Source organism: Dendrobates tinctorius, unplaced genomic scaffold (assembly GCF_039654945.1).
Source record: "Dendrobates tinctorius isolate UK_male_01 unplaced genomic scaffold, ASM3965494v1 ptg000060l, whole genome shotgun sequence".
Lineage (NCBI taxonomy): Eukaryota > Metazoa > Chordata > Amphibia > Anura > Dendrobatidae > Dendrobates > Dendrobates tinctorius.
In genome coordinates, this window is record NW_027361728.1 from 37,922,159 (window position 1) to 37,994,247 (window position 72,089).

A 72,089-nucleotide genomic window follows, 5' to 3' on the forward strand; every position below is an offset into this window, starting at 1 on the left:
TTTGTAGAGTCCACGACAGCACCCGCTCACTTCCCTCCCGTAAGAATGTTTTCACACATGGGTCTCCTTGGTGGTGGAGATTATGATTTAAGTTAGATATGTGATTAAACTTAGTAAGCTTAAAACTGCATAGGGGTAAGATAGATGAATCGCCCAAACAGTTTGACTAAAACATGTATGGCGGTTCCTCCGTTGTTCTCGGTAACACAAACTGAGGGAGCGAGGGGGACCGCCCCATTTATCTCTCTTTAGGTTTCCTGTTCCGGGGGCGGATCCCCTCTCTCAGTGGGTGCTGTCGTGGACTCTACAAAAGAGTATTACCGGTAAGTAATCCGGTTTTCTTGGCGGATCCGTTTTTTTCCCTCATAGACGTGCATTATCGGCGGATCTTGACGGATGGTCATCCGTTTGATCCGTTTTTGTACGGATCCGCCAAGATTTTGGCGTCCGCTCAGCAGCCCGGACGGAGCGTGTAACGGCTTTTTCATGTCCGGATCCGCTATTTGCCGATTTAACCCGAGTTTCTGTCTGGCTGCTGGACAAAATTCTCTCTCCCCTCTCCTTTTCCCCAAGCGCGGTTCCTTTAAATTTTTACCTTCGGCGGATCCGTACATTCGCCGATCCGCTGACTCCCGCTTCTGTCAGTCCACCTGCGGATCCGTTTTCTGCTATTTTGGCGGATTTTAACTGACAGAAAAAACTGAAGTGTGAAACAGGCCTTACTCAGCACAATCCAGCTGCCAGGTTCCCTTTAAGGTTGAACACATGTTAACTTGTATATACATATATTTTTTTTTGTAAATATTTTCTTTGAGGGGGGAACAGTGTTTATAAGTTACGCTACACAATTTGACTCTAAACTGCTCTTATTAACCATTAAGGCTTGTTCACACACTGTTTTTGCTGTGGAATAAAAGATTTCTGAAATCACATGCTGCTTTTTTTCCGTGCAGATTTGAGCCAGAGTGGTTTTCCAAACCGACAGAATGTCAGCTCTTTTGTCTTTGCTGCGCTTTTCACTCATTTGAATAAATAGGGGGTAGACATCAAATACCTGTATTTTACATGACCTATACTGTTAGCAAGAAAATACATGTATCTTACCCCATTTATTTGCAAGAAAACTTTTTAAGAATGGACATGCGGCAGAGTTGAGGGAAAAAAAAGTCTCTTAAAGTTGCATGAGATTTGAGTAGTCATTCACTTTAGTGGCACCATAAAACCTGTTTTCCATAGTGAAAACACAATGTGAACAAGCCCCTAGGAGATTAATTTATCTGGATAGAATGGCTACTGCAGGTAGTGGCAACAATCAAGGCTTGTCCCCCAACTTTCAGATTCCCTTCAAGGGCATGTTTTTTTTTTAAACCAGTTATTTTTATTTAGGTTTCAAAAGATTTTAAACAATAAACAGTGGATATCAATATACATGTAACAATTCACATATCTTGTAGTAATACAATCAAAGCCATCCCCCCCTCCCCCAATACTCCTTGTGCCGGGTATACTTGAGAGTCTTAGCAATCATATCACCGCCATCCAGGCGGACCATATTTTTTCGAAAGTTCTTTCACCATGCCTTCGCCTGTAAATGCTTTCCTCTAAATGCATTACCGTACGTGTCTGAGCAATAAATTCCCTCCTAGTGGGGGGTTCCAAATCCTTCCATTTTCGTGCTATTAGTTTGCGTGCCACATACAGCAACCTCGCTATTGCCACTTTGTAATGTTCTGAGACAGGTATCCCATCCACCTCCCCCAAAACACACAGCACTGGATTCCTGTCGAGCATACATGCATAAGCTCTCTCAATTTTGTTGATAACGACCAGCCAGTATGCCACCAGCTGCGGACACGACCATAACATATGTAACAGTCCGGCCTGGTCTGTGCCACATCTAGGGCAGCTAGAGTCTCCCCTCAAGCCCGCCTTGAATAGGACCAGCGGTGTTTTGTATGTTCTATGTATTGCATATAATTGTGAGAGCCGTGCCTGCTCGCTTAGAGAGATCTTCGGGACATATTCAAGAATAGTCTCCCATTGTTCTGTTGTGAGGGTACCCACCTCCCTTTCCCATTTACTCTTTGCAGTGAGGTGATTGTCCCCCAAATAGGAGTGTAGTAGATCATGATATATGCTCGATATAACTCCCCTCGTCCCTCCCTTCATACACACAAAGTCTAGTACAATGTCGCCCTGAACCGTCATGGCTCCCAATCTACACTGTGCCCTCCAAGCATGTCGAAGCATATAGTATTGAAACCCCCATACCGAAGGCAAATCAAATTCCTCTCTCAATGTCTCAAAGGTCTTCAGGTCCGTTCCACTCTGCAGCTGGCACACATATCTTACTCCTTTCGCCTTCCAATTGCCCATTTGACGCAGCTTATTAAGTTCCGGCAGATGCTCATTGTCCCACACCAGTGAGTACCTAGTCAGCTCATCCACCCCTCTGATCCTTTTAATGGTGTCCCATACCTTCTGAATCATGCCTATGGTAGTATATGGTGCTCCCAGTTTCTTAAAGGTACCATCCTCTAGACCAGGGGTCCTCAAACTTTTTAAACAGGGGGCCAGATCACGGTCCCTCGGACCATTGGAGGGCCGGAATATAGTTTAAAAAAAATTATGAATAAATTCCTGTGCACACTGCACATATCTTATTTAGAGGTAATAAAACAAAAATAGGAACAAATACTATATTAAAAATGAAGTTAAATCATCAAACTTACCGATTTTTTGGGTTCTTCGAATATCCTACACTTCGAGTCAATTTTTTCTCTTTCTTGATATCATTGCTTCCTAGGGATTCAAAATTGCTATTAGTAAAATACCAACATATATACAGCGCTACCAAAACAATATACCAGCAATAAAACTGTCCACACAGAGACATACAGACTGCACTGCCCATCAATGCAGCCTGATCAGTGCCCATCAATGCAGCCTGATCAGTGCCCATCAATGCAGCCTGATCAGTGCCCATCAATGCAGCCTGATCAGTGCCCATCAATGCAGCCTGATCAGTGCCCATCAATGCAGCCTGATCAGTGCCCATCAATGCAGCCTGATCAGTGCCCATCAGCGCAGCCTGATCAGTGCCCATCAGCGCAGCCTGATCAGTGCCCATCAGCGCAGCCTGATCAGTGCCCATCAATGCAGCCTGATCAGTGCCCTTCAGCGCAGCCTGATCAGTGCACATCAATGCAGCCTGATCAGTGCCCATCAATGCAGCCTGATCAGTGCCCTTCAGCGCAGCCTGATCAGTGCACATCAATGCAGCCTCACCAGTGCCCATATTGGTGGAACTCCACTTTTACCTCAGGCTCAGACTGGTGTGGTGCAAGAATCCCCAATAGGCAGCACAGGTCCCCAATAGACAGGTAAATGTCCCCAATAGGCAGCATAGGTCCCCAATAGGCAGGTAAATGTCCCCAATAGGCAGCACAGGTCCCCAATAGGCAGGTAAATGTCCCCAATAGGCAGCACAGGTCCCCAATAGGCAGGTAAATGTCCCCAATAGGCAGCACAGGTCCCCAATAGGCAGGTAAATGTCTCCAATAGGCAGCAAAGGTCCCTAATAGGCAGGTAAATGTCGCCAATAGGCAGCACAGGTCCCCAATAGGCAGCACAGGTCCCCAATAGGCAGGTAAATGTCCCCAATAGGCAGCACAGGTCCCCAATAGGCAGCACAGGTCCCCAATAGGCAGGTAAATGTCCCCAATAGGCAGGTAAATGTCCCCAATAGGCAGGTAAATGTCCCCATTAGGCAGGTAAATGTCCCCATTAGGCAGCAAAGGTCCCCAATAGGCAGGTAAATGTCCCCAATAGGCAGGTAAATGTCCCCAATAGGCAACACAGGTCCCCATTAGGCAGCACAGGTCCCCAATAGGCAGGTAAATGTCCCCATTAGGCAGCACAGGTCCCCATTAGGCAGCACAGGTCCCCATTAGGCAGCACAGGTCCCCATTAGGCAGGTAAATGTCCCCAATATGCAGCACAGGTCCCCATTAGGCAGCACAGGTCCCCAATTAGGCAGGTAAATGTCCCCAATAGGCAGGTAAATGTCCCCAATAGGCAGGTAGATGTCCCCATTAGGCAGGTAAATGTCCCCAATAGGCAGGTAAATGTCTCCAATAGGCAGGTAAATGTCTCCAATAGGCAGCACAGGTCCCCATTAGGCAGCACAAGTCCCCAATAGGCAGGTAAATGTCCCCATTAGGCAGCACAGGTCCCCAATAGGCAGGTAAATGTCCCCATTAGGCAGCACAGGTCCCCATTAGGCAGCACAGGTCCCCAATAGGCAGCACAGGTCCCCAATAGGCAGGTAAATGTCCCCATTAGGCAGAACAGGTCCCCAATAGGCAGCACAGGTCCCCATTAGGCAGCACAGGTCCCCATTAGGCAGCACAGGTCCCCAATAGGCAGGTAAATGTCCCCATTAGGCAGCACAGGTCCCCATTAGGCAGCACAGGTCCCCATTAGGCAGCACAGGTCCCCATTAGGCAGGTAAATGTCCCCAATATGCAGCACAGGTCCCCATTAGGCAGCACAGGTCCCCAATAGGCAGGTAAATGTCCCCAATAGGCAGGTAAATGTCCCCAATAGGCAGGTAGATGTCCCCATTAGGCAGGTAAATGTCCCCAATAGGCAGGTAAATGTCCCCAATAGGCAGGTAAATGTCTCCAATAGGCAGGTAAATGTCTCCAATAGGCAGGTAAATGTCTCCAATAGGCAGCACAAGTCCCCAATAGGCAGGTAAATGTCCCCATTAGGCAGCACAGGTCCCCAATAGGCAGGTAAATGTCCCCATTAGGCAGCACTGGTCCCCATTAGGCAGGTAAATGTCCCCATTAGGCAGCACAGGTCCCCATTAGGCAGTTAAATGTCCCCATTAGGCAGGTAAATGTCCCCAATAGGCAGGTAAATGTCTCCAATAGGCAGCACAGGTCCCCATTAGGCAGCACAAGTCCCCAATAGGCAGGTAAATGTCCCCATTAGGCAGCACAGGTCCCCAATAGGCAGGTAAATGTCCCCATTAGGCAGCACAGGTCCCCATTAGGCAGGTAAATGTCCCCATTAGGCAGCACAGGTCCCCAATAGGCAGCACAGGTCCCCAATAGGCAGGTAAATGTCCCCATTAGGCAGAACAGGTCCCCAATAGGCAGCACAGGTCCCCATTAGGCAGCACAGGTCCCCAATAGGCAGGTAAATGTCCCCATTAGGCAGCACAGGTCCCCATTAGGCAGCACAGGTCCCCAATAGGCAGGTAAATGTCCCCATTAGGCAGCACAGGTCCCCAATAGGCAGGTAAATGTCCCCATTAGGCAGATAAATGTCCCCATTAGGCAGCACAGGTCCCCAATAGGCAGCACAGGTCCCCAATAGGCAGGTAAATGTCCCCATTAGGCATCACAGGTCCCCATTAGGCAGCACAGGTCCCCAATTGGCAGGTAAATATCCCCATTAGGCAGGTAAATGTCCCCATTAGGCAGCACAGGTCACCAATAGGCAGGTAAATGTCCCCATTAGGCAGCACAGGTCCCCATTAGGCAGGTAAATGTCCCCATTAGGCAGATAAATGTCCCCAATAGGCAGCACAGGTCCCCATTAGGCAGCACATGTCCCCATTAGACAGGTAAATGACCCCAATAGGACCCGGCGTTAAAAAAAAAAAAAAAGTACTCACCTATGTCCCCCGCTGCTCTGAAGAGGCGCCCGTTCATCTCAGTCTTCTTCCTGCACAGGCACACAGGCGGCGTGACATGCTGCGTACGGAGGGCTGCGTAACGCCTTTCCTCGGCGCCTCGTCCCGCCCGCGATTACAGGGCCCGCCGGCATTGAACTGCAGTGCAGTTCATAAGTTCAATGTCGGCCTGGCGGGGGGCCGGATAAAAGTCCTTGGCGGGCCGCATGTGGCCCGCGGGCCGTAGTTTGAGGACCCCTGCTCTAGACCCTGGATAAGTGGGCGTCTCCCCGTCACATGTACCAGCACCCGGTGAGCTGCTCCTCCACAATCGAGCTCTCTCCATCCCCTGACATGCTGGCCCTGTACTGCCAAGAAATAGACCCATGGATTTGGTGCGGCCAGTCCTCCCTCTTCCTTTCCTTTTTGCAGAGTTCCAAATTTAATCCGTGCCTGCTTCTTGCCCCATATCAAGGATCTGAAGATAGAATCAATGCCCTTCAAGGGCATGTTATGGTAGCACCTTTCCACTTGAGGGTTTGCGCACACTTCACCTTCAGCATTGTAAGGGTGTGTGTCCACGATCCGGAGTTGCTACAGGGTTGGGGCTGCGTATTTATGCAGTGTCCAGCAGTTACAGTATAGTGAATGCTGCAGCTAATCAGTATTGTCTGCTTTGATGGAAAAGACTGTGGCTGCTGATTGGCTGCAGTGGTCACGATCTGCAGGAGAGATATGGCAACTTTGGGGAAGCTGTTGGCCCAAGGGAGAAGTGTTTTTCTTTGTTTTGTTCTGTAGGTTGATGATATGAAGGGGTTGTCCAATTATGAACAGCCCTTTTAACCTACTTCATGTAGACCAAATCTAATGGCCACCCAGAATTGTGAATTAGACTTTGGTTTGTTGCGATAAACACATAAAATGTCCACTAGCATGACCTTCCTTACGTTATGAGTCAAGAAAAGGTGTTTGGGTGTCATTCTTGTATCTGTTTTACTATGTATCTCAGAAAGTAATATCAGGTGTTTAGACCAAAAACATGAGAAGTAAAAACAAGACACAAAGGACACATTGTTCACTGACGTGATGGATCTGACAGCATCTCCACGAAGCAGCTGAACTAAAACCATTTATATAGATTTGCAACTTGTACCTATATTGTATTTATTCTGCCACAATATATAGAAAGTATGCTATTGTGTCATTGCCCCACAATTGGGAAGAAAACTGCAGAACAAAATGTTTGCGGTTCCACTTATCCACCAATAAGCCATAACAAAACCACTACCAGTTCAAATGAATATCTTTGATCTTCCAGTGACTATGGTATTTGACCAGGGCTGATATATCAAGCCGTGTTCAGTATTAGGCCAGGATCACACATGAGAGAAACACGGCCGAGACTCGGATGTTAATACCCGCCACTCGGGAGTGGAGCGTGCAGCTCCATGTATTGCTATGCGGCCGCACACTCCGCTCCTGAGTGCCGGGTATTAACATGCGAGACTCGGCCGTGTTTCTCGCATGTGTGATCCGGGCCTTTGGCTGAGCACCCACAACCAGAAATAGCTGCCCCCAAAACGCTGCGTTCTATGCTACAAGCACAGTGGTTGGGACTTATAGAAATCCCATGCCCACTGGCCTTCTATTCATTGCTGCTCAAACTCACCCACAGTGCGGGTTTACGAGCCGCAGCATGTCAGTTATCTGCAGTGGAGACCCTAGTCTCTGCTGTGTATTTTGACCAATAGACTGTGATTAGATGTGGCTACTATTCCTGATCGTAGGGACGTAGCCTTTGGTTTCTTTCTTCAAAGCAGATAACATGGACAAGTGTAAAGATCCGAGGGTCAACTTGAAATGGATAGATGACTAGATCATGGCATCTTCAAGATATCTAACCCTCTTCGTAGGAATAAAAATATGGCAAACCTTTGTGGCATTCATTAGACCTCTGGCTGCCATGCCAACTCATCAGCTCACCTGCATTGTGAGGATTTACATGGAGCTCTCACACCTTCGTGGAACCCCTTTGGGGCTGCAGATGCTATTGATCACTCTGGGATTGCCGATATGAAAAATTAGGGCCTGACATAAATGTGTACTGACAGGATGCCTCATCTGGCCGTGCGAATCAGTCCAAGCACGGACCACAATACATGGACTGGCTCTTCAGATCCTAGCGTGACCACTTCATGTGTGTGTTTGAGGCTATGACACTTGGGCTGGGAGAGCGACGGCTAGTCTGTGCAGTGACTGATTTACAAGGATGGCTAAAGCAGCCCGAAGGGGTTGAATATGGAGCTCAATTTAGAGAAATGCGCCTTGATGCCAGTTTTCCTCTAATTTGCTCCTTGATCAGAGTGCTGTTCTAAAAATGACTTGTCACCTTTCCTAGGAGAGTGGAGGTCGTTTGAGAAGAGTTTCCTTGTCTGGATTTTGAGTGACTTCTGGCTAAGCTTATATTCACGCGTGTGTACCCACAAAGTAGATCTGCGCTAATACTACATGCCATACCAAACCTCTTCCGCATCAGTGCACATACACTCAACAAAGAAACTGCAACATAGAGGAAAAGTCGTGGAATTATGGATATCACAGGATCCATAGATAGGTTAATAATATGCAAACAATGGAAAAATGTACAAATCATCTCAATTTATTTACTATTGAGCATGAGCACCGAGCACAGAAATCCCCACACTTACCTTGGTTGCTATCAATGAGGTTATTCATGGTTGAGGAATGTCCTGCCACAATGAATGCACTGGCAGCTCCTTTTGCAACTGCCGATCTATGACGCCCCAGATGTGCTAGATGGGCGATAAGGCTGGAGACGCTGCAGCCACAGTAGCACGTTTAGACCACACAGGCTGCTCATAGCACGACAAATACAATGGAGAAAATAAGTATTTGATCCCTTGCTGATTTTGTAAGTTTGCCCACTAACAAAGACATGAACAGTCTACAATTTTAAGTGTGTGTGCACACGCCGCGGATACTGCTGCGGTTCCGCAGCGGATTTGGCCGCTGCGTATCCACAGCAGTTGTTGCTGCGGTGTACAGTACCATAATATCCTATGGATATTAAAAACCGCAGTGCAGACGGTGCAGATTTTTCTGCGCGGTTTCTAAACCGCAGAAAGAATTGACATGTCAATTCTTTCTGCGGATTCCGCTGCGGTTTGCCATCTCCTCCATTGTGGAGATGAAAAACCGGAGGCCAATCCGCAGGTAAACCGCAGGTATTTTGACCTGCAGATTTACCTACGGATTTTACAAAATCCGCGCGGCCAAATCCGCACCCCAATCCGCAGCGTGTGCACATACCCTTAGGGTAGGTTAATTTTAACATTGAGAGATAGAATACCAAAAATAAAATCCAGAAAATCACATTGTATAAATTTGCATTTTGCAATGAGAAATAAGAATTTGATCCCCTACCAACCATTACGAGTTCTGTCTCCCACAGACCAGTTAGACGTTCCTAATCAACTCGTTACCTGCATTAAAGACAGCTGTCTTACATAGTCACCTTTATAAAAGACTCCTGTCCACAGACTCAATCAATCAGACTGTAACCTCTACAACATGGGCAAGACCAAAGAGCTTTATAAGGATATCAGGGTCAAGATCATAGACCTGCACAAAGCTGGAATGGGCTACAAAGCCATAAGTATGATGCTGGGTGAGGAGACAACTGTTGGTGCAATAGTAAGAAAATGGAAGAAATACAAAATGACTGTCAATCGACATCGATCTGGGGCACCATGCAAAATCTCACCTCGTGGGGAATCCTTGATCATGAGGAAGGTGAGAGATCAGCTTAAAACTACAAGGGGGGAGCTTGTTAATGATCTCAAGGCAGCTGGGATCAGTGTCACCAAGAAAACCATTGGTAACACATTATGCTGTAAAGGTTTAAAATCCTGCAGTGCCCGCAAGGTTCCCCTGCTCAAGAAGGCACATGTGCAGAGCGGTCTGAAGTTTGCCAATGAACACCTGGATGATTCTGTGAGTGATTGGGAGGAGGTGCTGTGGTCAGATGAGACAAAAATTGATCTCTTTGGCATTAACTCAACTTGCCATGTTTGGAGGAAGAGAAAAGCTGCCTATGACCCAAAGAACACCATCCCCACTGTCAAGCATGGAGGTGGAAACATGTTTTTGAGGTATTTCTCTGCTAAGGGCACTGGACTACTTCACCGCATCAATGGGAGAATGTATGGAGCCATGTACTATAAAATCCTGAGTGACAACCTCCTTCCCTCCGCCAGGACATTAAAAATGGGTCGTGGCTGGTTCTTCCAGCAAGAAAATGACCCAAAACATACAGCCAAGGCAACAAAGGAGTGGCTCAAAAAGAAGCACATTAAGATCATGGAGTGGCCTAGCCAGTCTCCAGACCTAAAATTCCTCCTGACATGTGCGCAAACATCAACTACAAAAAACATCTGACGGCTGTGCTTACCAACAAGGGTTTTACCACCAAGTATTAAGTCTTGTTTGCCAGAGGGATCAAATACTTATTTCTCGCTGTAAAATGCAAATAAATTTACATAATGTGATTTTCTGGATTTTATTTTTGATATTCTTTCTATCAATGTTAAAATTAACCTACTCATAAAATTATAGACTGTTCATGTCTTTGTCAGGGGGCAAACTTAAATCTCCTGTCTTGTGCTGTAAAGCACAATGGAAAATGAACTGCATTTTCACTACTGGGAACCTAGACTAAGGCAGGAATCACACAGGACAGATTGTGCTTAAAGCTGCGTCTGAAAGTCAGTTCCGTTCATCTGAATTTGGTAGGTTTGGTGACTGGTGCATGGATCCCTTCATGTCAGATAAATGATAGTTGCAGATTTATGAAGTGAGACCAAACCCTTGTCGCCACAGGAGACGTGGATTTTCTTTTTTTTAGCTGACAATAGCTAAATGATCACGGATTTTACCTCCATGAATCTCAAAGGATAAAATCCACTTTAGCAATATGCGTATAGTGACGAGCTGCAGATTTCCCCACATTTTATACATGGTGTGTAGATGAGATTTGGGAAGATCCAATCCAGAGCTGCTGCTGTAATACATTGGAAAACCATCACAAGTTACTAAAGCAGCACTCCAGGGTTTTTTTATATTTTGCCGCCGGAGTGGTGTCCACTAACGTAAGGTCCCGGCCTTAGTATGATACTCGCCAGCCGCCAGGTTCAGCACCGCTCCGATTGGTCCCAGCAGCTTGTGATCTGCTGGATCTCCTCAGTGTTTGCTGGCGGAGCCGAGGTCACTACTCAGTGTATCTCTATGGCTAATTTCACATTAGCGTTTTTTTGCGCAGCGCATCATGCGTTTTTGCATGCGTTTGCCTTTTTTTATGCGCATTCGTTCTCTAGGGGTTAAAACCAGTGTCTACACAGTTTTATGCCAAAAACTCATGCCCATGAAAACGCAGACAAACGCATGTCCATGTGCACGCCTGCGTTCCCATAGACTGTAATGCATTATTTTGCCGCATTCCGTGGGCATGCTTTTTTTTACTGCTTTCGGCGGACCCAAAAATGCAACAGGTTGTGTCTGGCGCGCCTAGGAGCACACCTTGAAAATCGCATGCGCACGAAAACGCATGCGAACATGTGCAAACGCAAGACCATGCACACGCCATGATAAAGATAGGTACGCATGACGCATGGACACGCACGATGCGCTGTGCAAAAAACCGCTAATGTGAAACCAGCCTAAGAGAGGGAGAGCGAGGGCCTCAGACTGAGATCTGCGGCCTTCCCATCAGTCCCAGGTTGGTGGCGCAGCTGCAGACGGGCGTGTTATTAGGGCAGCGGTACCACGCCAGGACTGAAACAGAGAACACTGACGCGACATACACAACGGCCCATCACACGGACGTGGCACGCACTGTGCACAGGAGCACTATGAGGAGGGTAAGACGCGCCCGCCCTCTCCGGCCTGTCCACTCATGCCATAACAAAAAAAGCACGAGATCCCTGAAATCCGACTTTGCTGGCACTGTAAAACGCAGCTGAACATTTGCATAAAAAATGCTGCAAAAAACCCTAATGTGAACTTTGCCTCATATAGACGAGAAGCCGCACAAGTGAAGGCTCCACCAGTGCGGGCGCCCCTGCCGGCCGTGGCTCTAGCCATCTCATCGGTGTCCGCTCCGCTCTGCAGCCCAGCCCCGGCCCCTCCCTATTAATCATTACGCCGTCTGACTCAGCACCATGCGGCCACGGAGCACACCGGATGTGACGTGCCCACGTACAGGCTGCGCAGTGACGTCACTGGCCGTATAAATGCCGGCAGCGGCAGGCCCTCCCTCTCTTTTTCTCTCTCTGTTAGAGAAGATGGCGCCGGTGAGTGGCGTGCATGGCGCTCGGTCCCCAGCATTAATGTGTCCGTACAGCACACGTCCCCGCCGTGTAGTGCTCTGCTCTAGTAGTATCCCGGGGCTGGGTGCGGACTATAACCACAGGAGAGGGAGGTTACATAGCCATGAGCCGCTGTATGTGACGGTGGTGGCGGCGCCTGTGCTGTCCTTCATTAGTCCTATACCCAGAGTGGGAGAGAGGGCAGCGAACGGAACCACAGCAGCTGGTCTGGAACTACAACTCCCAGCCTGCCCCAGCAGCTGCTGTTAATAGTGCCCGCCGGCGTTGTAGTTTCACGTCCACCGGAGGTTTCTGCCCCCTAGTGGATCGGAGGGTGAATGCCTGTTGCAGACCTGTAGCCGGGGACTGCTCCTCTGCCAGTGCTCCGGGGCTTCTGCTATCTGTGATGTAGAGTATCCTCAATCCTATCCTTGTATAAGAAATATGATCTCTACCCAGTGACCCCCCCCTCACTGTAGAGTCTTTGCTGCCAGCAGTCAGAGTAAACGTATAACATTGTTTCTTGCAGCAGAAAGTTAAAAAGGTGCAGAAGGAAAGGAGATCCAAGAAGGCAGCCTGGAGGTTCACCCTGGACCTCACTCATCCGGTGGAAGATGGGATCTTTGACTCCGTCAACTTTGTAAGTATTCCTGTAACTCTCAAACCAGCCCTGTCCAGGGTGGTGAAAGGTGTAAGAGAAAGATATATAGTATACAAGCTATCTCTGAGGAGTCATGTGGGTGGAGCGAGTCTGGAGGAGTCATGCAGTCATAGCACCTCCTAGCTAGATGTTCCGCATGCATTGATTTATTACAAGCTGGCTGTGGTGCCGCCATGGAGTAATGTATCGTATGACGGCAGTGTGGTCCAGCCTGCACACTGCTGTTCTATTTAGTATCTGGCACTGTGCCTGGCAATATTAGTCAGCTCCATAGACCTATAAAGACATGTCGTTGTGCTTTCTGAACGAGATGTGAGAAAGAAACCCCCATAATTGTGATCAGATTGGCTGGGTGGGCTTCCCGCATACACGTATCATTCCATTACTAGAGCAGGGCTGTGATGAGCTGAGCAGTTTTCTTAATGCCTCCTGTAACTAGGGTTCTCTTCCCTAGTTTGTACCTAGGGTTTCCTTCCCTAGTGTCTACATGTTTTGTTTTTGTGAAACAGGAGCAGTTTCTAAAAGAGAAGGTGAAAGTCAACGGCAAAACCGGAAACCTTGGAAACACCGTTCACATTGAACGTTCAAAGAACAAGATAAATGTGGCGTCTGAGAAGCAGTTTTCTAAAAGGTTTGTTTTACATGGAAAAAAGTCACATTGGTTTCGATTTGCTAAATGTGATTTTTATTTTTGTGAGTGGATCATAAGGTGTTTTTTTGTATCTTGAACTGTTTATGGTTCCATAAGGCTACGTTTACACTTGCTGGATTTTTTGCGGTCCGTTATTGAGACCCGATTTAGCGGGCCGAATCACCGCATTTTTTGTGGTGTACCGCAATAACGGGCCGTTTGCGGATCGCCGTTATTTATTTATTTTTTTTCCCCCCCAGTACTGTGGAATTAGTATTGGAAAAAAAACTGGAAGTGACGGCGCTCCGCTAAAACAAACTTCCGTTTGTTTTTGCATCCCCACTGCTTACAATGGGGGCCATGTCCATACGCCGTATAAAAGATCGAGAAAGCTCAATCTTTTATCACAGCCGTAAAAACCATGGAATTTTTGCGGGCCGATTTGGCAGCACCATAGAGATCAATTGGGGCCGCAAAAATACGGTAAGTGTAAAGCTAGCCTTATTGTATATGATTCTCTTCCTATCTTAGCTTTAGCTATCATTCGTATATGAAGTGATGTCAGGAGTGTAACAGACCTAGAGAAAGGATTAATAATTTTTACTGTGATAATTGATGGATCCTCCTGCCATCAGTTTTTATCCTCTTAATATATAGCAGCCATCATATAGCACTGTGTACTTGCAGTTGCTCATTTTGAATTTCTACCCAGTATTCTTTTCTATGTAGAAACAGGAATTCTCTTTTCCCTGCATAAATCATTCCCCTTATCAACCCCTGACCCAGCTGCTGCCTCCCACCCCTTGCAGGGATTTTGCTGTTATGACTCATACAGGGAAAATTGACCTCTAATTTCTACATGGAGCTTAGAATTCAGCTCGTCTGCTTTTAATCACGTGATGTCATAGACCTAATGGAAAAGAGAAGAATTAACTAGGTAAAAGGCAACATGAGCAATTGTAAGTAAACAGTGATATATGATGATTGCAATGTATTAAGAGGATGAAAACTTTGCGAGTGATTGTTTAAAAATGCTAACTTGCACGCTCGCCTAATGTCATGTATGGATCCACTGCTGATCTCTTCAGAAGGGTCTGTTTTAACATCAACAGCTGTGACTGCGGTGTTCTTGTCACTGAGGTGAGTTGGCTGAAGAGGCCAGGAGACTAGAACAGGCTGTCATCTGAGTGGCCTCTCCTGGGTCAATAAAGGTGACAGCTAAGTCATCAATGCCCAGGATAACATTTTTTTTATTAAGGCTGGACAACAGCTCTGAATTTTGCAGTCCATTTCAGGAGCTGACTAATATTTACTTGCTCTAGTCTGTAAATCGGACCAGACAATCCCATACTGCGTCCGACTACATGCACTACCGACCCCATGCCCTCACATCTCCTCCATTCTCTCTCTCCAGTCGTCACAGCCCACCTAACTACAATCTTTAATCTCTCCCTCTCCTCGGGCATTTTCCAATCCTCCTTCAAACACGCCATTGTTACTCCATTACTAAAGAAACCTGCTCTCGACCCATCCTGAACAAACAACTACAGACCAGTCTCCAATCTCCCCTTCATCTCTAAACTTTTGGAACGCCTAGTTTACTCCCGCCTTACCCGTTACCTCTCCTCTCACTCCCTTCTAGACCCTTCACAGTCTGGCTTCCGCCCCTTACATTCGACTGAAACTGCACTCATCAAAGTGACCAATGACCTTCTGACAGCAAAACGTAATGGTGACCACTCTCTGCTCATTCTTCTTGTCCTATCTGCAGCTTTCGACACTTGACCACCATCTCCTACTCTCTAGGCTCCAATCACTAGGCATTAAGGACACTGCTCTCTCCTGGTTCTCTTCCTATCTCTCTGACCGCTCCTTCAGTGTTTTGTTCTCTGGCTCCACGTCATCTCCTCTTCCTCTTGCTGTCGGGGTACCTCAGGGCTCAGTCCTTGGTCCCCTTCTTTTCTCGCTCTACACAGCCCCAATTGGACAGACCATCAGCAGATTTGGCTTTCAGTGCCATCTTTATGCTGACACACAACTATACACATCTTCCCCTGACCTTACCCCTGCTGTACTAAAGAACGCCAGTGACTGTCTGTCCGCAGTCTCCAACATCATGTCCACTCTCTATCTGAAACTCAACCTCTCTAAAACTGAACTTCTTCTGCTCCCGCCGTCTACTAACCTCCCTAAATCTGACATTTCCCTCTCCGTGGATGGTACTACAATAACACCCCGGCAGCAGGCATGCTGTCTGGGTGTTTTGTTTGACACCAATCTCTCCTTCACATCCCATATACAATCTCTTGCCCGCTCTTGCCGCTTACACCTAAAGAACATCTCTAGAATCCGCCCGTTTCTCACTATGGAAACAACAAAAACCCTCACTGTTGCATTGATCCACTCCCGCCTGGATTACTGCAATGCTCTATTAATTGGTCTCCCCGTCACTCGACTATCCCCCCTCCAGTCCATACTTAATGCAGCGACCAGGATCGTCCATCTGGCTAATCGGTACTCGGACGCATCCGCTCTTCGCCAGTCCTTACATTGGCTGCCCATTCATTATAGGATCCAATTCAAAGTACTTGTTCTCACCCACAAAGCTCTCCACAGTGCAGCACCCCCTTACATTTCTTCCCTCATTTCTGTCTATTGGCCTATCCGATCGCTGCGCTCAGCAAACGACTTTCGACTAACCTCTGCACTAATCCGTACCTCCCACTCCCGACTCCCAAGACTTCTCCCGTGCCGCTCCTATCCTCTGGAATGCTCTACCCCAAGAAATCAGGACTATCCACAATTTGCATAGCTTTAGGTGCTCCCTCAAAACACACTTGTTCAGAGAGGCCTATCGCGTTCACTGATCAAAGTAATTCTCTGTAAGTGTGCGTGTGTAGCCCATTCACTATCTCCATCCATCCTTCACTCCCTCAAGATGGCTGGACCTTCAGTGTAAATACACAATTGTAAATACACACCTGTACTTTGTATCTCCCCCACCTCATTGTAGATTGTAAGCTCTCACAAGCAGGGTCATCTCATTTCGTCTTATTTTGCTTCAATTATTGTATTGTTAACGTTGTTACTTATGACTTGTGTTTTGAAACTGTTAAACTGTAAAGCGCTGCGGAATATGTTGGCGCTATATAAATAAAGATTATTATTATTATTCTGCATCCCCACCCAGCGTTCATGTGTGGAATATGGCTTTGCACACCAACTGATGGGCTGACATTGGTGGGGTCAAAAAAAATTGTTCTGAAAGTACCCAAATGGGGAGGTAAAGTACAGGGAGCATGAAATGTTTTTAAATCTGTGAACAAATGTAAAGACCATTATTGTGTTGAGTGTACTGAGCCGTAACAGTACATTAGAACCTAATTTTTCAGACTAGAAGACTCACTATTTTCCCCCAAATTTTTTGGGGAAAATGGGAGTGCTTCTTATAAACTGAATATAGGTTACAGGGGCATGGAGGAGCAGCAATGGGGCACGGCCTCAGTAGGCAGGTTCGCTGCGGCAGGAGTGGGGCAATGCTGCTGGTCTTGGGCTGGGAGGAGTGGATGTTTTGTGGTACGAGGCTGTGGTGTGTTCCAGGCTTTCAGAAAATGTCGGGGGTCCCTGTTCTTCTCATCTTTGTTACTGTGTTGGGACTGTGGGAAATGGCGGCTGCTGGAGGCGGCGCATGCGCAAATTGAGATAATTGCTCCTGACCTTTTCTGAAAGCCCCGAGCCCGCCGCATCCTCGTGCCACCGATAAACCCCCTCCTCCCAGCCTGAGGCCCAGAGTCGCTGCTGCCAGAAGCATTTGTCAGACAGAAGTTGGGTGATGGTTGTGGGGCCACAGGCTGGTACTCTTCTATGTGATTGACTCCCAAGAAAATGGCCACCGGAGGCGGCGCATGTGCAAATAGAGATCTCGTCAAAAGAACTCATCTCCCAAGATCTCAATTACATATTTGCTTCCTCTGGTGGCCATTTTCCCAGTGTTCATAGCATTAGAAAGTATGGAAGGTGCGGGGCTTCGGGCATCTCATCATACCAGCCTGGGGCCCACAGCCATGGCTCAACTCCTGCTGCTGCTGAACACCCCTTCCTACCAGCCTAGGGCCTACAGCATCTCCTGCCTCCCCCAGAAGTGACCCTGTCAACAGGGAAACCCGCTACTCCCCCGGTAAGCTTCCACACCATGCACCGTGTTTTTAAAAAAAAAAAAAACAACAAAAAAAAACAAAACACATTTTTCAGATTTTCCGTCCTAAAATTTGGAGTGAGTCTTATCTGCAAAATATGGTATTTCTGTTGGGGGGGCTGTGTGTGTGAGTATATATACAGTTTCCTACTGACCATTCTTAATGCTTATAATGTAGGCATTATTTCTAGCAGACATGATTGAAATCCAAATTTCCCAATTGTGTAACCCCACTTTTTTATTTTGTATTTTAGGTATCTTAAATACCTTACAAAGAAATACCTGAAGAAAAACAACTTGCGTGACTGGTTACGTGTAGTTGCTTCTGATAAGGAGACTTATGAACTTAGGTACTTCCAGATCAGCCAAGATGATGATGAATCTGAAACAGAAGAATAATTGTTTCTACAGAATAAAGATATTTATACACAATGTTGTGTTTTTCATTTCTCCCAAATATTTCTGCTTTCTGATGCTTTGTTTCAGATTCTGACTATTTAGTGAAAAGTTTACACAATGAATATTTGGTGAGTTTGACACTGCATATTTGCATTGCACTTACAGGAAAGTGGATGGGGATTTATAGAAATCTCATCCTCACTGCATTTTATAAGGAGTATATCCTGCGGTGTGTTTGTAATCTGCAACATGTCAATTTCTATTATGGTAAATGTTTTTTATTTGTACATGTCCACATCAATACACAAGTTAAAAAACTCGTGTTTTTAACACCTGTCTGCAGCAGCAACTTACCAAAAACACATGTTATCTGCATATGACTGTATCAAAGTTTTATCAGAGCTAAAGGTAGTTTCCAAAACAAAGCCATTTTTTAACACATGACATGGAGTCAGATGCCCCTGATTCATGAAGAGGCAAACACCTTTGTGTGCCTTGCCACAAAATGCTCTCCAGCCTCTGGAGTAGGATTTGTGGTGGAAATGCCACTAGTAGTCGTACCCATGATCCACCCCAGCTCTGTCCTCTTTGGTGAAGCTCGGAGAAACTGGTGTGAAGACTCTTAATAGAAGCAAAATTTAGGTGCAATTCCTAGGTACGCCTACATTTTTCAGCTTTCAGAACATTGGTTCAAGTATTAGTGGCGCTTCAACCAACACATCCCACAAGTAAATATGCGGGTACACAGAGATCCAGCCATGTAGTTAAATTACGGTAATTTTATTTGATCCATTTAAAATCCATAAAATATGGAAAAAAAGAAATGCCGAATAGGGGGACGCCCAGCAAAGTTAAAGTGAAGTGGACAAATAAGGGATAACTGTAAACTACAACAAACCTAGAAATAACGCATGAAAGATGACCAAAAAACAATCACAATATTGTGAAAATGGGGGAATAGATAAAAAGGAATGAAAGGGGTGAGACCACTTAAAGCCCTACAGATCTGCGTGTAAAGCCCCCGTCACACACAGCGATCTCGCTAGTGACATCGCTGCTGAGGCACAATTTTTGTGACGCAACAGCGATCTCACCAGCGAGATCGCTGTGTGTGACACTGACCAGCGACCGGCCCCCCGCCGGTTATCGCTGATCGTCCTGGAATGGCCAGGACATTTTTTTTGATCGCTGGTCTCCCGCTGGCCAGCACGCATCGCTGTGTGTGACAGGCAGGAGACCAGCGATCAGCGCGCTGGTAACTAGGATAAATGCAGGGTTTCTAAGCAGTGTGTGTCACATAGAAACCCGATGTGTACCTTTAGTTACCAGCGCGCTGATGCAGGGAGCTGGTAACCAAGGTACACATCAGGTTTCTAAGTGACGTGCGCTGCTTAGAAACCTGATGTGTTGTAAAATATCAGTATTTCTATAATAAAAAAATATATGGATTAATTCTCTCATACAGAATAGCTAACAGGCTTTGCTTACTTTAGAGAAGTGACTGACTTATTCTGAGTGCCTTGGCTCACACAGCTGTCTCTCTTGTCAAATGTATAGGTCAAAATAGTCAAAGCTGTCAAAATGTGACTATTTAGAGATAATGAATGGTTCTAAAGATCTCAGACTTTAGGCTTAAATATCTCAGACTAAGGTAATGCATAAATAACTGTATGCATATTGTTAAAATAACTACGGTTCACTTAATATGGAAGAACTTATGAACATGGTGGCAAGCCACCATATGTGGTTGTAGTTTATAGGTCAGAATAGTATATAAAGCCGGTCTAACTCTTGTTCAGGAGATCTCATATCCCTTGAGACTCTCGAACACCCGGACAACACAACTGCTCAAGACTATATGTAAGAACAATGCTCGTTTTCTCTTCAAATAATTATTGCATGTCATGAACTTACTTTTCTTCATTTTTGTAATCACTTTTTGAATGAACAATTAAAAACAAGATTTATTTTATCCTCAATTCAACATTGCCTTTACTTTTGATTCTCAACCGTGCAAGAAGATATATATATATATATATATATATATATATTTTTCTACATTTTGGCGAGCCTTAGCCAGACTGATCTTTTGTGCTAATTTTGGCTGGCATTCCTTCCTCGATTGTGCAAGGGGGGAGCACGAACTCTGCTAAAAAACCACCTGTTGTACAAGCTTCCTCAGGAATTCCACTATTTCACGGCACAAAGGATCACACTGAACCTGAAGACGACGGGTGAGGATCGTAAGGAGCTGCATGCGTCTCATCCAGACGGAGATCTGAGGATTGCATAAGGACACAGAGGACCATCCATTGACGGGAAAGACTCTCAATAGGTGAGAAAAAAATATAATGGATTTTATACATGATTATGCTAAGAAAAGTAACATAGATTTCAAGTTTGTTCATAATCATACGGATGCCCAATTATGGTCTAGTTTGTATAATCAATGTGAGGCAGAAAATGTTAAAATTGACAAAAGGTTTTTCTCAGTTAGAAAATTACAAAGGAAACTTCAGAATGTTATGCAGCTAGTCCATGTGTATAATAGCTTAGTCTTTGAGAAAACTGAACCTAACACCTATAAAACATGCATTGTCACACAAGACATTAATCACATTGACACACCAGGTGACACACAAGAGTCTGACGGGGATTACTTTGATTGTCCAAATTGTTTGATTTTGTCAGAGCATATAGAACAATTGGAAGATCAAATAGATACCAGGACAGAGTTATTGTCTAAATTACGACAAGATATAAAAAGGGTTTCTGCTAACACAAGATCAACAGGTAAACAGGAGGAGAGTGCTGCTGCGTCATCATTTGTACCAAATATGCAGGATCCAGATGCTTCAGTAGAGGAATTAGAGGCAGTAGAATTACAACGGAAAAAATTACATGACAGCAGCACGCATTAATCTGAAAATACACGATCAGCTAATGAAAATTGTAAAAGACATTCCAAATTACAATGATAAGATGGATGCCTTTTATAATGCGGACACTTTTGAATCAAACACAGACAAATACAATCTGAATGATGAGCAAAAGAATAAAATATTCAAAGTTTGGTTACCTTCACATATGGGAAAAAGATTACAGACCACACCCAGATTAAATGATGAGAATGAAATGGCACATAGTACAAAAGAAGACAGACTTAGACAATTAGTATTGTTTACAACTGGAGAAGACATGCCTACAGTTGATATTTTAGGGAGTTTACAAACAAATATTTCTGAAGACCCATTCTCTTTTTTGGTAAAGTTTGAACAGGCCTATAGGATGGTAATGGATCTCGGGCCTCACGAAGAGCCAGCATCCATGATCAAATTTTTTGTAAAGAAGTTCAAGTACTTAGATCCTGCCTCAGTGCAATTGGCTAACACTCAGCCATCATTGCAAGAAGCAACAGTTTTTATTGACAGAATAAGGAGATCCATGAAACAAAATCAGGTCAAGGCTAAAATAGCGGTAGTTCATGACAAGGAAGACAGTCAACTGAAACCTAGAGCCACAGTAATCTCCAAGAGCAGGGATTACATTGAGCATAGAGGTAAAAATACTACACAAAGGAACAATATCCATTGTTATTTTTGTGGTATACCTGGACACTTGAAGTGGCAGTGCAGGAAATTTTTGAGAGCAGAATCAGAGATGGGTACACAAGGAACAGGTAAGCTTGGAAGGGAAAACGGACTCATGCCAAAATCATACACCACACCTTCCGCACCTGCATTACAATTATCTGCACCTGCTCATACTGCCAACAGACAAACACAGTCACCATATGCACCATTAATCAGACAGATCAGAGAAATGACAGTGAAGGAAACAGAGTCAAGGGATAGAATTCCAAGGTCTTTTAAAAAGGACACTGGTCTTCTCCCATCTCCTTCATCTTTCTGACAATCACAGACTATTCCTGTACCACATCCATTGGAATTTGTGACTCGAGTTACATTGGATGACTGTGGAAGACCATTTATCAAAGTAAGTTTAGCAGGCCAGAATGTTGTATTTCTTATTGACACAGGAGCTCAGTTAAGTGTTACAAACCTTGATTTGAAGCTAAACCCAGATTCACCAGTTTGTACAATTGTCGGATTCAGTGGAAAAGGTGGAACTAAAGCAACCTTAGTTCCCAATGTGACTTTGGAAATACCTAGTTCTTTCAAAACAGAAATTGACATCTGGTATTGTCGTGATTCTGAAAATATACTTGGCACAGATTTTATGCAGAAATTCGGATGGGTAGTTGACCTAGGAAATCAAGTGATCTGGAAAGATTCCAATGGTTGTAAACCGGTAGTCATTGATCCTAATGATTATAGCCATGTTGGAAGTATTTGCTTGAATGATGTGGTGTCATCTGACCATTTGTGGCCTGACACTAATGATGACAAGGTATTGACAGAAATTGTACAGCTTTTTCCTTCTCTTTGGGCTCAGTTCAGGAATCAGGTTGGAACAATGAAAGACGTTATCGTGAATGTGGAGGGGCGTGATCCCCCCGCCACAGCGTCAGTATAAATTGCCTCCAGAATCAATTGACTCTATGTCAAAGATCATACAGGAATTGTTAGATCAAGGTGTTATCCGAAAGGCTAATTCTGTAAGTAACAATCCTTTGTGGTGTGTTTTGAAATCTGATGGTTCTTATCGAATGATATTGGATTTACGGATGTTCAATAAGCATACACCCAATGTCGCACCAATTGTGGCAGATACTCATGACATGATGGCAAGGTTAAATGCAAAGGCCAAATACTTTTCTGTACTGGACATTAGCAATGGTTTTTTCAGTATACCTCTTGAAAAGAGTTGTCAGTATAAGTTTGCATTTACTTTCTTGGACGAGCAATATCTGTTTTGCAGGTTACCTCAAGGAGCACATTTGTCACCTAGTGTTTTTCATCAGGCATTGGCAAAGGTTTTATCCAGATTTTCGAGGCCTGATTGCATTCTGCAATATGTGGATGATATTTTATTGTCTACAGAGGATAAAGAGACACATGTTTCACTTCTGACAGAATTGTTTGAGTTGCTGCATGATGCAGGGTTGAAATTGAACACCAAAAAGGTCAAATTAATGCAGACTGAGGTCAGATTTTTAGGGGTGCTGTTGAGTCCAGGAAAAAGGCAGCCACTGCAGGAAAGAATTGAGGCAATTGCTTCCCTACCAATTCCGACATCACACAAGGCATTGAGACATTTTTTAGGTCTTATGAATTATTCAAGGGATTTCATTGAGAATTTTGCAGATAAGGCCAGATCTTTATATGATCTTTTGAAAGGTGAAAACAGTGATTACTTTGGTCCTTGGGGTGATGAACAGCAAACCTCATTTGAACAATTGAAAATGAATTTACAAAATGCACCTGCTTTGTCCACAGTAGATCCTTCGGCTCCATTTGCTTTGCAAGTGCATACATCAGGAACATCTGTTTCTGCTGTATTGCTGCAATTACAGGGAGAAGAGTGGAGAATTTTGGGCTATTTTTCAAAACTTCTCTCACCTGTTGAAAAAGGTTTTGAGACCTGTGCAAGACACTTGGTAGGTGTGTACTTTGCAGTCAAAGCAACCGAACATATTGTCGGGTTCAACAAAATCATTTTGCAAACTCCTCACTCTACACTAAAACTTCTCTTTGAGAATAATATCCCAGGTGTGTCACATCAGAGATTTGCTCATTGGTTATTGTCATTGTCTCCCAAACAAATTGAGGTAGATTACAAGGCCAAATATGTTCTTCCTCAGCTGATGCAATATGAAGGACAAACTCATGATTGTTTACAGTCTTTTCAGGATCCAAGTCCATCACTTTTCAGACGGAAAGCAGAGGTAACAGACGAACCAATTTTTGTAGATGGTTCCAGATTCTATTCAGATGGGCACTATTATTCAGGATATGCCATTTTTTATCCCAACAGAGGACAGGTTGTGAAGCACAAATTACCGAGTCATTTTTCAGCTCAAAGAGCAGAGCTAGAAGCAGTAAAAATGGTACTACAGCTGAATGAAGCAGATGATCAGTGTCCCATTGTGATCTACAGTGATAGCTCTTATGTTGTAAGATCACTGACAGATTACTTGTCAGTTTGGGAAAAAAGAGGTTATGTAGATTCATCTAATAAGACTCTTGTTCACAGTGACACACTGAAGACAATTTTCAGGATAGCATCAAAAAACCCTAATGGTTTTGCTATTGTCAAGGTTCCGGCCCATAAAAAATCTGATGATGAATTATCTGTTGGAAATGCAACCGCAGATATGCTAGCCAAAGAGGCAGCCCTGACAGGAGAAGAGGTGTTTGAACCTGAACCTCTCGAGGTTTCAGCAGTTCAAAGAACAGACACGCATATCCCTTCTTTTGCGGAAGAACAAGAAAAAGACTCATCTCTTGTTGCTTCCCGGGTTGATCCAAAACCTCCCTTTGTTTGTGAAAACGGGGTTTTGTGACATGACTTAAACGGGGAGTTGCGTCCTGTTGTCCCAAGACATCTACAGGTTGAGTTCACAAAATACAATCATGAAAGTTTGGGTCATTTGGGCCAACAAAAATTGTTAGGCATTCTCAGAGAGAAATTTTACTGGGAAAAGATGGAAGAGACAGTGCAAAGTGTTGTTCAATCATGTCTCATTTGTGCCCAAATTAATCCAAGACCAAAAGGACAGAAACCGCCACTACTCCGAATCGCACCTGCAGATGGTCCATGGTCTACGTTACAAATCGACTACATTGGACCGTTACCATCAGGTAAAAATGGTCTCAGGTATGCATTGGTTGTGGTAGATGTTTTATCTAAGTGGGTTGAAATTTTACCTGTCAGGAAAGATGATGCTTTGTCTACAGCTAGAGCATTAGTTAATCATGTCTTTTGTACTTGGGGGATCCCAAGAATGATCACCTCTGATCGAGGAAGTCACTTTACAGGAAAAATCATGCAAGCCGTTTGTGCTATTCTAGGGGTACGACAGCAGTTTCATGTACCCTACCATCCACAGTCTGCTGGTATTGTGGAAAGGATGAATAGAACAATAAAATCCAGAATTGCCAAGATGTTATTGGACAAAGGCAATACTTGGGTTGATGCAGTACCTTTTGTACTGTTGAGTGTAAGAGGAACAACCTCTGCCACAACTCAGTTTACTCCTTTTGAACTGATGACAGGAAGAAAAATGCCATTGATTTTTCCTCATGAACCATTTTTGTCTACACCACAAAAAGATGCTGTTGCAAGGTCCAAATGGTTGCAATTGTTGCAGGAAAATTTGAAAATGATTCTTCCACATGCTGCATCAAGAATGCAGAGAATGGAGCCACCATATGTATCCAAATTCAAGAAAGGGGCTCTAGTGATGATTAAAACTTTCAGGAAGAATGGACCTTGGGAAAGTAATTGGGAAGGTCCCTTTGAAATTATCGAAACCATGGGACAAGTGATGATTCTTGTGCAACGAGCATCTAAGGTGGTTAAAAATACCCGCAGACAACAAAAATTGTGGGTACATGTTGATCAATGCAAACTGTATATTGCAAAATAATGATACTGCATTTCTTTTAGGAAGAAATGGATTCCAATAAGAACTGGAATACGAAACTCCACGTCCTTGATGGAAGGGATTCAACACCAATCCTTCAGGAGGAAAAGACATTTCCCAGGAAAAGCTACTATCTGATGGGAATCACATTTCTGCTGTTTTGTACTGTTTCAACTGTGATCTACGCTGAAGATATTTCACACCATGGAACAAATACTAGTGAAGTGAAGGAACTTTTCAAAGGAACTTTACATCCAAGGAAACCAAGAGGAACGAATCTACAAAGCTTAATAGATGAGGACATACCGGACGATTCAGTAGATATTACTGGAAACATTTGCATGGGTTTTGGTGCAAAATGCTGTATTGAGCTACACTTCATACATGACACTGACATAATATTACATGCAGCCACAGGACCTAAGACGAAGTTCACACAGTTACAAGGAGATTATATACACAATAATAAGACAGGCACATGGGAATGTAGTCCTACAGATGTGTTATTCTGGAATATAGAGATAAGAGGTGAAGAGAGAGCTGTGTGGTCAGGAGATATTACAAATGATATGATCGCAAAAGGGAAAGTTGAAACATCCAAAACAGATGCTTGGTTAAGGACACAACTATTTGGGAAAGTTTTAGATCCTGCATTTCTTTCTATTACAGAAGGAGACGAGGATTGGGTAAAAACATGGAATTTTCAGATAACCAGAGAACCAGTACAAGTACAGGTATCTGTAGTTTTTACAGTTTCAAATACTATAGCTCCAGAAGTAAGGGTTACACCACAAGCAGTATATAGTCAAGAAAATATGTCTCCTTTATTATTAAAATGCAACACGAGGTTAGAGCTACCTTCAGAATCTTTGTTAATATGGACCAAAGATAAATCATTTTTGGGAAGTTTTTCAAATGGTCCAACAAATGTTATACACAGAGGTCAATCCGGTAACGTGAGATGGTTAAATAAGGATTTTATTTTTTCTGTAGATAATCCATCTCCTAAGGATTCTGGACTTTACCAATGTTGCATTTTAACGAAGTATAACTACAAACAATGTAGAGATGTAAAGGTAAATATATGGTCAGCAGTAGATAATGTATGCACACAGACAAGATTTCAACCATCTACTCCTTTTCAGATCAATCAGTTCCAAACTAAACCTCTGTTACGAGATGGAGTGTTTCTGACCATGGTATGGACCTTTAACATGTCTAACTGGAAAATCTCTTCTAGATATCCCCAGTGTCAACCACATCTCACTAACATGGAGATGGGAATAGAACAATGGTTTGGGAAAAGAACTTCAACACAGGTTAGAAGTAAGAGGGGAGTGTTTGAAGGTATTTTGGGGGGATTAGGAACAGTAGGAAGTTTAATTAACACTATGGACATTCATACACTTAAATCAGATCTGGAAAATATTGGGTATATTGGAGGAAAAGGGGTAGAGATTCAGAAAAGCTTGAATCAAGTCCTTGAAAAGATGGTTTTGAACACTGCTACTGTATTGGGATCTTCTGTATCACATCTTCAAGATGCTACTTTAGCTTTAATGGAAAGTGAACAGGAATCTCAAGTGGCCAAAACATGTCTAGAAATTCAGATTGAATATTCCACCAATCTGAAAATGATTGCACAAGCCTTACAAAGTGGAATTACCCCTTTAGGGCTAATAAGAAATTTGCCCATAGAATATAACTTTGCGTTAAACCATACAGATTTGTGGGTAAATAAGTGGTTAGGATGTGAACAGAACATTTGTGTAGGAACATCATTGATTCCAGTGTCAGGAAGAGAAGAAACCCTGGTTCCTATAGGTGTTCTGGGAATTCCTGTCAGCCCTACACAATTGTTATATTATCAATTACAGTACACAGATTTTGCATTTGATGGTACAAACATTGAACAATTAGACATTTCGTCATGCTTAAATTTTGTTTCCAAGGTAATGTGTCTACCTGGACAGGATAAAGTCATTTATCATTCATGTTTCCATAATCATACTTCTTGTCATGCCAGAGTTGAGAATGTCCACACGATACATGACTTGGTGACACCAGTAAGCGCTAACAAAACTTGTTTCCAAGTCATGTCAGAAAAAGAAGCAGTTTCTGCATTCTTCTCATCTTGTGTACATGTCGAAAATCTGACAATGGGTTTATATTGTATTGAGGGAAATGTTAAAACTCTCACAAGGAAGGAAGTATTAATATTACGTCAATAGGCTCAAGACGTCTGAAAATCCTTCCGATCCAGTTCAATTTGTCACAAGTCAATAAATTCCCTTGGGATTTGTGGACAAATGAAATAAAGACAAGGGTTTATTGAATCTGCTGACAAAACAATTAAAAGAAGCTGAAATTGTATTTAGACATGAACAAGGTAATCTAAATGATATTGAACATGAATGGACGAGTATGTCAGGGTCATCTTGGTGGAGAAATTTAGGAAAATCTGTAACTAGTTGGTCACAGTCTTCAGCGAAAATGGCAGCAGGAAATGTATTGTCTAATCCGATCGTTATTTTATTTATCATAGTTTTGCTGTGTATAATATATCAAATAATTATTATGTGTAAAATTAGGAGAATTTATAAGAATATAAAGATAGAAATGAAAAAGGAAGATGATATTTTAAGAGAGATGTTAAAACGAAAAAAATATAACTCTCTGATCTAATTTTTGTTTTTACAATAGGTTTGAAAATTCAGATGACATTCAGGGCAGATGTTGATACAAGGTTTTCAGAATAAAGAATGAATGTGATACGAATGGTGAGAGAATGAGTTAGGATTGATTATGATATTTCTCAAATCATAATCAGGGGGGACTGTAAAATATCAGTATTTCTATAATAAAAAAATATATGGATTAATTCTCTCATACAGAATAGCTAACAGGCTTTGCTTACTTTAGAGAAGTGACTGACTTATTCTGAGTGCCTTGGCTCACACAGCTGTCTCTCTTGTCAAATGTATAGGTCAAAATAGTCAAAGCTGTCAAAATGTGACTATTTAGAGATAATGAATGGTTCTAAAGATCTCAGACTTTAGGCTTAAATATCTCAGACTAAGGTAATGCATAAATAACTGTATGCATATTGTTAAAATAACTACGGTTCACTTAATATGGAAGAACTTATGAACATAGTGGCAAGCCACCATATGTGGTTGTAGTTTATAGGTCAGAATAGTATATAAAGCCGGTCTAACTCTTGTTCAGGAGATCTCATATCCCTTGAGACTCTCGAACACCCGGACAACACAACTGCTCAAGACTATATGTAAGAACAATGCTCGTTTTCTCTTCAAATAATTATTGCATGTCATGAACTTACTTTTCTTCATTTTTGTAATCACTTTTTGAATGAACAATTAAAAACAAGATTTATTTTATCCTCAATTCAACATTGCCTTTACTTTTGATTCTCAACCGTGCAAGAAGATATATATATATATATATATATATATATATATATATATATATATATATATATATTTTTCTACATGTGTACCTTGGTTACCAGCTCCCTGCATCAGCGCGCTGGTAACTGATGTACACGGCGTTGGCGTTGCTGGTGCTGATGGCTGGTGAAGATGCCTGTTTGACAGCTCACCAGCAATCCTGACAAGGTGATGTGGGGATCGCTGGTGAGTCGCTATGTGTGACGGGGCCCTAAGACTCGAAGTATAGAACTGTATACTGCAATTTTCTGTAATAATACCAACTGCACATAAGGAACATAAATACAATGATATGACTACATGAGGGGAGTTATTACTAATATACCTCATGTATTCATAACCTATTGTATTTATCTTTGTTCCTGATGGTGTTGGTATGCTGATTTTGCTGGTCTATGCTTCCAGCCTTACATGCAGATGTATTGGGTTGTAAGTACTCTCACCCCCATTTCATTGTGTGGATTCAGTTTTTTCCCACTTTTTATTCCTATTTTCTGACATTGTGATTTTTCTATTTTTGATCATCTTTCATACTTTATAGGTTTATTTTGTTTCATCCTAGTCTCACCCTTGCAAGTTGGTGAGGAACCTGGGACAGCACACTGATGGAATCCTAAAGCAGTCTGTTTTTCCGCTGGTCTCTAGAAGAAGCTTGAGACACCACTATCATTTTCTTTTTTTCCATACAAGTAACTCGTGACGTGTAGAAACCGAAACACCAGGGCTGTGGAGTCGGTAAGCCAAACCTGCGACTCCGACTCCTCAATTTCCCTTACACCGACTCCAACTCCGACTCCACGACTCCGACATATATTGCTTATATTTAAGTGAAAAATTTATTGTAGTACAATGTGAACCTCAGACATTTAATCATTTTTATGATCCAATAATCAAGATATTTAGATAGAACAGAATATATATTGGTGTACTACCCGGTTTTCATTCTTTTTGGTACAGATACGATATGGATAGACAGATATGGATAAATGGATAGATAGAGCAGATTTCTAATCTGCTTTTGCTATTGAAAACATTATCTATGAGCTCAAAAACCTTTCAGGTGATGCAGTTTTTTAAAAAGATGATCAGCTTTTGCAGCTGAAAAACGTATCCTCAAAAAACACAGGAAAAACGCTGTGTGTGAATGTAGCCTTAGATCAGGAATATAACAGCCATTTATAGGACATTTCATAACTTTCCCAAACTCCTATGAAAAAATATTCAGCACATCCTGCATTGAATTACTGTACCCAATTTATTATATATTTTAGGAGTCGGAGTCGGTCCATTTTATACCGACTCCAACTCCGACTCCACCAAAATGAGCACCGACTCCACGACTCCGACTCCACAGCCCTGCGAAACACTACTGCCTTGTATGTCTTTTGCCACTATTCACCCCTTTGGAGAGTTGCTGCCTGTGAACGTTATGCAAGAGTGGCTAGTGGCAAGGGTACATAGGAAACGATTGCTGGATTGTGACTTCAAAAGTAAAATCTAATTGGCCTGGTAATTAGTGATGAGCAGATGTGCTTGGATAAGGTTTTATCAGAGTATCTTGCACGTGCTCGGTAATATGTTGGGAGTCCCTGCGGCTTAATGTTTTGTGGCTGTTGGACAGCCACATCAATTGCGCTGGTTATCTGTTAGGCAATTCATGCATGTGTTGTGGCTGTTGAATGTCTGCGAGACATGGAGACGCGTGGACTGGAACATATTTTTCGAACACGCCAAAGACACTTGGTTAGCACCTGAGCATGCTCTGATGACCCCTTCGTTCATCACTACTCTTTACCAAAGCACAGGCTCTCCATGAAAGTGTTGTGACACACAGCTGCGACACATAGCTGATTATCGGAAGCGCTCCAGGTATCCGGGTTCCCACTGTAGATTATTCGGATAAACAGGGACCTGAACATATTCGTTCATCTCTTGAAGAGTGGAATGATTTCTGCAGGGAAAAGAAGAATTTATTGGGTAGAAAGGCAAAGTGAGCAATTATAAGTACACAGTGCTATATAATGACTGCAATGTGTTAAAGAGGTTTTAAAATTTGATGGGGGTCCTTTAATATGTAGCTGCTTCTTTTTAAAGGGTCATAAGTAGTTGGACAATTATCTCAAAAGCTTTTTTAATGGGCTATTGGCTATTCTTTCTTCATCCATTTAAAAGGTCTGGAGCTGATTCCAGCTGTGGCATTTTCACCTGGATGCTGTTGCTGTGATCCTACATCATGTGGTCAAAGGAGTTTTCAATGGAAGAAAAACACCATCAATAGGCTGAAAAAACTAAGATCAACCTTTACCGTAGGCCGGTTTTAAACGTCCTGATATTTCCGGTACCAGAGATATCGGTGTCCATGTGTGTACTATGTGCGGCACACGTAGCAAGCGTGTGCCGCATCAGTGCCACACGGACGGCTTCCAAGGAAGTAGCGCTACTGTTAAGCCGCTGTCCCCCAGCGGCCAGTGCTGAAGCCAGCTGTCATTCTGCCTGCAAGCAGAGGAGAACGATGAGCAGTATATTAAAGTCCGAACGACAGCAGGTGTCGGATGATGGGGGTAACATCTGTTGTCGTTCGGACTTTAATATACCGCTCATCGTTCCCTGCTCGCAGGGAGAATGACAGCAAGCTTCAGCACCAGCCGCTGGGGGACAGTGGCTTACAGTAGCCACTTCCCCTACGGCCGTCCGTGCACATTGAGGACAGTGTGCACTGTTCTCCGTGTGCGGCACGTTTGCGGTCCGTGTGTCCTTGTAAAAACGGACATGTCTGAAGTGTAGTGTATAGGGATATACCGTCTGCTTAGATTCAACCAAATGCAGCAACGTGTATTGGACAGCACGTCACAGCAGAGATGGGCAAAGTTACACAGGGTTAACTCCAAAATACTAGACTTGCATGTAAACCGATGCCCAGTGTGTCCCTTTCCCCCAACACGTTTCGACCTCGCTTTGTCAGGGGGGCGCGTCACTTGAAATGTGCATTGAGGCGGCAGTGTCATTGGGTATCTGTTTACATGTAAGTAGCATTTTGGAGTTAACTTCTGTGTAGCTTTGCTTTTAGTTATATGTTGGGAACATACTCATAGTTTTATTATACCTTCTATGACACTCTTCAATATGGCACGTGCCTGTATTCACTACATGTATTTATGTTTTCCCAGGCAATGGTTTCCCAGTGTATGCACACCACCATGCTTTTTAACCATTTTGTATGATATAGTGTCTAAAATTGTTTAATAATGTATCATATTTAAGACAATATACTCTTCTTGGCCTAACCTTATACCCTTGCTCTGCCCTATTTTGTTCAGGCAGTTATAGCCTACAAAGGATTCTCTGCAAAATATTAAAAATTAACATTTTATTTATGGTAAAGATAATTTGTCCAATTACTTCTGAGCCCCTGAAATGAGGCTTTGTAGAAAATGGTTGCAATTTCTAATGTTCCACAGGTTATTGTTGTTCAAACCCCCCTTTAATTGAACATGACAGTCTGCACTTCTACTGCAGCGCCGTTGTTACATTTTAAATAAAATATGTCATCCAGAGCCAAAATCACGGAGACTCGGTCACTGGCCAAATATCTCTGGACCTAACTGTATGTGGACTGGCTGACATTTTGAAATGTTAATGGGAATCTGTGCCCACAGAATGACTGATCAAACCAAGTAAAGGCACTCCACGCACCCTCTGGGTGACCAAATATTTAGGTGCACCGTCCCACCTTTTTTATATCTATTTCTCCCTTGTCTCTATAAAGCCAAAGAAGGGGGTGGAAAGAGAGGGAAAATGAGCAGGTGGGAAGGTGCACTTAAAGGTAGTCTGTCAGCAGGTTTGCACTATATAATCTGAGAGCAGCATGATGTAGGGGCAGATATCCTGATTCCAGTGATATTTCACTTACTGGGCTTTGTTTTGTGGTTTCAATAAAATCAATGATTTATTAGAAGGAGATTGTCTCTGGGGGACTAGCTGTCTGGTGCTTCCTGGTCTGACCTGACTCACACCATTGATTAGGAATTTTCTGTCAATATACAGTGTACCCAGAAAGCTGATAATCAGTGGTGTGGGCAGGGTCCGAGCTGTTCTAGAATTGCAGTAAAAAACCCTGAATTTATCACATTTTCTGCACCCAGCAAACTAAGTGACACATCTCTAGAATCAGGTTCTCTGCCCCTACATCATGCTGCTGTCAGATTACTTTTATATGTTTGATCACGCCAACAGTGCACCGAGCGCTTGCACTTGGTTTGAACAATCATTCTGTAGTGACAGAGTCACTGTAAGCTATGCCATTTAATGCTTATACAGCCTATAAAACATTTGTGCACTCTTATGGTACGTTCACACCACCGTATCAGAAATTATCCATTTTTCATCCAGAAAAAGTGGGACGGTCTCTCATCTGCATCCAAATGGTATTTATTTTTATTTATCAGCAGTTAGTTTTTTAAAGTGTCATCTGAACATCCCTATTGAATAGTATTGGTATGTGCGAGGTCGGCTTTTTTCATGGATTGCACTCTATACCCTTTCACACACAAACCTGACAAATACGCTTAAATTTTTCACAAAAGAAAAGAATTGGAATAGTCCGGCCTATACGTGATTAACTCAACTGCTAAAATGACAATGACGTAATGTGGGACAATGGATCTAATGACTTCGTGGCTTTATGGGCATGGATACCTACAGGTGCTTCTCACTAAATTAGAATATCTTCAGAAAGTTAAATTTATTTCAGTTTTTCAATACAAAAAGTGAAACTCAGAGTCATTACACACAGAGTGATGTATTTCAAGTGTTTATTTCTGTTAATGATGATTATGGCTTACAGTCAATGAAAATCCAAAAGTCATTATCTCAGTAAATTAGAATACTTTATAACATCAGCTTGAAAAAATGATTTTAAAATCCAAAATGTTGGCCTACGGAAATGTATGTTCAGTAAATGCACTCAATACTTGGTTGGGGCTTCTTTTACATCAATTACTGCATCAATGCGGTGTGGCATGGAGGCGATCAGCCTGTGGCACTGCTGAGGTGTTATGGAAGCCCAGGTTGCTTTGATAGCAGCCTTCAGCTTGTCTGCATTATTGGGTCTGGTGTCTCTCACCTTCCTTTTGACAATACCCCATAGATTCTTTATGAGGTTAAGGTCAGGCGAGTTTGCTGGCCAATTAAGCACAGTGATACTTTTGTTTGTAAACCAGGTATTGGTACTTTTGGCAGTGTGGACAGGTGCCAAGCCCTGCTGGAGAATGAAATTTCCATCTCTAAAAAGCTGTCGGCAGAGGGAAACATGAAGTGCTCTAAAATTTCCTGGTAGACGGCTGCGCTGACTTTGGTCGTGATAAAACACAGTGGACCTACACCAGCAGATGACATGGCTCCCCAAACCATCACTAATTGTGGAAACTTCACACTAGACCTCAAGCAGCTTGGACTGTGGCCTCACCACTCTTCCCCCAGACTCTGGGACCTTGATTTCCAAATTAAATGAAAAATTTACTTTCATCTGAAAACAACACCTTGGACCACTGAGCAACAGTCCAATCTTTTTCTCCTTGGCCCAGGTAAGACGCTTCTGTCCTTGTCTATTCATAATGAGTGGCTTGACACAAGGAATGTGACACTTGTAGCCCATATTCCTGGATACGTCTGTGTGTGATGGCTCTTGAAGCAATGACTCCAGCAGCAGTCCACTCCTTGTGAATCTCCCATATTTTTGAGTGGCCTTTTCTTAACAATCCTTTCAGGGCTGTGGTTATTCTGGTTGCTTATGCACCTTTTTCTACCACACTTTTTCCTTCCACTCAACTTCCCATTAATATGCTTGGATGCAGCACTCTGAACAGCCAGCTTCTTTAGCAATGACCTTTTGTGTCTTACCCTCCTTGTGGAGTGTGTCAATGACGGCCTTCTGGACACCTGTCAAGTCAGCAGTCTTCCCCATGATTGTCGAGAATACTGAAACAGGCTAAGGGACCTTTTTAAACGCTTAGGAAGCCTTTACAGGTATTTTTTGTTAATTGTACTAATTTACTGAGATAATGACTTTTGGGTTTCCATTGGCTGTAAGCCATCATGAACATTAACAGAAATAAACACTTGAAATAGATCACTCTGTAATGACTCTATATAATATATGGGTTTCACTTTTTGTATTGGAAGAACTGAAAAACTTTTTGATGATATTCTAATTTTGTGAGAAGCACCTGTATAATTCTGTATGCTCAGCTCATTAGACCCACAGTTGGATGGGATTTGTGGGATGTTTAAATGGCTGTATCTAAATAAGGTTTGCAGAAATTAATTTGCTGCTGACACAACCCCATTCAGAGGCAAGGAGAAATTTCTGCAACAAAGCATGTGAACACGGTGTAATGGTCACGAGCTCTAGATCCCAAAGGTTCGATGATCAACTCATGGTTGGCCCTAATACTTTTGTCATTCAGTGTCACTGTAGCATGAAGTCGCTGAGAGCAAAATTTTGGTGGGGGTAGTGTACCATCTAAAGAGGTTGACCATTTTATGGGTGATGTTCAGAAATGGGGACACTTGGTAACATGACCATATCATGTTACAATACTGGCACCTAGAGTATATGAATTTTGATGATAGGAAGCCGGAATAATAGTGTGTTCTATCTCTTACACATGGCATAAGTATGCTTGCCAGTGGCTTTACCATAATTATGATGAGGAAAAGCCCTACTGCTGGGCCTGTGCCATGGGGAGAGGGGCATTGGCTGTAACATACAAGCACCACTCATTTGAAGGCTACTTTCACTTGACCATATTTTCTGTCTCAGTACTGTATGTGGAAAAAATATCACTCGGACCAACGTTGTTCAATGGGACTGTTCAGATTACCATTTTTTGGAAAAAAAAAAAATTAGCATGCACCAATCTGTGTTTTGGATGAGACTCACCTATTTAATTCTGTGAGTGCACAAAAAAATTGTACCTCACATGGACCAACTGTATAGCATATGATTTTTACTCATCCTCAGGATAGGCATCAGCTGTTCCCAAAACCTTGGCCAGATGTAATCAGTTGGGGAGCTGCACAGCTCTGTACGTCCGTAGTGGCCGCGGCCCAGGGCTGCAGAGCCGCCTCTACTCAAATAGGGTTAGATCTGCAGTACCCCTATATGACCACTATACAGATGACGGCGCTATGCTGTTCCACTTTGCAGTCGGAGTTGATCCACATCAGACGCAGAGAACAACCAATTGGTAGATATGCCGAGTGTCACGCCCATCGATCTGATACTGATATCCTATCCTAAGGACTTGTGCAGACCACCGTATTTTCGGTCAGAGCGCTATCTGTGAAAAAAAACAGATTGCGCTTGGATCAATGTTGTTCAATGTGGCAGTGCAGTTTAACCCCTTTACTACCGTGGGTGGTTTGCACGTTCATGACCGGGCCAATTTTTACAATTCTGACCTCTGTCCCTTTATGAGGTAATAACTATGAAACGCTTCCATGGATCCCGGTGATTCTGACATTGTTTTCTCGTGACATATTGTCCTTCATGTTAGTGGTAAAATTTCATTCAAATAACTTGCGTTTATTTGTGAAAAAAATGGAAATTTGGTGAAAATTTTGAAAATTTCGCAATTTTCCAACTTTGAATTTTTATGCCCTTAAATCACACAGATATGTCACACAAAAAACTTAATAAGTAACATTTCCCACATGTTTACTTTACATCAGCACACATTTGGAACCAATTTTTTTTTGTTAGGAAGTTATAAGGGTTAAAAGTTGACCAGCGATTTCTCCTTTTTACAACACAATTTTTAGTTAGGGACCACATCACATTTGAAGTCACTTTGAGGGGTCTATATGATAGAAAATACCCAAAAGTGACACCATTCTAAAAACTGCATCCCTCAAGGTGCTCAAAATCACATTCAAGAAGTTTATTAACCCTCTATGTGCTTCACCTGAATTTTTGGAATGTGGAAAAAAAATGAACATTTAACTTTTTTCTCAAAAAATTTATTTCAGATCTAAATTTATTTATTTTGACAAGGGTAACAGAAAAATTGAACCCAAAATTTGTTGTTCAATTTCTCCAGAGTACGCTGATACCTCATATGAGGGAGAAAACAACTGTTTGGGCGCACGGCAGAGCTCAGAAAGGAAGGAGCACCATTTGACTTTGAATGCAAAATTTGCTAGAACAATTGGAGGATGCAATGTTGCATTTGGACAGCCCCTGATGTGCCTAAATAGTGAAAATCCCCCACAACTGACATCATTTTGGAAAGTAGACCCCTCAGGGAATTGATCTAGTTGTATGGTGAGTACACTGAACCCTTAGAAGTTTATAACGATGAGCCGTAAAAATAAAAAAAATAATCAAATTTTCCCCATAAATTTTATTTAGCACAAAATATTTCATTTTCAGCATACAATTTGTTGAGCAATTTCTCCTGAGTATGTCGATACTCCATATGTGGGGGAATACTACTTTTGAGGCACAGTCCAAAGCTCAGAAGGGAAGAGGCACCATATTGGAGTTCAGATTTTGCTGGAATGGTTTGAGGGCGCCATGTCGCATTGGCAGAGTCCCTGAGGTGCCAGAACAACAGAAACCCCCCATATGTGAACTCATTTTACAAACTAAACTTCCCAATGAATTCATCTAGGGGTGCAGTGATCATATTGACACCACATGTGCCTCACAGAATTATATACCATTGAGCGGTGAAGAAAGAATAAATTACATTTTTACCACTAAAATGCTGTTTTAGCCTCAAGTTTTTAATTTTTCTAAGGGCTAATATGACATTTTTTTCAACAAACTGAGGTCCAACACCCAACATGTAATCGTGAAATAATTTTCAGACACAGTGCAAAGCTCAGAAGGCAAGGAGCGCCAGATTTTACTGTTATGGTTTGCAGGTAACATGACCCACTTGGAGAGCCCATGAGGTACCAGAACCGCAGATCCCCCCATAAGTTATCCCATTTTGCAAACTACACCTCTCAATGAATTCAAGCGTCTTCACAGCAGATCACCATGAGGGTTATTCACACCGATCTGCTGTGAAGACACTGAGCTTGAACTGCGGTGACCTCATCACTGGCATTTTCCCACGGTCCCGAGGTCACCCAGCCTCAATGATGTCACAGGCTGTGCTCGCAGCATCTCATTCACCAGTGGTTCTCGGCCTGGACGGTCACATCTTGGCACCGTCCTTGTTAAAAAGTAATTCTCCCCCTAGACATGTATTATGGTGTTTGACAGAACGACAGACAGGTATTGTTAGGCATTGGGTTCCGGGCGCTGCACAGCGGGAATCCCGAGCCTTGCCGTCAACGGTCTCCCATTCTTCTCCGGCCGCAGTGGAGCCTGCTCAGCAGACTCCTCGATCCCGGTGTTCTGCTCACACCAGCAATGTGTTTTTTTTTTGCTACTGCCACCTCTGGTCCAGTTATGACAAAGCAGCCTGGCCAGCAGCAAAAGACTACAGAGTCTAAGTCCTTCCGTCGCTCCACTGAGCATGCTCATGGGACGATCTCCCATTGGGGATCGGGAGTCACATGCTCAGGTCCTTCTCCAGTTCTGATTGGACCATCAGGGTGATCAGGAAGGTTCCGGAAGGACACGGCTATAAAAGGTTTGCATGTCCGCCCCGCCATGTGCTATGATAGACTCTGAGGCTATAGTGCTTAGTGTACAGTCATGGCCAAAAGTTTTGAGAATGACACAAATATTAATTTTTACAAAGTCTACTGCTTCTTTTTTGCTAATGGCAATTTGCATATACTCCAGAATGTTATAAAGAGTGATCAGCTTAACAGCAATTACTTGCAAAGTCAATATTTGCCTAGAAAATGAACTTTATCCCCCAAAACACATTTCAACATCATTGCAGCCCTGCCTTAAAAGGACCAGTTAACATCGTTTCAGTGATTGCTCCATTAACACAGGTGTGGGTGTTGATGAGGACCGGGCTGGAGATCAATCTGTCATGATTAAGTAAGAATGACACCACTGGACACTTTAAAAGGAGGCTGGTGCTTGGCATCATTGTTTCTCTTCTGTTAACCATGGTTATCTCTAAAGAAACACGTGCAGTCATCATTGCACTGCACAAAAATGGCCTAACGGAAGAGTATCGCAGCTAGAAAGATTGCACCTCAGTCAACAGTCTATCGCATCATCAAGAACTTCAAGGAGAGAGGTTGCTCAGGAATGGCAGCAGGCAGGTGTGAGTGCATCTGCACGCACTGTGAGGCGGAGACTCTTGGAGCAAGGCCTGGTCTCAAGGAGGGCAGCAAAGAAGCCACTTCTCTCCAGGAAAAATATCATGGACAGACTGATATTCTGCAAGAGGTACTGGGAGTGGACTGCTGAGGACTGGGGTAAAGTCATTTTCTCTGATGAATCCCCTTTTTGATTGTTTAGGACATCTGGAAAACGGCTTATTCGGAGAAGACCAGGTGAGCGCTACCACCAGTCTTGTCTCATGCCAACTGTCAAGCATCCTGAAACCAGTCATGTGTGGGGTGACTTCTCAGCCAAGGGAATGGGCTCTCTCTCAGTCTTGCCTAAAAACACAGCCATGAATAAAGAATGGTACCAGAATGTCCTCCAAGAGCAACTTCTCCAAACCGTCCAAGAGCAGTTTGGTGATCAACAATGCCTTTTTCAACATGATAGAGCACCTTGCCATAAAGCAAAGGTGATAACTAAATGGCTCAGGGAACAAAGCATAGAGATTTTGGGACCATGGCCTGGAAACTCCCCAGATCTTAATCCCATTGAGAACTTGTGGTCAATCATCAAGAGACGGGAAGACAAACAAAAACCTTCAAATTCAGACAAAATAAAAGCATTGATTTTGCAAGAATGGACTGCTATCAGTCAGGATTTGATCCAGAAGTTGATTGAGAGCATGCCAGGGAGAATTGCTGAGGTCCTGAAGAAGAAGGGTCAACACTGCAAATATTGACTTGCTGCATTAACTCATTCTAACTGTCAATATAACCTTTTGCTACTCATAATATGATTGCAATTATATTTCTGTATGTGATAAATACATCTGACAAACACACATAAAAACCAGAGGCCAGCAGATCATGTGAAAATATAATATTTGTGTCATTCTCAAAACTTTTGGCCATGACTGTATGTGTGATGATGGACGAATGAGCCTGGTGACTGACGCATTATAATTCCCCCCTCCTTGGATATTACGTATGAGTTAGGGTTAGGAATCAGAGTTAGCACTTTAGTTCTGACACTGCTTAGCGCCACAGTGTGTCTCATCATCCACTAGCGCCCTTGGACATCGGCCAGTACAGGCCTCTGGACTACTGCTACCGCAGCGTCCGCCAGAGCAGCGCCGTATGTGCGCTTTCCAGCACCGTTGACAGGCTGGTTAGTGGCGTCCGTCAGGGCGGACATTGCATCCGCTCCAAGCGGTGGTTCTCATTACCGTGACCTGTGTCGTTAACAGGTTGCGGTTGCTCGCCAGCTGGCGCGAACTACGTGAAGTAATGGAGTTCATTCCTGCTAGCACTGGGTCAGTGGTTACCCACCGGTGTCCGGCTTTCCCCTACACGCCTTCTCCTCATTGTTTAGCTGCAGTTGGTCACATCTGTACGGTGGGCACCGGGCTGCGAACGCACCTCATATATTATTCCATCTTTATTATTTGGGGCGTTCCGCCAGCCTGTAACAGGTATGGTATATTGTTGTTTTTTATTTTAGCTTTATTACAGGACATTGAGGGCTTCGGTGAAATTAGGCAAGGTCATAAGTATTGTTTAATTGAGATTATTAAAAGATTCTGTGACTTTCTTTCAATTAAAGGACTTTTTTCTGGGTGTCTGTGTTTTCTTACAATGTGACAATAGGGTTAGCAATGGGGGTGTCTTATTGACGTATCTCCATTACTAACCTCGGGGCTTGATATCACCAGACAATACAAAGATGACATCAACCCCCCAACTATTACCCCACTTGCCACCACTACAGGGCAAGTGTTAAGAGTCAGGCTAAGTGCCAGAATTGGCACATCTTAGAGCTCTGCCTTTTCTGGATCGGCTGAGAGCTGATGTTTTCAGCTGGGGGGCAGTATCCATGGCCCCTTCCTAGGCTATTAATATCAGCCCGCAGCTGTCTGCATAGCCTTTGTTGGTTATTAATTATAGGGGGACCCCCACATCATTTTTTTGGGTCCCTCATTTTAATAGCCAGTAAAGTCTAAGTATACAGTTGTGAGCTGATATTAATAGCCTGGAAAGCTCCAATGGGATTTCCCCTTCCCAGGCTATAAACATCTGCCCCCAGTAGTCGGTCTTCCCTCTGCTGGTTTTGAAAATTGCGCAGGAGCCTATGACATTTTTTGCTGAAAAATAATCTTTTATTAATTAAATACATGTACAGTAATTTGCACACACTGTACTAATTGTTTTTGTCACTGACATCTATATATCTACCTACTCTATTTGTATGTAATCCATCTCTTCTATCCTGTTGGCTCCTGCAGTAATTTTACAGAACATGGCAGATGAATTACAGGCATTTCTTCTATCTCTCTATGCAATATAAATACATATACATATATACATGTGTGTGTCACTGACATTATATTATATATATATATATATATATATATATATACACACAGATCTGGCAAAAATTAAGAGACCACCACATCAAATCCCTGTCATGGGCAGGCCATTCTCCAGACCTGAACCCCATTGAAAACCTCTGGAATGTAATCAAGAGGATGATGGATAGTCACAAGCCATCAAACAAAGAAGAACTACTTAAATTTTTGCACCAGAAGCAGTGTGAAAGACTGGTGGGAAGCATGCCAAGACACATGAAAGCTGTTTTTAAAAATCATGGTTATTCCACAAAATATTGATTTCTGAACTCTTTCTGAGTTAAAACATTAGTATTGTTGTTTCTAAATGATTATGAACTTGTTTTCTTTGCATTATTTGAGGTCTGAAAGCAATCTTTTTTTTAATTTTGACCATTTTTCTTTGTCAGAAAAAAATGCAAAATGTGTTGCTTGGAAATTCGGAGGCATGTTGTCTGAAGTTTATAGACTAAAAGGACAATTTACATTTTACTCAAAAATATACCTACACTTATAAAGAGAAAAATCAAACAAACTGAACATTCGAAAGTGGTCTCTTAATTTTTGCCAGAGCTGTAAATACATCTATTCTATGTGTATATATCTATTCTATGTATTTTATTCTAACTTGTCACTCTGTGATTATACTGTACGCGGCAGATCATTTGCTGGCTATATATACAGCTCTGGCTAAAATGTCAATTGCTCTTTTATTCTATACACTACTAACAAAATGTCTTTGAATTTCCAAGCACTAAATTTTGTATTTATTTTCAGAAAATGAGAAATGGTCAAAAGAACAAAAAAATGCAGTGCTTACAGACCTCAAATAATGCTAAGAAAACAAGTTCATAATCATTTAGAAACAACAATTCTAATGTTTTAACTCAGGAAGAGTTCATAAATCAATATTTTGTGGAATAACCATGATTTTTATTCACAGCTTTCATTCGTCTTGGCATGCTTTCCACCAGTCTTTCACACTGCTTTTGGGTGACCTTATGCCACTCCTGGTACAAAAGTTTAAGCAGTTCATATTTGTTTGATGGCTTGTGACTATCCATCATCTGGAGATTGGGCTGGCCATGACAGGGATTTGATGTGGTGGTCCTTCATCCACACATTGGTTGACCTAGCTGTGTGGCATAGCACATTGTCCTGCTGGAAAAAACAGTCCTCAGAGTTGGGGAACATTGCCTGAGCAGAAGGAATCAACTATTTTTCCAGGATAACCATGTATGCGGCTTGATTCATACATCCTTCGCAAAGATTAACCTGCCCAATTCCAGCCTTGCTGAAGCATCCCCAGATCATCACCGATCCTCCACCAAATTTCACAGTGGGTGCAAAACACTGACTTGTACGCCTCTCCAAGTCTCCGTCTAACCATTAAACAATCAGGTGTTGGGCAAAGCTGAAAATTAGACTAATCAGAGAAGATTACCTTACTCCAGTCCTCTATGGTCCAATCCTTATGATCTTTGGCAAACTTCAGCCTGGCTCCCCCTTGCTTCTCATTGATGATAGCCTTTTTCTAACTTTACAAGATTTGAGCCTGCCTCTAGGAGCCTGTTACGAACTGTTATTGCTGTGCACTTCACCCCAGCTTCCATTTGCCATTCCTTTTATAGGTTACTTGAGGTCATCCTGCGGTTGCTGAGTGATATTCAAATAAGATGACGGTCAGTGGAGAGTCGCTTTCGCCCTCTGCCGTTCTGTAGCTTTGTTGTTCCCAATGTCTGCTGCTTGACCTTGTTGTAATGGACTTCCGTCTTAGAAATTTTAAGGATGGAGGCAACATGACGCTCACGGTATCCCTATGCTAGCAAAGCCAGAATTGAGCTCTTCTTTTCCTCACTCAAACTTTTCTTTTCAACTTCTTTGGCATGGTTAAGTTATTTTTTCATTCATATTACTTTTGGGATATTACTAGCACTTGTTTTGCCATCCAGCTTTTCCTATTGCAAGAGAATTGTGAAAACCACAGCAGAGTTTTTTTTTTTTTTTATACTTTCCTTTGTTAAATTAGATTTGGATCAGCTAATCACCTAATCAGAAGCACATTAAGTAGAATGACGTGTACTCTGGTTGGAACTCAACTGACACTGGAATGGAATGGCTGTCAGACATGTAGAGAAGGTTATTTTTATAAAACTGTGCAGTGGCCTCTTAATTTTTGCCAGCGCTATCCATCTATCTATCTACCTGCCTACCTACCTATCTATATATACACTAGTTGGCCTGTGCAAAATTTTCACACTTTGGTGGTCGGGGGTGCAGGCAATTTCAGAAAAAGCAAGCTGGTCAAATGAGATGAACACAGACAGGTATTTATATATGTAGATTGGTAATACAATAAATTGGTTTGATAAGTAGAGGCCAAAAAATGTCTTCCGGTTGAGGTGCAACTTTCAGGTCATTGTTTCTTTCTGCAGGTTTATGAAAATGAATGTTTAAACTGTATTTAGTAATAAAATTGTGAATGTGTGGTTTGTTTGGCTCTTTTCTTACTGAAGGGGGCAAGTTTACCTTTCAAATGGTGTATCATGTGTGTGTGTGGGGTGAAGTAATCAGCGAAAAAGCTGTGCATGTTTACAAATGTGTTTGCATATGTGACACACCTGCATGAAGTGTGCAATCCTTCAATGTGCCTGAAATAGGCTGGGCAAGCAATTGGGCAAGCTGGAAAGACCCCAAGGTAAATGTTTGGAATGTCTGTAAGCAGCTTTGTGGTAGTGTGCTTTGGGGTACTGTGGTGCCACCTACAGGTCATTTGACCTTTCAAATGGTGTATCATTTGTGTGGGAGGAGTATGAACGGAGCAAGTGTGAAATTCAATAGGCAGGGCATGTTTACAAATGTGTTTGCATATGTGACTCACCAGCAGTGAAGTGTGCAATCCTCCAATGTGCCTGAAATAGGCTGGGCAAGCAGTTCGGCAAGCTGGAAAGCCCTTGTTTGGGTTTGTTTGTGATCACTGTAAGCAGCTTTGTGGTAGTGTGCTTTGGGGTAGTGGGGTGCCACCTGCAGGTTATTTTTCCTTACTGCAGGTTTATGAAAATTAATGTTTAAACTGTATTTTTTGATCAAATCATGGATGTGTGGTTTGTTTGGCTATTTTCTTTCTGAAGGGGCAAGTTTACCTTTCAAATGGTGTATCATTTGTGTGTGGGTGGAGTATGAACGGAGATACAAAGTAATTACCGAAAAACAGTGTTTAGAAATAATAGAATAGATGTGTGTACGTGTCACTGACATCTATACATCTATGTATTCTATATGTATATATCTATTCTAACCTGTCAGTGCGATTTTACTGTACACCACACATGAATTGCCGGCTTTTCAAAGGAAACAGCGGACAGCACTCGCATGGTCCGTGTGATGTCCGATTTTTTTATCGCACCCATAGGCTTGCATTGGCGAGACTTGGCCAATATGCGCGTAAAATCGCAGCATGCTGCGATTTTACATGCTCGTACAATACGCCCGAGAAAAAATGCGGTGATGTGAGCTGCCCCATAGATTAACACTGGTCCGAGTACTATGTGATGTTTTCTTGCATAGCACTCATTCAAATTCTACGGTAGTTGTGACGCCGGCCTTAGGGTGCGTCACCGAGTTGTAATCAATGTTACCTGGTTAGGGGTCCACTGAGAAGTTTCGCCCCCCCTGAACCAAAACCCTAGCTACGCCTCCGATCGCATCATTTCAGGGGTTAGTTAGAATCATCTGTCACCCGGCAGTGATCTCGTGGACATAATATTCTGTCCTTGATCAAATAAGCCCAGGGCACGTGGACGGATTATTATGTCCGATGTCAGAATGGGGCTAACCATTTATTCACTGACCGAATATATGACTGAGTACCACCCATTCAAGTCTATGGGTATGAGAAAAAGATGCCATATGGAGCCACAGTACAGCATCTAATTTTACAGATACATTGAAATTCTGTAGCATAGGAAATTGTAAATGATTAGTAGCTGCTGAGTAAAAAACATATCGCATATGGATGACTAGTGAGAAAATGTTGTCCCACTTTTCTAGATGTAACTGAGCAATTTTTTATACTATCGTGTGATCCTAGCCTAAGGCTGGGCCATCACTATCAAGTATTGGACAACCCCTTTTAACATAGGAAGCTTCCACTGCTTCCACTCTCTGACCAAAACATTCTCTCCTTCACGCTCACAAATCCTCGCCCACCCCAGCTCACTCCTACCTACCACACAGTCAGAAATCTGCAAGCCATTAACCCTCAGACACTTTCAGACTCCCTACACTCATCACTGTCCCCAATCTCCTCTTTCTCCTGTCCTGATCTGGCTGTTCATCACTACAACGACACTCTTAGAAGCACCCTTGACCAAGTAGCTCCCCTCACCCTCAGAACCTCTAAGCACAGAGTAAAACAGCCCTGGCTCACATCGCAAACTCGACTTCTCCAGCGATGCTCTAGGAGTGCTGAACGCCTATGGAGAAAAACCCGCACACCAGAAGACTTCATCCACTTCAAATTTATGTTAAGAACCTAACATTGCCCTTCACCTCGCCAAACAGACCTACTTCACCACCCTGATCTCCCCCCTAGCCAACAACCCCAAGAAACTTTTTGACACTTTTCACTCCCTCCTCAGGCCAAAAGCACAAGCCCCTATCACAGACATTTGTGCTGATGACCTGGCCTCCCACTTTACAGAAAAAATAGATAATGTCCGTCAGGAAATCTCCCAACCACCAAGTGCTGTGACTCCCATCCCTTCCTGCAACTCCCCTGGCTCACTTTCCCCATTTGATCCCATCACAGAAGAAGTCTCCAGACTCCTCTCTTCCGACCACATGCACTACCGACCCCATTCCCTCACATCTCCTCCAGTCTCTCCAGTCATCACAACTCACCAAACTGCAATCTTTAATCTCTCCCTCTCCTCGGGCATTTTCCCATCCTCCTTCAAACATGCCATTGTTACTCCATTACTAAAGAAACCCGCTCTCTACCCATCCTGTACAAACAACTACAGACCAGTCTCCAATCTCCCCTTCATCTCTAAACTTTTGGAGTGCCTAGTTTACTCCCGCCTTACCCATTACCTCTCCACTCACTCCCTCCTAGACCCTTCACAGTCCGGCTTCCGCCCCCTACATTCGACTGAAACTGCACTCATCAAAGTGACCAATGACCTTCTGACAGCAAAACGTAATGGTGACCACTCTCTGCTCATTCTTCTTGTCCTATCTGCAGCTTTCGACACTGTTGACCACCATCTTCTACTCTCTAGGCTCCAGTCACTAGGCATTAAGGACACTGATCTCTCCTGGTTCTCTTCCTATCTTTCTGACTGCTCCTTCAGTGTTTTGTTCTCTGGTTCCATGTCATCTCCTCTTCCTCTCGCTGTCGGGGTACCTCAGGGCTCAGTCCTTGGCCCCCTTCTCTTCTCTCTCTACACGGCCCCAATTGGACAGACCATCAGCAGATTTGGCTTTCAGTACCATCTTTATGCTGATGACACACAACTATATACGTCATTCCCGGACCTTACCCCCGTTGTACTAAAGAACGCCAGTGACTGTCTGCAGTCTCCAACATCATGTCAACTCTCTATCTGAAACTCAACCTCTCCAAAACTGAACTTCTTCTGCTCCCGCAGTCTACTAACCTCACTAAATCTGACATTTCCCTCTCCGTGGGTGGCACAACAATAACACCCCGGCAGCAAGCGCGCTGTCTGGGTGTTATGTTTGACACCAATCTCTCCTTCACATCCCATATACAATCTGTTGCCCGCTCTTGCCTCTTACACCTAAAGAACATCTCTAGAATCCGCCCGTTTCTCACCATGGAAACAACAAAAACCCCCACTGTAGCATTGATCCACTCCCGCCTGGATTACTGCAATGCTCTAATAATTGGCCTCCCTGTTACTCGACTATCCCCTCTCCAGTCCTTACTTAATGCAGCGGCCCGGATCGTCCCATCTGGCTAATCGGTACTCGGACATGTCCGCTCTTTTCTATCGGCCTAACCGACCGATGCGCTCTGCAAACGACTTTCGACTAACCTCTGCACTAATCCGTACCTCCCACTCCTGACTCCAAGTCTTCTCCCGCGCTGCGCCAATCCTCTGGAATGCTGTACCCCAAGAAATTAGGACTATCTACAATTTGCATAGTTTCAGGCGCTCCCTCAAAACACATTTGTTCAGAGTGACCTATCACGTTCACTAATCACAGTCATTCTATGTGTAAGTGTGCATGTGTAGCCCATTCACTATCTCCATCCATCCCTCACTCCCTCAAGATGGCTGGACCATCATTGTAAATACATCATTGTAAATACACACCTGTACTTTGTATCTCCCCCCACCTCATTGTAGATTGTAAGCTCTCATGAGCAGGGTCGTCTTATTTTGCTTTAATTATTGTGTTGTTAACGTTGTTACTTATGACTTATGTTTGGAACTGTTAAACTGTAAAGTGCTGCTGAATATATTGGCGCCAGCGTCGGACTGGCCCACCGGAGAACCGGTGGATTCTCCGGTGGGCCCTGGCACCTGCAGGCATACAGGGCCAGCAGTTGCCTAGGGCCCCCGCTGCTCCAGGGGCCCCCAGCCAGTGGTGTGTCGCACACCATGCAGCTGCTATGGGGGCCCCTGCCAGCGGAGCAGCAGCGGGTGTCAGGAGGCAGGAGCCCCTGTCCCCGCTGCTAAAGAGAAATGAATATTCACTGCGAAGCAGTGAATATCATTTCAGGTCTCCACACCCCCAGAGGCCCCGCCCCCAGCCCAGTAAGCTGCTCTGCATCAGGGCCGGCGCCGCCCTCAGTCCTCTCTGCTCCTGGCTCACAGCCAGTGCGCGATGACGTCACTACATCGCGCACCCGCTGTGTGTCTGGCAGAGGGGGCAGCTCCTGACACTGAAGCCGGGATCAGCGTGGGAGCGAGGAGGAGAGGTGAGTATTGTGTTTTGTTTTGTTTTTTATATCTCTCTCGCTCTCTCTATCTATCTATCTATCTATCTATCTCTCTTATATCTATCTATCTATCTCTATCTATTATCTATATCTATCTATTTCTATATCTATCTCTATCTATCGCGCTATCTTTATATCTATCTTTCTATATCTACATCTATCTCTATATCTTTCTATATATATATCTCTATATCTATTATGTCTATCTATCTCTATATCTATCTATCTTACTCTATCTATCTCTATATCTATTATCTCTATATTTATTATCTATCTAGCTACCATCTATATCTATCTATCTTTATATATATATCTCTATCTAATATCTATATCTATCTATCTCTATACCTATCTATCTATTTATCTATCCATTATCTATCTCTATATCTTTTCTCTGTATCTATCTATCTCTATATCTATATCTCTCGCTATCTATCGCTCTATCTCTATATCTATCTCTATATCTATCTTTATATCTATATCTATATATCTATCTCTATCTATCTTTATATCTATATCTATATCTCTATCTCTATCTCTATATCTATATCTATTTCTCTCTATATCTCTATATCTCTCTCTATAGCTATCTATCTCTATATCTATCTCTCTGTATATCTCTCGCTCTATCTCTATCTTTCTATCTCTATATCTATATATCTATCTTTCTCTATCTATCTTTTCTCTGTATCTATCTCTCTCTATATCTATATCTATTTATCTATATATATATCTATTATCTCTATATCTATATCTATTTCTCTCTATATCTCTCTCTATATCTATCTATCTATTTATCTCTATATCTATCTCTCTGTATATCTATCTTTCTATCTCTATATCTATCTATCTTTCTCTATCTATTTATCTCTATCTATTATCTATATCTATCTCTATCTATCTATCTATCTCTATATCTATCTTTCTATCTCTACATCTATCTCTATATCTATCTTTCTATCTATCTCTATATCTATCTATATCTATCTATTATGTCTATCTATCTAGCTATCTCTATTATCTATATCTACCTATCTCTATATCTTTCTATCTTACTCTCTCTATATCTATCTGTTATCTCTATATTTATTATCTATCTTTATCTATCTATCTCTATATATTATCTATATCTATCTATCTATTTATCGATCTCTGTATCTATCTCTCTATATATCTATCTCTATCTCTATCTCCCGCTCTCTCTATATCTATCTATCTCTATCTCTATATCTATCTATTATCTCTATATCTATCTACCGATCTATCTCTATATCTATCTCTATATCTATATCTTTCTCTCTATATCTATATCTCTCTCTCTATAGCTATCTATATATTATCTCTCTATCTATCTATCTATATATTATCTCTATATCCATCTATCTATCTCTATATCTATCTATCTATCTCTATATCTATCTATCTATCTCTATATCTATCTATCTATCTCTATATCTATCTATCTGTTATCTCTATATCCATATCTATCTCTATATCTATCTATCTCTATATCTATCTTTCTATCTAACACTATATCTCTATATCTATCTCTATATCTCATTATCTATCTCTATCTCTCTCTTTATCTATCTATCTATTGATCTATCCATCTATCTCTATATCTATCTCTATATCTATCTATTATATCTATCTATTATCTCTATTATCTATATCTATCTATCCATCTATCTATCTCTATCTATCTCTATATCTCTCTCTATATCTATCTATCTTTCTAACTCTATATCTATCTATCTCTATACATATCTCTATATCTAGCTATTATCTCTATATCTATCTTTCTATATCTATCTGTCTCTATATCTATCTCTATATCTATCCATCTATCTCTATATCTATCTATCTCTATATCTATTTTTATTTATAGCCATCTATCTATATATATTTATCTCTATATCTATCTATATATGTCTATATTATTATTATTATTATTATTATATCTGTATATCTCTATCTATTATCTATCTCTATATCTTTCTATCTATAGCTATCTATCTCTATATCTATCTATCTATCCATTATCTATTTTCTATCTATCTCTATATCTAGCTACCTATCGATCTATCTATCTATATTTCTTTCTATATCTATCTTTATATCTATCTCTATCTATCTCTATGAATCTTTCTATCTATATCTATCCATTATCTACTTTCTATCCATTATCTACTATCTATCTCTATATCTATTTCTACATCTATCTTTCTATCTATATCTATCTAACTCTATATCTATATATCTATATAGCATTATACCCTATGAGGGGGTGCATTATTCCCTATGAGGGGGTGCATTATTCCCTATGAGGGGGCAGTATTATACCCTATGAGGGGGCAGCATTATACCCTATGAGGAGGCAGCATTATACCCTATGAGGAGGCAGCATTATACCCTATGAGGAGGCAGCATTATACCCTATGAGGGGGCAGCATTATACCCTATGAGGAGGGCAGCATTATTCCCTATGACGGGGTGCATTATTCCCTATGAGGGGGGCAGTATTATACCCTATGAGGGGGGCAGTATTATACCCTATGAGGGGGGCAGTATTATACCCTATGAGGGGGCAGCATTATACCCTATGAGGGGGTGCATTATTCCCTATGAGGGGTTGCATTATTCCCTATGAGGGGGGCAGTATTATACCCTATGAGGGGGGCAGTATTATACCCTATGAGGGGGTGCATTATTCCCTATGAGGGGGGCAGTATTATACCCTATGAGGGGGCAGTATTATACCCTATGAGGGGGTGCATTATACCCGATGAGGGGGTGCATTATACCCTATGAGGGGGTGCATTATACCCTATGAGGGGGTGCATTATACCCTATGAGGGGGTGCATTATACCCTATGAGGGGGGCAGTATTATACCCTATGAGGGGGCAGTATTATACCCTATGAGGGGGTGCATTATACCCTATGAGGGGGTGCATTATACCCTATGAGGGGGGCAGTATTATATTCTATGAGATGGCTGCATTATATTCTATGAGATGGCTGCATTATATTCTATGAGGGGTCTACATTATATTCTATGAGGGGGCTGCTTTATATTCTATGAGGGGGCTACCACAACTCCTGCTACATAATTAAGACATGTACAACCTTATATTATACCCGGATATTAGCGTGTTTTACCGCACAATTGGTGGTCTGGTATTTAACTCTATGCAGCTACATAGTGGGCCCCAAGAATGATTTTCTCTGGTGGGCCCAAGGTGTTCCAGTCCGACGCTGATTGGCGCTATATAAAGATTATTATTATAGGAAGCTGTATTTGGCCTTTTAAATGTTAAGAACTGCTATCGTATAAAAAAAAGGATTCCATATTGATGATAATACAGATGAAAACAACGTTTGTTTTTTTCCCAGATGAAAAGGGGACGATTTTTTTTTTACGTTTGTGTGAACTTAGTCTGGTGGTGGAGATAGAAAGAAGAGCTTTCCTTATTTCACCAGAGAGAGAAAACATTCACTAAGAAAATCTTCTACAATGTTTGCGGCTCACATTTGTTCTGTGATCTTTTCCTTCTTCTGATCTAAGAAGATACACAGGAAAAGAAATCTCCCAAACGTATTGCCTAGCATTAGACTGGTTTCATGGAGGCACAATCCCTGGTCTAATGACTCGTGATGAGCGAGCTTTTTGGGATAAGGCGTTACCCGAGCACGATCGTGTCTGAACCTAGTATTTCGGCGTGCTCAAAAAAAATGCTCGAGTTTCATCAGTGTTTATTCTGTGTCAGTCCTTACCATCAGAGTTTCATTACTAGTTTTATCGTATGAAAAAAAGACATAAAATCCAAAGCTTCTTGTATCCACTAGAATATTAAAAATGGACTGCACATGATGGCAGTGTGTGCACTCAGTGATTTTCACAGACCCATTGACTTGTATAGGTGATTGTTATGGACACGGAGATGTGAACAGCTACATAGGCAATAATGGACATGTGATCTTTCCATGAGAAACACAGAACACGCACACTGTTGGCTGAATGGAGCCAAAATATTTGTTCAGATTTAGAAAATTTTGCCAATATGGATTCGTGTAAAGGAAATCTAACCTCGAGCACAAAGATTTATAAAAAGATGCTGTGAAGGTTGCTTCAGCCAGATGTGATATGTGTCATTCTTACAATTTATTATCTTCCATCTTCTGCCTATAGAAATGTTAATTAATTATTAATGTTATTTCTATAGTGCCAACATATTCCGCAGCACTTTACATTTCAAATGTTGGTTGCAATATATTTTTTTTAAGTTTGTCCCCCCAAAAAAAGATCAAGTTACCAACTCTGCTTCATGGAGAGGTACAAAACTGCAAAAAGTGATGATTTATTAATCATGACAACAAGCAGAATGCAAGCCAAGCGTGATCATAAGGTTTACTGCTAAATGGTGCACTCCCATGTATAAGATATGTGAAATATGTTTTACTCCCAATAGATGGCGCTCTCATCATTCTTTTTGTTGTGTATTTCGTGTTTTGATAAGATGCATTTCCCTTAATTTGTTTTTTTTACTTTCACAGGGTTCAAACATCCATAATATGGATTCTTCATGAGATAAATCTGATCCATTGAAAACAGGGAAGGTCCTGGTATTATGGGTAGAAGCGGAATACTAAAATGCTTCCGCCATTACAGCTGCCTAAAATCAGCCTAAAGCCTCCTTCATAAAAAACGCCATCATTTGTTACATGTAACGGCATCTTCTCAAGAGAGAACATCCATGCATTCCTTTATGAAGGAGGCTTTAGGCTGATTTCATGCGGCTGTAATAGTGGAGGCTTTTCAGCATTCCTTTTCTAACAGAATCTTTTTTAATGTATTTTTTTGTTTTGTAGGCCTCACTTACACGTCTGTGTTTAAACACATATTTGAAAAAAAGGTGCCGGTGTCAATTAGGGTTGTGCATCAGTGTCTGGTCCATATATTCATTTTTCCATCAGTGTCATCAGTGTCTGGTCCATATATTCATTTTTACCATCAGTGTGTCATCAGTGTCTGGTCTGTATATTCATTTTTCCATCAGTGTCATCAGTGTCTGGTCCATATATTCATTTTTACCATCAGTGTGTCATCAGTGTCTGGTCCGTATATTCATTTTTTCCATCAGTGTCATCAGTGTCTGGTCCATATATTCATTTTTACCATCAGTGTGTCATCAGTGTTTGGTCCGTATATTCATTTTTACCATCAGTGTGTTATCAGTGTCTGGTCCGTATATTAATTTTTACCATCAGTGTGTTATCGGTGTCTGGTCAGTATATTTGTTTTTACCATCAGTGTGTTATCAGTGTCTGGTCCGTATATTCATTTTTACCATCAGTGTCTGGTCCGTATAGTCGTTTTTACCATCAGCGTATTATCAGTATCTGGTCCGTATATTCATTTTAACCATCAGTGTCTTCAGTGTCTGGGCCGTATATTCATTTTTACCATCAGTGTGTTATCAGTATCTGGTCCGTATATTCATTTTTACCATCAGTGTCTTCAGTGTCTGGTCCGTATAGTCGTTTTTACCATCAGCGTGTTATCAGTATCTGGTACGTATATTTATTTTTACCATCGGTGTCATCAGTGTCTGGTCGGTATATTTGTTTTTGCCATCAGTGTGTTATCAGTGTCTGGTCCGTATATTGATTTTTACCATCAGTATGTTATCAGTATCTGGTCCGTATATTCATTTTTACCATCAGTGTCTTCAGTGTCTGGTCCGTAGAGTCGTTTTTACCATCAGCGTGTTATCAGTATCTGGTACGTATATTTATTTTTACCATCGGTGTCATCAGTGTCTGGTCGGTAGATTTGTTTTTACCATCAGTGTGTTATCAGTGTCTGGTCCGTATATTCATTTTTACCATCAGCGTGTTATCAGTATCTGGTACGTATATTTATTTTTACCATCAGTGTCATCTGTGTCTGGTCCGTATATTTATTTTTACAATCGGTGTCATCAATGTCTGGTCCGTATAATAGTTTTTTTCCATCAGTGTCTGGTCTGTATATTCATTTTTACCATCAGTGTCATCAGTGTCTGGACCGTATATTCATTTTTACCATCAGTGTCATCAGTGTCTGGTCCGTATATTCGTTTTTGTCATCAGTGTGTCAGCAGTGTCTAGTCCGTATATTCGTTTTTACCATCAGTGTCATCAGTGACTGGTCCGTATATTCGCTTTTACCTTAAGTGTGTTATCAGTGTGTGGTCAGTGTGTTTGCTTTTACCATCAGTGTCATCAGTATTTTTCACAGATGGGTAAAGAAATAAATGAATTACAAAGCTTCTTCTATACTTTGCAATGTTAAACACGGATTGTACACATTTGCCATCCATGTGCTGTACGTGTTTTTCACAGACCCATAGGCTTGTATTGACCCTGGTCGTCCATGCTGGTGGAAAAACACAGACATGTCTGCATGTGTTCTGCATGGAAACCCGGTCCGTGAAAAAACACGGCTTGTGAATAGCACCCTAGGTTATAATGGGTACATGCTTTATCTGCGGAAAAAAAAAATTGATACAACACGTACGTGTAGCACAGACATATGAATGAGGTCTAATTTTGTATGGGCCTTTTTTTCTGTTGTTTTTCCAAGTTCTATAGAGAAGCTAATAGGAAAACTGTCAATATAAAACCTCTGTACCGAGAACGTTGTGTTTTGCAGAAAAAAAGTGCCACTGACCAAATATTATCACAGCAATGTCACAAAGTGACGTTAATTGGATGTATACATTTTATATTTCAACACATATAGTACAAATTAAAATAACAACTGATCAAAGCACATGCTGAATATCTTATAAAACCTTTTTTTAGTGCCTTTTTTTGGCCAGCATCTTTTTTCATGTAATGTTTTTGGCCTCATGCAGACATGAGAGATTTTTCTGGTGCGGAAAACGTGTCATCAGTGATATGGATCCAATTTTCATCAATGTTTGGTCAGTTTTTATCATCAGTAATTTTCACATATGGATAAATAAATAAATTACAAAGTTTCTCCTGTACATTAATGTTAACCATGACGATCACATGGACGTCACTGATGACAATGTGTGCTGGCCGTGACTTTCATGGAGACTTGTATGGGTCATTTTCATCTGTAGGATGGATTAAGACGGGACGCGTCTCGGTGATTTTTTTTTTTTAGACACGTGTTAAATATAAAAACACAGTGTGAACCACTCTATTGTGTTCCGTACATGATTCACGGACTATTGAATGAGGTCTTAGGTCTGGGTCACACTTGCACAAGTCTCTCGCATCAATACCTGGCACTGCCGCCGGCACTTGGAATCGGAGTGTTCAGCTGCATGTATTTCTATCTCTGGGAGGGAGAGAGAGAAAGAGAGAGGGAAAGAGAAAGAGAGAGGGAAAGAGAAAGAGAGAGGGAAAGAGAAAGAGAGAGGGAAAGAGAAAGAGAGAGGGAAAGAGAAAGAGAGAGGGAAAGAGAAAGAGAGAGAAAGAGAGAGAGAGAAAGAGAAAGAAAGAGAGGGGGAAAGAGAGGGGGAAAGAGAGGGGGAAAGAAAGAGAATTTTTGTCTGTCCGCCAGAAATGATTTTAGGGTTAAATTTCTGCCTGACTTCATTCCTCCGGGCACGCGCACTATAAAAATGCGGATCCTGCACTACAAAAAACGTTACATGGTCCATCCAGGCATCTCGGCGGACGAAAAAAAATTGACGGATCCGCAAAAAAACGGATCCAACGGATGGCCATCTGTCAAGATCCGCCGGTAATGCAACTCAATGGGGAAAAAAACGGATCCGCCAAAAAAAATGGCAGATCCATTTTTTTGCAAAAATGGCGGATTTTGACTGATGGTCAAAAACGGAAGTGTGAAACAGGCCTAACTCATACATACCCTCCGGTCCCTGCTCAGAAACCGGTGAATCCTCGCAGCTCATAGTGCGTACACTGGGGGATTCATGAGTCTGCAGTCACACAGAGTGGACCGGACAACCCTTTTAATATACCTAGATTTAGAAAGTTTCATACTGCATTATAGACTTAAAAATAACATCTGGCTACATTAAAAATCTTTTACTAATTTCAAAAACCTTTTATCAAACATTGTTAAACTCTATAGCACCATACCATGGTGGAAGCAGTGGGAGTGACAGCAGCCCCAGCCTTCTGATGGTGATCCTTTGAGAATACCCAGTGCATGCTGGGACGGAAACAAATTGCAATCAGAAGTAGGAAAAAAATCACAGGCAGGAAGTTAGAGCAGGGTTCCCCAACTCCAGTCCTCAAGGTCCACCAACAGATCATGTTTTCAGGATTTCCTTTGTACTGCACAGGTGAATCAATTATCACCGGAGCAATACAAAGGAAATCCTGAAAACATGACCTGTTGGTGGGCCTTGAGGACTGGAGTTGGGGAACCCTGAGTTAGAGCATAGAGGGAACAGTAGGGATTGGGCATTATTAATTCAAGTATATTACAAAAGTGGTTAGATTATTAAAGGGAACCTGTCATGTAAAATAATGCTATTAACCTGCAGATATAGAGTTAATCTGCAGGTCAATAGCGTTCTGACACCGTGCGAAGCCCACACTGAGAGCCCCGCTGCCGTGAGAAAATTAACTTTATTCCCACTGGCAGGTTCGCTCTTTTAGTCAGGGTGTGGGCACACGTAAGCGTTTTTTTCACGTTTGTTAAGCGTTTTTACTGGCAAAAACGCTTAACAACACTTAAAAGAAGCATCCCATTCATTTTAATGAATTCTGCACTTTGTGCATATTGATGCGAAAAAAAACGCATCATGGTAAAAAGTGCAGCATGCTCATTAATTTTGCAGAAAAATCCGCATTTCTAACTATTTTCTATGAGACTGGGACCGCTTTGGAAAAAAACGCATGAAAAACGCGCGTTTTTCTGGGAAGGAGTCCGGTTTTCATGTAGAAATTTTCTGCATACGTGGGCACATAGCCTCACTGTTGCAGCACTGGCACAGTTTCAGTCATTGCTCAGTGTATAGAGAGCAGCAGCTATAACTGCACCTCTGTCACTCACTGACAGCCGGCTCTAGTGTTAGGCCGGGGTCACACTGGCGAGGAATACGGCTGAGTGAGAGGCGCTAAAAGCACGCATTACACACGGACCAATAATTCTCTATGGGGTCACTCGCACCAGCCGTGTATTTCTCATCCATATTCTACGGTCCGTGCCAATCTCAGCATGCTGCGATTGTCAGCGTACTACGCCCGTAGTATGCCAATGCAAGTCTATGGGTGCGCAAAAAATACAGATTTCACATGGAGCACACATGTGACTTGCGAGAAATACGCACCCGGTGTCTTTTAGCAAAGCCGGCAATTCAGTGCGCTATACAGTAAACTCACACTGACAGGTTTAATAAAGAAACAAAAGAATAGATATAGACACATAGAATACATATATATATATATATATATGCATTCTATGTGTCTATTCTTTGGTTTCTGTTAGAAACCCTGTCATAGGGCTCCATTATATGTCCATTTTGCAAGACTGCGAGAAAATCTCGCCATACGGAGTCCACACGGATTACATACGGATGCAGACTTGCGCAAAATACACGACCACACCTTGCTTACGGATGACCTACGGAGCACTATTTAGGGGTCATTCATCCGTATTACGCCTGTAATCTACGGACCGTATTTTGCGCAGGTTAGTGTGACCCCGGCCTTAAGCTGCCACTGCCGCTCCTGTGACTGAAAGAGTGAGGTTGCCAGCGGGAATAAATTTAATTTCCTCCTAGCAGTGGATATCAGAATGCTATTAACCCATTTCCGACCTTGGGTTTTTACATTGAGTTTCTGTGTTTTGATCCCCTTCTTTCTAGAGCCATAACGTTTTTTATTTTTTTCCCTCAATTTGGCTATATGAGGGAGTGTTTATTTGCCAGAAGAGTTGTACTTTTGAATGACATTATTCGTTTTGCCATATAGTGTACTGGAAAACGGGAAAAAAATTCAAAGTGCAGTAAAATTGCAAAAAAAAGTGCAATTTCACAATTGTTTTTTGCTTTGCTATTTTACCATGTTCACTAAATGCTAAAAATGACCTGCCATTATGATTCTTCAGGTCATTACAAGTTTGTAGATACCAAACATGTATAGGTTCTTTTTTATTTAAGTGTTGAAAAAAAATCCAAAATTTCTTTAAAAAAAGAAAGGCGACATTTTCCAAAACTTGTAGCGTCTCCATTTTTTGTGATTTGGAGCTTGGGTGAGGGCTTATTTTTTGTGCGCCGAGCTGTTGTTTTTATTGATACATTTTGGTGTAGATACGATCTTTTGATCACCCATTATTGCATTTTATTGCCATCTTGCAGTGACCAAAAACATGTAATTCTGGCGTTTTGACTTTTTTTTTACATAAAGTCGCTTGCCAATCAGATATGTGTATTTTTCTTTTCTTTATTGTTTTATTCTGAATGGGGCAAAAGGGGGTGATTTGAACTTTTATTTTTTTATTTCTTTATATTTTTTAAAACTTTTTTTTACATTTTACTTGCTTCAATAGTCTCCATGGGAGACTAGAAGCTACGATCATCCGATCGCTTGTGCTACATCTATGTAGCTAAAATGCCCACTTGCTTTGAGGCGCTCATAGCAATCCAGCAATGACAACCACAGGGGTCTGCTGCAGACCCTGAGTTGTGATGCCAACCCATCAACTACCCGCCGTCATGTGAAGTCGGCGCCAATGGGCGGGATTAGTGACGTGCTTCCGACGCGAGCATGTTAAATGCCATTGCCAGAGATTTTCCTCACTTGCCTAAAACTTTTGCACAGTTCTGTTCGATCTGTGCCACACCTAGGAAGAGAGGAATTTATTTGGATGTATATAGCATACAAATATTAGTATACCACATATGCATTCTGTCTCTGTAGGGCTTTGTGAAATATTAATTCAAAAATGCTATTCAGGAAGAATTATGCAGATGTGCCACTGAACACTGACAAATTCTTTGACATTCTGCCCACCTTTACAGCTCCTCCCTCTCCCACCCCTAAATTAAATCTGTAAGATCTGCAAAATCTCCAGCAAACATGAAAGATGCTGTTACATTATATGTTTGGTTTTGATGCAGTGTCAGATATCAAGGAAAACTAAGCTCACGGGAGGTTCTGCTTATTATGGAGCATCTGCACTAATCATTAGGGCTGGCAATGTGTGATGGTATCACCATTATTGTACTACAACTCTGGCAAAAAATTAAGTGACCACTGCACAATTTTATAAAAATCAGCTTCTCTACATGTCTGACAGCCATTCCATTCCAGTGTCAGTTGAATTCCAACCAGAGTACACCTCATTCTACTTAATGTGCTTCTGATTAGGTGATCACCTAAACCAAATCTTATTTAATGAAGGAAAGTATAAAAAAAACCCTGCTGTGGTGTTCATAATCCCCTTGCAATAGGACACGCTGGATGGCAAAACAAGTGCTAGTAATATCCCAAAAGTAATAGGAATGAAAAAATAACTTAACCATGCCAAAGGAGTTGAAAAGAAAAGTCTTGAGTAAGAAAAAGAAGGGCTCAATTCTGGCTTTACTAGCAGAGGGATACAGTGAGTGTCATGTTGCCTCTATCCTTAAAATTTCTAAGACGGCAGTGCATTACAACAAGGTCAAGCAGCAGACATTGGGGACAACAAAGCTACAGACCGCCAGAGGGCGAAAACGACTCTCCACTGATCTGGATGACTGTCATCTTATTCGAATGTCACTCAGTAACTACAGGATGACATCAAGTGACCTTCAAAAGGAATGGCAAATGGCAGCTAGTGTGAAGTGAACGGCAAGAACAGTTCATTACAGGCTTCTAGAGGCAGGGCTTAAGTCTTGTAAACCTAAAAAAAAGCCTTTCATCAATGAGAAGCAAAGGAGAGCCAGGCTGAAGTTTGTCAAAGACCTTAAGGAGTGGACCATAGAGGACTGGAGTAAGGTAATCTTCTCTGATGAGTCTAATTTTCAGCTTTGCCCAACAACTGGTCGTCTAATGGTTGGACGGAGACCTGGAGAGGCGTACAAGCCACAGTGTCTTGCACCTACTCTGAAATTTGGTGGAGGATTTGTGATCTGGGGATGCTTCTGCAAGGCTGGAATTGGGCAGGTTAATCTTTGCGAAGGATGTATAAATCAAGCCGCATACAAGGATATCCTGGAAAACAGTTGATTCCTTCTGCTCAGGCAATGTTCCCCAACTCTGAGGACTGTTTTTTCCAGCAGGATAACGCGCAATGCCACACAGCTAGGTCAGTCAATGTGTGGATGAAGGACCATCACATCAAATCCCTGTCATGGCCAGCCCAATCTCCAGATATGAACCCCATTGAAAACATCTGGAATGTAATCAAGAGGAAGATGGATAGTCACAAGCTATCAAACAAAGAAGAACTGCTTAAATTTTTGCACCAGGAGCGGCATAAGGTCACCCAAAAGCAGTGTAAAAGACTGGTGCTCCCCTGCTGTAATGTCAGTATCGTCTTTTGCTTCCTCCCCTGCCCAGGAAATGTGGCATGCTCTGTACACGGTCAGACACAGACAATTTTTAAAATGAACTTTTGTTCGTGGGAAAACTCATTTAATGTGACCCGCTTCCTCTGCCTGTAGACACGTCGCGCATCTGCCGCCAGGATCAGCTGAATGATTCACTGCGCCTGCGCGGAATTCGCTCAGGCGCAGTGCGACGGTGTTCCGCTGATGGTACCGCGCTAGAGGCTGCGTGAGTGTCTGAGTATGAGTGTGTGTGAGTGTATGAGTGTGAGTGTGTGTGAGTTTGAGTGTGTGAGTGTGTGTGTGGTGCGACGGTGTTCCGCTGGTGGTACCGCGAAATAGGTTGGTACCAGCAGCAGTTTCCATATTGGGACACCCATCACTTGGGTGTCCCAATTTGGCAGTCAGTGAACTTCCTCCGCTTGGAATTCTGGGATACAGTCACATCTGGACAGAACAGGAAATGAAAACATTACAAGGCAATTATATAAATAGATAACCCACCATTTTCCTGCTGGAGAGCATACAGCAGAGGCGTAGCTAGGGTTTTGGTTCGGGGGGGGGGCAAAACTTCTGAGTGGACCCTTAACCAGAGAACCTCAGCAGATGACCGTGTTGTTGCCAAAAATAATCTATATATAAAAAGACCAATATTGATATCACCGCCATATGGTCAGTGGTAAATAATACCAGTCCTACAGAACATATAATAGATTACAGCAGAGTTACAGATAATGACATACCGCTGATGTTCTATCTGATGGAATCATTTACTTTTCCCCTCTTTTCCATCTGGCCCAGACCGACATGATGACTCCTCCAGCCAGGACTCGGCTGCAGAGAATACAGCAAAGACATGTTTCACTTCTCATTTTTTCAGCACTGTCACCAATTGGACTATTTTCACCCTGCACAAACTCCACATCCTGCTGATACCCCAATGCTGAGCAGCTGCTGCTGTATGTGTCCCTTTAACTGCACCTGCTGTGTGGTTCTGTGTGACCACTAAATTATAAAGCAACTCTCTAGAATATAGTAATGCCTGGTGCAAATGCCTTAGAAAACAGTGCCCACATTCAGGGTCAGACTGGGTCACGGGAGAACTGGAGGATTCTCTGTTGGGCCCAGGCACTGACACTTGCTGGCATATAGGGCCAGCTGCTTAGGGTCTCTGCTGCTTCGGGGGCCCCCAGCCAGTGGTGTTGTGGGGAGGAGGACTCCCAGACTGTGAAGGGGCAGGTGCCCAGGAGACCGCCATCAGGGTTCCTGAGGGAACGATGCTGGGAGGACGGTAAAAGAAAAGACTTGACTGAAGTTGTCAGGGAAACAGGGGGCGGGGCAAGCTTAACAGGAGCAGGGGGCGCGCTGAAGTGGCAGTTGAGAGAGAGCCAGACAACAGACAAGAAGTCGGGTGAGACAGAGAGGACCGAGGGAGCGAACGGTGTGTTGTGGAGAGACTGACAGGGCCCTGTGAAAGGAAAGCTGTGGACTTACCGACTAGTGACACGTGAGAGCCTTGCACCGGCGGCCGCTCCCCTCATATGGACGCATACAGCTGCCCCCGCTGTTTCCCTCCCTGCTGTGACAAGTCCACGACCTCCACTGACCGCTGCGACTAGAGACCATTCCTTTACAGCGGTCTGGGCACTGCCCCCTGCCTTCTCCCACAGCTGCGGCCCTGTCATCACCGGCCCCAGGGGGCGCCACCTCACTACAGGCGGCAGCAGGGGCCCCCGTCTGGTTTGCTAAGGGACCCTGAGAAGAGGTTGGTGAACGGTTATATTTAGAGACTGCGTCATGACTCTGCTGTGAGACAAGAGTCACAAGGGGACGCCTGTTGCGCCCATCGGCACAGTTTCTTCAGGGCCTGTTGCGCCCCACCATCATCATTTTCTTCAGGGCCTGTTGTGCCCCACCGTCATCGTTTCTTCAGGGCCTGTTGCGCCCCACCGTCATCATTTTCTTCAGGGCCTGCTGCACCCCACCATCATCGCTTCTTCAGGGCCTGTTGCGCCCCACCATCATCGCTTTCTTCAGGGCCTGCTGCGCCCCACCGTCATCGTTTTCTTCAGGGCCCATTGCGCCCCACCGTCTTCGTTTTCTTCAGGGCCTGTTGCGCCCCACCGTCATCATTTCTTCAGGGCCTGTTGCGCCCCACCGGCATGGCTTTTTCAAGGGTCTGTTGATCCCAGTTTCACCCCGGAATATCGAGGCGTCAAGGCAGCCGCATCAGCAATCTCTACGCGGCCACGCCTGTGATCCGGACAGACCCCTGGAAAGATAAGTGTACTATATGAGATAAGGACCCCCCAGTTTGGTCATACGTGGCCTATAGCAACCGGGCAAACCGAGTTAGTCGCATGCACCATAAGAAAAGTGTTGTTAGGGTTGTTGTGTCCCTGCGTGGACTGATTGTTGTTTACATTTGTTGTTAGTTCAATATAGCCCCACGGCTACAGTTTTATAAAAGTTTATTCCACAAACCACACTCAGTCTCGTGTCTCGTCACTGCATCCTGCGAACCTGCTAGGACCCTACACTTGGCGTAGGCGGCAGGATGCAGTCTCCAAGCACAGACAGTGGTGCCCCAGATCAGGGTAGAGCTGTAAACTCTACAAATGAGGAGGGTCCCCGTACCAGCATATCATTGGGGGCCATGCTGAACAAACTGCCTAGATTTTCCGGCTCCAATACTATGTTATGGAGCTGGACAGAGCGGATGCGGGGGTTCTTCTGGATGCACCCAATGACCCCTGATCTGGAGGCCGAGGTGGCACTCATGGCACTGGACGGGGTGGCGCGGAGGTCAGTGATGTTGAAACCTCCGGGGCACCATAACACTTTTGAAAAAGTGTTACAGAGAGTAGAACAGACCCATGGGGACCCTACTGATGTGGGAGAATTAAGAACCCGTTTGTTTAGTCAGATGCAAGTAGAGGGGGAGACCATCACAGAGTATATGAATGTCCTCCAAGAATTGCATACGGCTATAGAAAGAAAGGACGGGGTAGGGGCAGGACCTGTTGACATTACCCTACGTGACCTACTGGTGACTGGTTTGCGAGATCCATTAGTCAAACAGGCACTGTGGGAACAGATCAGAATGAATCCCCGAATAGATTTTTCAGAGGTGATAAGTCAGGCACGTGCTCGAGAGCAGGAGCAGGGGATGGCGGTCCCCGTGGGAAAGTCTGAGGTGTGGAGGCCTCCGCGAATGTAGTCGAGGAACCTCAGTGGGTGGAAGAGATAAAGCAAGAGCTGAAAAGTATTAAGGGTGAGTTGGCCGAAGTAAAGAGAAGAACCGAGTCCGGGACTGGACGACCTAGCTTTAACCCCGGCTCCTGGGGATCACGCTCCCCGCGGGGTGGTCAGCCTACACAGGCCTGGTGTTTTGAGTGTGGAGAACCAGGCCACTTTACCCGAGAGTGTCCGCGGCGTGGGAGATACCCACCCCGGCGGCCATTAAACTAAACGGCTCCGGGCTGGGGGGACGCCGCTCGGAGCCGAATACCACAACTAGGGGTGGTGGAAGTCCCGAAGATTTGGTAGCAAAATGTCCGGTGGGAAGTGGAGGGCCGGGCCTTCCGGTGCCTGGAGGACACGGGGTCACAAGTAACCACTATGCCTGCAACGTACTTTCAACAGAACTTCCCGGAAGCAGCCAGGCCTCAGTGGGGGCCCATGATCAGACTAGTAGCTGCCAACCAACTGCCGGTCCCAGTTGCCGTGGTGGTGTGGGTGCAAGTGACGCTGTGCGGTAAATCCCTTGGTCGCAGAAGGGTGGTACTGACTCAAGGAGAAGCTGATAAGCAACACCCCGTCACCCTAGGCATGAATGTTCTATGAGCGTTCGGCAACCTACTGCTCAATGACCCTACACAGAGGATTCTGAAGCAGTGGGGTTCTCGCACAGCCCAGGGACAGGTATTCCAGCAGCTGGTGCGGGGAGCACGGGTACATCAGGACCGCCAGGAAGGCGAGGCTCTGGGTAAGGTCATCATGCCAGCGACTCCCCTGCTTGTGTTACCTCCTGGACAGACTGTGGTGGCCCTGCCCATTCGAGCCCCGATACCCTTGGAGGGTGTGGAGGTGCAGGTGGAGCCGTGTCACTCAGAGCACTTGCCTCCTGGCATACTGGTGGCCCGTTCCCTGGCTACTGTGCAAAAAGGAGCCGTCCTGGTGCGCTGCGTTAACCTTGAAGACCGAGACACCGTTCTGAAAGCACGGACTGTACAGGCCAAACTAGTAAGGCCTTTAGAAGACGTGCTGCCAGCCCCTGCGGTTCAATTACGAGTACACACTGAGGATCCTTGGGAAGTAATAATACAAACCTTACAGGCCCACGAAGTCTCGGCACAAGAGAAGGGCCGAAATATTTTGGAGCAGATGCGGGCCGAGCTTTCTGGATTAACTGCAGCCCAGCTTTCACATTTGAAAACATTGCTGGGACAGTACCATGAAGTATTTGCTAGTCATGAGGACGATTTTGGGTGTACCACCGCCATCACTCATGAAATCCCCACAGCAGGAGCGGCCCCTATCCGGGAACAATATCGACAGATTCCGCCACAACTCTATCAAGAGGTGAAAACTTTGCTGGTCCAAATGCTGCGAAAAGGGATGATACGGGAAAGTCAAAGCCCCTGGGCGGCCCCAATCGTGTTGGTCCGGAAGAAAGATGGTACACTACGATTCTGTGTGGATTATCGTAAACTGAATGCTTGCACTATTAAAGACTCATACCCACTGCCCCGCATAGAAGAATCCCTGTCCTCCTTGGGGAAGGCAACATATTTTTCGACCCTGAACTTGGCCAGTGGGTACTGGCAGGTGCCCATGTCAGAGGAAGATAGAGCCAAGACGGCGTTCATATTGCCCATGGGACTGTTTGAGTTTAATCGGATGCCGTTTGGGCTGGCCAACGCCCCCGGGACCTTTCAGCGATTGATGGAGCGGTGTCTGGGAGATCTCAATTGTGAGGCTACGTTGATCTATCTGGACGACATCATCGTCTATGCCGCCACCTTTGAGGACCACCTGAATCGGTTGGGACAGGTACTCAGCCGGTTGCAAAAGTACGGGTTGAAGGTGAAGCCTCAGAAATGCCACCTATTTCGCTCTCAGATTGAGTATCTGGGTCATGTCGTTTCGGCGAAGGGTGTGAGGCCATCCCGGGAGAAGGTGACTGCTATCCAGGAATGGTCTACCATCGAGACGGTGAAAGATGTGCGGGCTTTTCTGGGGTTAGCCGGATATTACCGTCGCTTCTTAAAGAATTTTGCATGTCGAGCTCGAGCCCTGCACGACCTGCTGAAGGGGGTTCCCGCTGGCGCCAATGGGCGAAAAATCCAGTGGCAACACCCACAGGAAGAGGCCTTCTGAGACCTCAAGGCTGCGCTCTCAGATGCCCCAGTGTTGGCTTATGCGGATTTTTCTCAACCGTTCATCTTGCACACTGACGGGAGTCTTCATGGGCTGGGGGCTGTGTTGTCGCATGTTCAGGATGGCCGGGAGAGAGTGATCACATATGGAAGTCGCTCACTCCATGATTCCGAGCGTAACCCTGACAATCACAGCTCTTTTAAGCTCGAGCTCCTCGCAGTGGTGTGGGCTATGACGGAGAGATTCGCAGAGTACCTAGCGGGCTCTGAGGTGGTAGTGCGAACTGACAACAACCCGCTGGCTCATTTGGAAAACGCCAAATTGGGGGCTCTGGAACAACGATGGGTGGCCGGATGGCGAAGTACAGTTATAAGATTATCTACAAAAGAGGGGCCGAGAATATCCATGCAGATGCCCTCTCCAGGATTCGACATACAACTCCAGGGCAGAATCGAGACGAAGAATTGGAAGGAGAGGAAATACCGTTCGCTCTCACTGCTACCGTGCTCACAACCGACAATGAAAAGATATCTTCCTCTGAGACCCCAAGGGGCATACTGGAACAATCCCGGGATAAGTGGATACAACAGCAACAAGAAGACGAAGAGGTTGACCTTCTCAGGACATGGGTCGCCGCTGGGCAATTACCCCCTGACTCTCAACGGCAAAATTTGACCCAAAACCTGTTGCTTATGCTGCGACAATGGGAGAGGTTGGTTATCTGAAAGGGATTATTGTATCGTAAAATAACATCACAAACAACCTCAATGACGGTTTGGCAGGTGGTTACGCCAGGAGCCCAACTTCACGTACTGGCTCGGGAGGCTCACGAAAAAGGGGCCCATTTCGGAACAAAAAAAACTTTGCAATGGCTGCAACAGAAAGCATACCACCCACGCTTGCCGGCTGATGTGGATGAAATTTGCCGGACCTGCCGATTGTGTGAACTAGCCAAGCCACCCGCTCAGCGAGCCGCAACACAGACTATTGTGACCTCAGCACCCCTTGAGCTCCTGACGGTGGATTATCTGACCATTGAACCCGCATTTTAGGGATACGAACACTGTCTCGTTATGGTAGATCATTTCACCAAGTTCGCTGTAGTCACCCCCACTCGGGATCAGACTGCAGAGTCAGTTGCCTCCGCAATTTGTAGAAACTTTATACAAGTATACGGCTGTCCTCAACGAATAAATTCTGATCAGGGAGCATGTTTTTGGGGAAAAGTCATGGAAGAATTACATCACCTCTATGGAATTGACAAGTCCCGGACCACACCGTATCACCCGCAATGGAATGGGGCTTGTGAACGATTTAATCGGACATTGATTCAGATGTTGCGCACTCTGGAGAGTGACAAGAAGGCCCGTTGGCCCGAATATGTTTCCGAATTAGTTTGGGTCTATAGCAATAGGGTACATCGAGTGACTGGCTATACCCCCTATTCCCTGTTGTTTGGGCGAGAAGGTAAAGGGATCACGGAGGTGGAGTTATACCCCGAAGAGCCTCAGCCCTGGACTGGAGTGTCGTCTTGGGTCTTAAATCATCGCCATCAGCTGCAAACTCTTCACCGAATTGTACACACCAAGCTCCGAGACTGGGAGCACCCAGGGAAGAATGCAACCCCGCCTCCTCACCTCCAAAGCGGGGACCGGGTGCTTGTACTAGATCAACGCCCCCAGAACAAACTGGAGCCGCGTTGGGAAGAAAGTCCTTATCAGGTCTTACGCCGTATCCAACCTGACGGACCGGTGTACGAAATACGACCTGAAGAGGATGAAACACTGCCCACTCGCGTTGTGCATCGTAATATGTTACGCCCATGTACTTCCTCCGACCCGAAGCAACCAGAGCCTATCCCGTCGACATCTGAACCAACTTCCGTATGTTGGGACCCGGACGACGATGAAGATTGTCTCCCAGGACCCGGAGGCCCTCCACTCAGTAATGAATCATCTGACACAATTAGCCCGCCTGCACCAACCAGCCCACCGATGTCCACCACCCCAGACGACTCTACCCCAGTTGAACTTAGACGCTCCGAGCGGTCAACAGCCGGCAAACCCCCTGAACGATATGAGCAAGATCAATTCATATGGCACCGAACACTGAAACCCCTACAGACCGAACTCAATAGACTAAAGCACTCGCCCGAGGACTGGCGAGCTTACAGGGTGGAGGAGTGTGGGGAGGAGGACTCCCAGACAGTGAAGGGGCAAGTGCCCAGGGGACCGCCATCAGGGTTCCTGAGGGAACGATGCTGGGAGGACAGTAAAAGAAAAGACTTGACTGAAGTTGTCAGGGAAACAGGGGACGGGGCAAGCTTAACAGGAGCAGGGGGCGCGCTGAAGTGGCAGTTGAGAGAGAGCCAGACAACAGACAAGAAGTCGGGTGAGACAGAGAGTACCGAGGGAGCGAACGGTGTGTTGTGGAGAGACTGACAGGGCCCTGTGAAAGGAAAGCTGCGGACTTACCGACTAGTGACACGTGAGAGTCTTGCACTGGCGGCCGCTCCCCTCATACGGACGGATACAGCCACATCCGCTGTTTCCCTCCCTGCTGTGACAAGTCCACGACCTCCACTGACCGCTGCGACTAGAGACCATTCCTTTACTGCGGTCAGGACACTGCCCCCTGCCTTCTCCCACAGCTGCAGCCCTGTCATCACCGGCCCCAGGGGGCGCCACCTCACTGCAGGCGGCAGTAGGGGCCCCCGTCCGGTTTGCTAAGGGACCCTGAGCAGAGGTTGGTGAACGGTTATATTTAGAGACTGCATCATGACTCTGCTGTGAGACGAGAGTCGCAAGGGGACGCCTGTTGCGCCCATCGGCACAGTTTCTTCAGGGCCTGTTGCGCCCAGGGCCGCCATCAGGGCATGACAGGCCTTACATGTGTATGGGGCCCGGTGATTAGGGGGGCCCGACCATGCTGGCAGCCCGATCCGCGCTGGGGCCCCCCTACATTTTATACAGGCTTCTGCAGCTTTATTTTAAATTCAGACTCAGCGCCTGCCGGGCCCCCCGGGCCCCCCGGGCCCCTCGGGCAGGCCCCCCCGCACCATGGTCCAGCCAGCACCGAAATCCCCCCCTGCACAATGGTCCAGCCACAGCTCCGCCCTCACCTGACGTCACACACTGCTCTGCTCCTCCACTTCCTCATTCAGTCAGTGTGCCACGTGGGACTGGGAGAGGGAGGGAGCCTCGCCGCTGGAGCACAGCCAGATAACAAGGTAAGAAGAATTTTTTTTTGAGAGCGGCTATCCAGGGGGCCTGGGGCAGAATGCTGGACGCTGGGGCAGAATGCTGGGGGCAGAATGCTGGACGCTGGGGGCAGAATGCTGGACGCTGGGGCAGAATGCTGGACGCTGGGGGCAGAATGCTGGACGCTGAGGGCAGAATGCTGGGGGCAGAATGCTGGATGCTGGGGCAGAATGCTGGACGCTGGGGCAGAATGCTGGGGGCAGAATGCTGGACGCTGGGGGCAGAATGCTGGACGCTGGGGGCAGAATGCTGGGGGCAGAATGCTGGATGCTGGGGCAGAATGCTGGACGCTGGGGGCAGAATGCTGGGGGCAGAATGCTGGATGCTGGGGGCAGAATGCTGGACACTGGGGGCAGAATTCTGGAGGCAGAATGCTGGACGCTGGGGGCAGAATGCTGGGGGCAGAATGCTGGACGCTGGGGGCAGAATTCTGGAGGCAGAATGCTGGACGCTGGGGGCAGAATGCTGGGGGCAGAATGCTGGATGCTGGGGGCAGAATGCTGGACGCTGGGGCAGAATTCTGGAGGCAGAATGCTGGACGCTGGGGGCAGAATGCGGGGGGCAGAATGCTGGACGCTGGGGGCAGAATGCGGGGGGCAGAATGCTGGACGCTGGGGGCAGAATGCTGGGGGCAGAATGCTGGACATGGGGCAGGAATGCTGGGGGCAGAATGGACATGGGGCAGAATGCTGGACGCTGGGGGCAGAATGCTGGACGCTGGGGCAGAATGCTGGACGCTGGGGGCAGAATGCTGGGGGCAGAATGCTGGACGCTGGGGGCAGAATGCTGGGGGCAGAATGCTGGACGCTGGGGGCAGAATGCTGGGGGCAGAATGTTGGACACTGGGGGCAGAATTCTGGGGGCAGAATGCTGGACGCTGGGGGCAGAATGCTGGACGCTAGGGGCAGAATGCTGGGAGCAGAATGCTGGACGCTGGGGGCAGAATGCTGGACATGGGGCAGAATGCTGGGGGCAGAATGGACATGGGGCAGAATGCTGGACGCTGGGGCAGAATGCTGGTCATGGGGCATAATGCTGGACACTGGGGGCAGAATAGACATGGGGCAGAATGCTGGACGCTGGGGGCAGAATGCTGGACATGGGGCATAATGCTGGACACTGGGGGCAGAATGGACATGGGGCAGAATGCTGGACGCTGGGGACAGAATGCTGGACGCTAGGGGCAGAATGCTGGGAGCAGAATGCTGGACGCTGGGGGCAGAATGCTGGACATGGGGCAGAATGCTGGGGGCAGAATGGACATGGGGCAGAATGCTGGACATGGGGCATAATGCTGGACACTGGGGGCAGAATAGACATGGGGCAGAATGCTGGACGCTGGGGGCAGAATGCTGGACATGGGGCATAATGCTGGACACTGGGGGCAGAATGGACATGGGGCAGAATGCTGGACGCTGGGGACAGAATGCTGGACGCTGGTGGCAGAATGCTGGATATGAGGGCAGACTGTGAGATGGGGCAGAATGCTGGACATGGGGCAGAAGAATGCTGGACGCTGGGGCAGAATTCTGGACATGGGGCAGAATGCTCGAAGCTGGGGCAGAATGCTGGAGACTGAGGCAGAATGCTGGACGCTGCGGGCAGAATGCTGGACATGGGGGCAGGCTGTGAGCTGGGGCAGAATGTTGGACGCTGCGGGCAGAATGGTGGATGCTGGGGGTAGAATGCAAGAGACTGGGGCAGAATGCTGGACATGGGGGCAGAATGTGACAGTGAGACACAGGAGGGGGCAGAATGTGACAGTGAGACACAGGAGGGGGCAGAATGTGACAGTGAGACACAGGAGGGGGCAGAATGTGACAGTGAGACACAGGAGGGGGCAGAATGTGACAGTGAGACACAGGAGGGGGCAGAATGTGAGACACCGGGCATGATTGGAGATAGATGGAGCAGGGTCATGGGGCAGGATGGATACGATTTAGACAGATTGGTCAGGAGGGGAGATCATATGGGGCAGAATGGATACTGATGAGGGTGGGATGGGAGAACATATGGCTGAAGCCAAAAATGAGACACACGGGAGTCAGGATGGGGGATATTATTACCATAGGGGCTAATTAAGGGATATTATTACTGCAGTGATGTATTTTATTTTCTTGAGGATACTGTTGTAAATGGGGGGGCGGTCCTGTTACTGTGTAGAGTGATACTATGTCGCCTTTTTTTCTTCATGTGGTGTAATGTAGAAGTTGGGAAAAAATAAGTAATGTGTTCTGCAAGCGGAGCTCTAGATAACTGTGATATTTCCTGCAGAGACAAGTCCTGGCTGGAAGACGTGATGGCGATCTGTGCTGGATGAAAGATGAAAAACAAAGATGAAGGAC

General features: G+C 44.2%; 1 protein-coding gene and 1 long non-coding RNA gene across 5 annotated transcripts; one reads left to right on the forward strand and one right to left on the reverse strand.

The window, feature by feature from the left end:
* Positions 1–11,934: 11,934 nt before the first annotated feature.
* Positions 11,935–17,988, forward strand: RPL22L1 (ribosomal protein L22 like 1). Of its 4 annotated transcripts, none has more exons than XM_073578870.1 (4): positions 11,935–12,054; positions 12,599–12,709; positions 13,170–13,361; positions 17,811–17,988. In XM_073578870.1, exons 2-4 carry the CDS (start codon positions 12,684–12,686, stop codon positions 17,953–17,955), a joined length of 363 nt encoding a protein of 120 aa, XP_073434971.1. In that variant the 5' UTR covers positions 11,935–12,054; positions 12,599–12,683; the 3' UTR covers positions 17,956–17,988. The 4 variants fall into 4 exon arrangements, with proteins under 4 accessions (XP_073434971.1, XP_073434969.1, XP_073434972.1 ...); XM_073578868.1 differs by having other exon boundaries at positions 13,240–13,361; XM_073578871.1 differs by having other exon boundaries at positions 11,942–12,054; positions 12,602–12,709.
* Positions 17,989–29,768: 11,780 nt separating this feature from the next.
* On the reverse strand, positions 29,769–56,834 carry LOC141092759 (uncharacterized). Its single transcript, XR_012232898.1, has 3 exons — positions 56,703–56,834; positions 35,915–36,314; positions 29,769–30,925 (listed from the first exon to the last, which is right to left on the reverse strand). It is a non-coding gene; the product is annotated as an uncharacterized lncRNA (long non-coding RNA).
* Positions 56,835–72,089: the final 15,255 nt, after the last annotated feature.

Excerpts from the sequence above, each read along its gene's own strand:
- RPL22L1 (XM_073578868.1), top strand. The coding sequence starts at position 11,995 with ATGCCGGCAGCGGCAGGCCCTCCCTCTCTTTTTCTCTCTCTGTTAGAG. Across the intron at positions 12,055-12,598 it reads TGTTAGAGAAGATGGCGCCG|CAGAAAGTTAAAAAGGTGCA; the intron begins GTGAGTGGCGTG and ends TGTTTCTTGCAG. Across the intron at positions 12,710-13,239 it reads TCTTTGACTCCGTCAACTTT|GAGCAGTTTCTAAAAGAGAA; the intron begins GTAAGTATTCCT and ends TTTGTGAAACAG.